The 67341-nt window shown below is 43.0% G+C and overlaps 3 protein-coding genes across 3 annotated transcripts; all 3 read right to left on the bottom strand.

The window, feature by feature from the left end:
• Positions 1 to 10579: 10579 nt before the first annotated feature.
• On the bottom strand, positions 10580 to 15064 carry LOC140203571 (probable G-protein coupled receptor 139). The gene is made up of 2 exons (XM_072269616.1): positions 14995 to 15064; positions 10580 to 11487 (listed from the first exon to the last, which is right to left on the bottom strand). Exons 1-2 carry the CDS (start codon positions 15062 to 15064, stop codon positions 10580 to 10582), a joined length of 978 nt encoding a protein of 325 aa, XP_072125717.1.
• A 23993-nt stretch (positions 15065 to 39057) lies between these two features.
• Positions 39058 to 41821, bottom strand: LOC140204471 (probable G-protein coupled receptor 139). Its single transcript, XM_072271191.1, has 2 exons — positions 41752 to 41821; positions 39058 to 39959 (listed from the first exon to the last, which is right to left on the bottom strand). Exons 1-2 carry the CDS (start codon positions 41819 to 41821, stop codon positions 39058 to 39060), a joined length of 972 nt encoding a protein of 323 aa, XP_072127292.1.
• Positions 41822 to 61498: 19677 nt separating this feature from the next.
• On the bottom strand, positions 61499 to 63854 carry LOC140203570 (probable G-protein coupled receptor 139). Its single transcript, XM_072269615.1, has 2 exons — positions 63785 to 63854; positions 61499 to 62397 (listed from the first exon to the last, which is right to left on the bottom strand). The coding sequence occupies exons 1-2, from the start codon at positions 63852 to 63854 to the stop codon at positions 61499 to 61501; spliced, it is 969 nt and encodes a 322-aa protein (XP_072125716.1).
• Positions 63855 to 67341: the final 3487 nt, after the last annotated feature.

Raw genomic sequence — 67341 nt, 5'->3', positions numbered from 1 at the left:
ATTGCATACAGTTCTGGTCATCCCAGTATAGGAAGGATGTTTAGGATTTGGAGAGGGTGCAGAAGAGGTTTACCAGTTAGTTGCCTAGTTTAGAGGGCATGTGCTAACACGTGAAGCGGGATAAACTTAGGTTGTTTTCTCTGGAGCATTGGAGGCTAAGTAGAGATATAATAGTTTTCAAGATCATGGGAGTGGGAAGAGAGTATCTTTTTCCCAGTGTTGAAATATCTAATACCAGAGGGCATGCATTGAAAGTGAGAGGGGATAGGATCAAGGGGGATGTGAGGGGTGATCTTTCTCACTCAGAGAGTCACTGCCTGGGATGGTGATGGACTATCAGAGGAAGTGGTCAGGCCTCTGGCGCTGAGTCTGGCTCTGTAGCTCAGCAAGGAAAGTTGGAGAGTGTTGAGCTGTGGTGATAGGAGATCCATTAGTTAGGGGAACAGAAAGAAGGCTGTGTAGACAAGAATGAGATTCCTAGATGGGCTGTTGCTTCCCAGGTGCCAGGGTCTGGGACATCTTGGATTGAGTCCTTCGCATTTGTAAGTGGGAGGGTGATCAGTCAAAGGCCGTGGTCCATATGGATACCAATGACATATGCAGGAAGAGTGATGAGGTTCTGCAAAGTGAGTTCAGGGAGTTAGGTGCTATGTTAAAGAATAGGACTTCCAGGGTGGTGATCTCAGAGCTGCTACCCATGCCTTGTGAGAGTGTAGCCAGAAAGAGGAAGATCGTATAGTTTAACCTGTGTCTAAGATGTTGGTTTTTGAGGGAGGGTATCAGATTTTTCGATTATTGGGCTCTCTTTCAAAGAAGGTGGGACCCAAATAGAAGAGGTAGTTTGTACCTGAACTGGAGTAGGACTAATATCCTCGCAGGAAGGTTTGTGGATACTGCACGGGATGGGACTGGGCAGGTTAAACTCAAGTTGCAGGAGGATTGGAAGCAGAGTGCTGGAACAGATAGTGGAGTGGTTTTGGAGAAAGATGTTGTTAAGACCTCAGACAAAGTCAGTAAGCAAAGGGTTGAGAATAGTGGGACTATTGTTCTGAGTTGCATTTTTTCCATGCAAGAAGTATTGTAGGAAAGGCAGATGAGAACAGGGCATGGATCAACATATGGAATATGATATTGTAGCTATTAGTGAGACTTGGTTGCAGGATGGGCAGGGCTGGCATCTGAATATTCCAGGGTTCTGTTGTTTTAGACATGATAGAGCGGAGGGATTAAGAAATGTTACTAGTCAGGGAAAAAGTCACAGCAGTGCTCAGTCAGGTCAGACTGGAGAACTCATGTAGTGAGGACTTATGCGTCAAGCTGAAGAATAAGAAAAGTGACTACATTAATGCCGCTCTTTTCTAGACTAGCCAATAGTCTGCAGGATTTAGAGGAAGAGATTTGTAGGCCTTTCTGTAAAATGGTATTCCTTTTTCTCATTCCTGTTGCCAGGATGCAGCTTTTCTTTCCAGGACATCAGAGATGTTCTCCTTCTTCAAAGAATGGGGTTTTCCTTTCTCTGCTATTGACGTTTATTTCCTGGCTTAATTTACATATTACTATTTAACTATTTATGGTGTTATTACCATTTATTATTTATGGTGCAACTGTAATGAAAACCAATTTCCCCCGGGATCAATAAAGTATGACTATGACTATGCTGCCCTCACCCGTATCTCCTCCATTTCCTGAACATCTGCTCTCTCCCCATCTTCCCACTGCCTTAACAGTGAATGAGTTCCTCATGTCCTTATCTACTATCCCATGAGCCTCTGCATCCAACACATCATTCTCCACAATGTCTACCATTTCCAAACAGTTTCTACCACCAAACACATCCTTACATAAACACTTCTCACTTTCCACAGAGATCGCTCCCTCCATCATTCCCTCGTCCATTTGTCCCTCCTCAATAATCTCCCTCCCAGCAGTGGCCTAAATGCTACACCTACCCATTCACCTTCTTCCTTACCTCCATCCAGGAGCCCAAACAGATCTTTCAGACCAACTGTGAATCTGCTGGGGTCATCTATTGTGTCTGGTGCTTCAATGTGGCCTCCTCAACATTGACGAGACCCATTGTAAATTGGGGAAGCAGTTTATCCAAACACCTCCACTTCCTTGTGGCCAAACATTTTAACTCCGATTCCCATTCGTTTTGATTTTGAGGAGTAAAAGTCTTTACGTTACATCTCCATCTATATGTGCAAATGTAGTAATTTATAATAATTTATAATAAATAGAACAGGCAATATAACATAGAAATACACTCAGATCAGCGTGAGTTAATCAATCTGATGGCCTGGTGGAAGAAGCTGTCCCAGAGCCTGTTGTTCCTGGCTTTTATGCTGCGGTACTATTTCCCAAATAGTAGCAGCTGGAATAGAGTGTGGTTGGGGTGACTCTACTCTCCAATGATCACTCGGGCCCTTTTTACACACCTGTATTTCTAAATGTCCTGAATCATGGGAAGTTCGCAACTACAGATACGCTGAGCTGTCCGCACCACTCTGCAGAAACCTGCGATTAAGGGAGGTACAGTTCCCATACCAGGCAGTGATGCAGCCAGTCAAGATGCTCTCAATTGTGCCCCTGTAGAAAGTTCTTAGGATTTGGGGGTCTATACCAAACTTCCTCAACCATCTGAGGTGAAAGAGGCCCTGTTGTGCCTTTTTCACCACACAGCTGGTGTGTATAGATCACATCAGGTCCTTGGTGATGTGGTTGATGAAGAACTTAAAGCTGCTTACCCTCTCAATCCCACATCCATTAATGTCAATTGGGTTTAGCCCGTCTCCATTCCTCCTGTAATCCACAACCAGCTCCTTTGTTTTTGCCTGTTTCAACATGTTGATCCGTGGCCTTTTCTTGCACCAGATGAGGGTGGAGGAGAAATATCTTATATTGTGTCTGGATAGCCTCTAACCTGATGGCATGAATATCGATTTCTACTGCCAGTAAAAAAAAAATTCCCTCCCCTGCCCTCTTCTATTCCCTACTCTGGCCATTTACCTCTTCTTATCTGCCTAACTCTTCCCAATGGGTCCCATCCTCCTTTCCTTTCTCCTGTTGTCTACTCTCCTCTCCTACCATATTCCTTCTTTTGCAGCCCTATACTTTTCCCACCCACCTGGCATCACCTATTATCTTCTAGCTAGCTTCCTTCCCCTATCCCACCTTTTTATTCTCGCATCTTTCTCCTTCCTTTTCAGTCATGAAGATAGGTTTCAACTTGAAAAGTCCACTGTTAATTCATTTCCATACAACTGCCTGACCTTCTCAGTTCCTCCAGCATGTTGTGTATATTGCTTTAAGATTTAAAATTTGTACAGAAGTTGCAGGCTGTTGCAAGAAGCATAAGGTTTTAATAATAGTTGATTTTTACTTTCCACATATTGACTGGGACTTCCATACTGTAAAAGGACTAGATGGGATTGAGTGTGTCTAATATTTTTTGGGAAGTTTCCTTACTGAGTACATAGAATTCCAATTAAAATTTTATGCAAATTTGATCTCCTTTTCGGAAATGAGACAGGACGGGTGATACAGCTTGTGTAGCGGAACACTTTGCATCTAATGATCATCGTGCTATTAGTTTCAAGATAATTATCAAAAAAGGATAGGTCTGCTCTTCATGGTGAGATTCTAAATTGGAGAAAGTCCGATTTTGATGGTCTCAGAAAGGATCTGGCCAGTGTGTGTTGCAGTGGGGCAGCTGGAGGAAGCGGACCCAAGTGCAGGACACAGGCACGGAGATGGACTAGGACCTGACTTGGACTCGGAGCCAGGACTTAGACTTGACTGGAACACAGAGCTTGGACTTGGACTGGGACATGAAGAGACAGAATTCCCAACTCAGAGTAGCGGTAAATGGCCGGACCTACTCAGCTGGAAATGAGACGACTAAACCAAACAATAAAAAACAATACAGTACATATCATGACACGGAGAAGCTCATGGAGCAGCAAACGGCCGGCAATCACTTGACTGGACATGAAGCCTTGACTTGGACTGGGACTCGGAGCCTTGACTTAGACTGGGACTCGGAGCCTTCAAAACAAATCAACGACAGACCACTCGCATCCCAGCTCAGAGCAGCAGCAGAATGGCTGGCAACACTCAGATGGACACGAGACAACAAAAACAAACAACAACAGACAATACGAATCTTGACACGGAGAAGCTCATGAAGACGGTCCCTTATTCTTGGCGGCTCAGAAGACAGTCCCTTATTCTTGGCGGCTCGGAAGATGGTCCCTTATCCTTGGTAGCTTGGAACATTCATCGTGCCCTGGGTAGTGTAAGCTGGGGTTTTCATCCTGCCAGTTCGGGTGAAGATCAGGTGCCCTAATTAAGGAGGCTGGTGGAACATGGGGCAAAGGAAATTAACTGAAATGAGTAGTTAACAGACCGGACCATATATTAAGGCCTTAGTTAAGAAAAAATATGAAGGTGCAAAGCAGGTATAGGCAGCCAGAAACAAATGAGATAGCCAAGTAGTGTAAGAAATGCAAGGGAACACTTAAGAAAGAAATCATTCTGGCTAGCAGTTGCCCTAGCAGTTGTAGGTGAAGGAGAATCCTAAGGGCCTCTACAGATATGCTAAGAGAAAAAGGATTGTACGTGACAAAACTGGTCTTCTGGAAGATCAGAATGGTAATCTATGTGACGAGCCAAAAGAGATGTGGGAGATCTGAAGTGGATTTCTTTGCACCTGTATTTAGTTGGGAGACAGACATAGAGTCTATAGAAGTGAGGGAAAGCAGCAGTGAGATCATGGACATATAGATTACAGGGGAGGAGGTGTTCGCTGCTTTGAGGCAAATCAGGGTGGACAAATTCCCAGGGCCTGACAAGGTGTTCCTTCACACCCTATTAAAGGCAAGTGTAGGAATTTCAGGGGCCCTAGCAGAGATGATTAAATCACCCTTAGTGACCCAGATACTATTCCTGCTGAACAACACAACCCATCATCCAATCCTCTTGTACCTCACTAGAAAATTATAGGCCAATAAGCCTGCTATCAGTAGTGGGAAAGTTATTGGAAGTTATTCTAAGGGAATGGATATGTGAGTATTTGACTAGACGGGAACTAATGAGGGATAGTTAGCATGGTTTTGAGTGTGATGGGTTGTGCCTAACCAATCCTATAGAATTTCTTTGAGGAAGTTACCAGAAATTTTGATGAAAGCAAGGCAGTGGATGGACTACATGGACTTCAGCAAGACATTTCACAATATCAAGCATGGGAGGTTGGTTAAGAAACTTCAGTTGCTTGACATTCAAGATAAGGTAGTAAATTGGATTAGATACTGGCTTTGTGACAGAACCCAGAGAGTAGTAGTAGATAGTTGACCTCTGACTGGAGGCCCATGACTAGTGAATGGCCACAGAGCTTGGTGCTGGGTCTGTTTGGTTTGTCATCTATAATCAATGATCTGGATGATAATGTGGCTAATTGAATCAGAAAATTTGCAGATAATATCAAGATTAGGGGTGCAGTCGACAGCAAGGAATACGATCAAAGCTTGCAGTGGGATTTGGACCAGGTGGAGACATGATCTGAAAAATGTCAGATGGAATTTAGTGCAGACAATTGTGAGATATTGCACTTTTAAGGACCATCGGGTAGGTCTTATACAATGAGCCATAGTGCACTGACAAATATGGTAGAACAAAGGGATCTGAGACCACAGGTCCATAATTCATTTTAAGTGGCATCACAGGTAGATAATGTCATAAAGAAAGCTTTTGGTACACTTTGGCCTTCAGAGATCAAAGTTTTTGAGTACAGGAGTTGAATGTTATGTTAAAGCAACATAGGACATTTGAGAGGACTAATTTGGAGTATTATATGCAGTTTTGGTCACCTATCTCCAGGAAAGATGTAAATCAGATTGAAGCAGTACAGAGAAAACTTACAAGGATGTTGGAACTGGAGGACCTGAGTTATAAGGCAAGATTGAATAGGTTAGAAATTTATTCTCTAGAACATTGAAGATTGAGGGGAGATTTGATTGAGATACACAAAATTATGAGGAGTGTAGATAGGCTAAATGCAACCAGGCTTTTTGCACTGAAGTTGGGTGAGTCTACCATTAGAGGTCATAGGTTAAGGGTGAAAGGTGAAATGTTTAAAGTGAATATAAGGGAGGAGCTTCACGCAGAGGTGCTAAGAGTGTAGAATGGGATAGCAATGTAGGTCGTGAATGTGATTTTAATTTTAACATTCAGGAAAAGTTTGGATGTTTGAAGAAGCATGGATATGAGGGGTTTGGTGGGCTATGGTCTAGGTATATGTCAATTAGACTAGGCTGTTCAAATGTTTCAGCATGGATTAGATGGGCCAAAGGTTCTGTTTCTGTCCTGTAGTTTTCCATGACTATGAAAAAGAATGTATGCATTCGCCCTATCTACAGCTCTCATTGTTGTAAACACCTCTATAAAGTGGCCTCTTAGTCTGCTATGCTCAAAAGGGTGAAGTCCAAGTCTGCCCAGCCTCTCCTTCTAATTCTGGCTCTTGGCTCCTATCAACATTCCGATCATCTTAGTTGCGTTCTTTCCAGCTTAATAGCATCTTTCCTCTGGCATGTACCCAAAACTGTGAACAATTCTCCAGCTGCAGCCTCACAAATGTCTTGTCCGACTACAATCTATACCCATATGTATTGGAGTTGGGATCTAGTTGAGTTCTAGTTATCCATGACATTGACCTGTTATATGCCCTGAATGATGAAGGATGGCATGCAAACCCCTTTTTCACTGGTAGATCTACCTGTGACACCACTCGTTAACTTGTTCATCATGCCGTCAACCTTAGGTTCCAAATCCTCAACATATGTGGCAAATAGTATTGGACCCAGCAACAAAGCCTGAGACATGCTGCTGGTCACAGGCTTCCAACTGCAAAAGCAAAACACAACAAAAAAAATGGTTCCACTACTGCCTAACTCATTCCACCAAGCCATTTTTTCCCAAATAACGAGCTCATTTTGGGTTCCACGTGATCTAAACTTCTGGTCCAGTTTACTAAGTGGGACCAATGTCTTTCATTGTGCCCTCGTCAATTTTCTTGCTCACCTCTTCAAACATCTCAGTCAAACTATTGCTCCTCACTGTACCTTTGAATATACTTTGTCAGACCTCAGGGATTTATCAACTGTATCTACCAGCACCACCTCATTTGTAGTATAGAAATGTTTCAACACATCTCTATTCTCTTTCCTGAATTTCCTTATATGACATTGTCCAAGATAAATATAGATGAGAATTACTCATTTAAGATTTATCTCATGTCCATATTCATCCTTAAGAAGAAATACACTCTCACTTGTTATCCTTTTTTGCTCAATATACTTACAGAATCTCTCAGGAGTCTCCTTTACGTTATCTCCCAGTTGTGTCTTGTGTCCTTCATTTGCCCTCCTGATTTCCGTCTTAAGTGTATTCCTGCATCCCTACATTCTTCAAGGACTTGGACTCATCCAAATAGCTTCTCCATAACGTATTCCCCCTTTTTATGACCAAGTCCTTAATATCCTTCATCATCCCGGGTACTTCTGTCAGCCTCGCCCTTCAGTCTAACAGGAACATCCTGACCCTGATACCTTCCTATCACGCTTTTATATCACAAACAATAGAAAATCTGCAGATGCTGGAAATCCAAGCAAGGCACACAAAATGCTGGAGGAATTCAGCAGGCCAGACAGCATCAATGGAAAAAATACAGTCGACATTTCGGGCTGAGGACCTTTGGCAGGACTGAAGGATCCTCCCTGGGATTGCAAATTCCAAATATTGACGACCCTTTGAATGAAGAAATTCCTCCTTATCTCTGTCGAAATGGATGGACTCTTCCTTCCAGCCAGCCTCACCAAAGTAAGCGTCCTCAACACCAACACGGGAAAATTTGAAGATGCTGGAATTTGAAAGCAGCATACACACAAAAACACGAGAAAATCCTCAACCCATCTTATCAATCCCCTCAGAATCCTATACATGTGAATCTGACCCTTATTATTTTTCAAGGTTGGAATAGTTAAAAGTCCAACCCATTCTGCATTTCTTTATCAGCTTATCTCTTCCAATTTATTAAAACGTCTCTACAGCGTCTCCAACGTAAGCATGTCCTTCTTTAAATATGGAAACCCAGTGGTAGTCCAGATCGAGTCTCGGCAACACTCTGTGTACCTGTACAGTACCTAATATCTATTATACTTCCACAATAACTTATAACAGTTAAATGTATTTGAATGTGTTTTAGTAACTTTAATTTGAAGGAATTTAATTATTTTTCAACACTTTAAAATGTTTCTATCAGACAGGTGACTTCAGTACATAGTTGGGGCTAGTGAATAGGGAAGAAAGTAGCAAGGCTCTTCGATAGCTCAGATCCTGTACCCCCGGCCCAGAACTCTACCAGAAAACCAGGTATAATTTATGGTTGGCTATTTCAAGGGCAAAGAGACAATTTTGAATGAGGTTGGAGGTGACATCGCATGTATGACAACTCTGGCAGGATTTGCAAGACATTATTTCCTACAAACCGAAACCCATTAGCATGAATGGCAGCAATGCTTCACTACCAGATGAACTCAGCACTTTCCATGCCAGCTTTAAAAGGGAGAATATAACTACAGCTGTTAAGATCCCTGCTGCACCTCATGACCCTGTGATCCCTGAGACAGAGGCTGATGTTAGGCTGTCTTTAAAGAGAGTGCACCCTCGCAAGGTGGAAGGTCCTGATGGAGTACCTGATAAAGCTCTGAAAACCTGTGCTAACCAACTGGCGGGAGTATTCAAGGACATTTTCAACCTCACACTGCTATGGGCAGAAGTTCCCACTTGCTTCAAAAGGACGACAATTATACCAGAGCCTGAGAAGTATAATGTGAGCTGCCTTAATGACTGTCACCTGGTGGCACTCTCATCTACAGTGCTGAAATGCTTTGAGAGGTTGGTCATGACTAGACTGAACTCCTGCCTCAGTAATGACCAGCACCCACTGCAATTTGCCTATCGCCACAATAGGTCAATGGCAGATGCAATCTCAAAGGCTCTTCACATGGCTTTAGACCACCTGGACAACATAAACACCTACATCAGGATGCTGTTCATCGACTATAGCTCAGCATTTAATACCATCATTCCCACAATCCTGATTGAGAAGTTACAGAACCTGGGCCTCTGTACCTCCCTCTGCAATTGGATCCTAACAGGCAGACCACCAACTGTGCAGATTGGTTATATCATCTCCTCCTCGCTGACGATCAACAGTGCTGCACCTCAGGGGTGTATGCTTTGCTTAGTCCACTGCTCTACTCTCTCTATACCCATGACTGCTCTAGACAGAGCTCAAATACCATCTATAAATTTGCTGATGAAACAGCTATTGCTGGTAGAATCTCAGATGGTGACAAGAGGGCGTACAGGAGTGAGATATGCCAACTAGTGGAGTGGTGTTGCAACAACAAGCTGGCACTCAACATCAGAAAGACAAAAGAGCTCATTGTGGACTTCAGGAAGGGTAAGACGAAGGAACAGATACCATTGAGGGATCAGAAGCGGAGAGAGTGAGCAGTTTCAGGTTCCTGGGTGTCAAGATCTCTGATGATCTAACCTGGTCCCAACATACCATTGCAGTTACGAAGAAGACAAGACAGTGACTATGTTGCATTGAAGTTTGAAGAGATTTGGTATGTCAACAAATACACTCAAAAAATGTCTACCGTGGAGAGCATTCTGACAGGCTGCATCACTCTCTGGTAAGGGAGGTGGGGCGGCTACTGCACAGGACCGAAAGAAGCTGCAGAGGATCGTAAATTTAGTCGGCTCCATCTTGGGTGTTAGTCTACAAAGTACCCAGGACATCCTCAAGGAGCGGTGTCTCAGAAAGGCCAATATTAAGGACCTCCAGCACCCTACCTTCAGGTAGGAGGTACAAAAGCCTGAAGGCACACACTCAGCGATTCAGGAACAGCTTCTTCCTCTCTGCCATCCGATTCCTAAGTGGCCATTGAACCCTTGAACACGTCCTCACTTTTTAATGTGTATTATTTCTGTTTTTGCACGATTTTAATCTATCCAATAGCATATACTGTAATTGATTTATAAACGTTTGTACTTATTTATTTATTATTATTTTATTTTTTCTCTTCTATATTATGTATTGTATTGAACTACTGCTGCTAAGTTCACAAATTTCATGACACATGCCGATGATAATAAACCTGATTCTGAATCTGAGATTAAAGACCAGGTCACTTGGAATCTGCAGATAACAGAGGATGCATAAATTAGACAGAATTCACGTTGAGAAAAAGAAATAAAGACCTGAGGAAATGTGGGATTCAAATTCCAATAAAAACGAATGCGACCCCAAGCATAAAATAAATTTGTTAGCTCCGGATAGGAAGTGATACCATCTTCTTCTGAAACCATTCAGAAAAAAGGGAGAAATTATTTACAAAAAGGGGCTTAAAGGTATTTATTTTAGAGCCGAGCTCTGACAACAAGGGAAAATGGTAGAGGGAGATCAGGTATATGAGATACAGAGTAGTTCAGAGATATTTTCGAACGCCCATTATGTACATAATGTCATCATGGCAAACAGTGGATATTTTATCAGCTTCTTTAGCTCCTGCCTGAACTTACTTTGGGTCATTGCGTAGGTGCCCGTGTTAATGCAGCAGCTGAAGAGAAGCAGCATGTTTCCGCTTTCTTCCAGGATAAACTTGGGGTCTTTGAAATTGAAGCCAGTGAAGTAAGAACCGTCTGTAAACCGCACATATACAACATTCACTACGTACGTCGTCCATAACAGAATGAAATTTCCCGATATAATAAAAAGTAATACTATGGACTTCCTGCGGCTCTCCATCTCCGGGTCATTCTGTTTCTCAGCACTGCAAGAACCTCGGAGTCTCTTTCGGGCTCGATTGGCTGCCAGAATGTACCTGACGGTCATAGCATTGAACAATACAATCAAGAGGAACGGAATACAAGGAGTTAAAACACGATCGAACCAGTCGAAGGCTGACCATATAAAGGAAGCATAAAGAAATAACTTAAGTCTGCAAAACCAGGGCACGCCGTTTATCACATACAGGGGTTCATATGGAAAGAACCAGGGGATGTTTTTTAAACATCCCATTGCGCAAACCACACATATGACCACACGCGCCGTTTTCCCGGTACAATATTTGTTCCTCAGATTTTGACAACAAATGGCTACAAATCGATCGAAGGTGAAAGCAACGGTTAACCAGACGGAACAGTCTCTGGATGAATAAATAAGCACGGTGCTCATTTTGCAGACGGGAGTGATGGGCAGGAAACTCACCGGCATATAAATACCGTTGATTGGATTCAGTATCAAAGCGGTGACAACAACCAGGAGGTCGGTGACTGCCATGGACACCAAATATCGAGTGATACACCTGGAGAGACCACACTTTCCCTGGGGCAAGATCACAATGGACAAAAGGTTCGCTGTTTGGGTACAGAAAAAATAGCAAGGAAATCCCTGATCAGAGACAGTGACGCAGTCGTCTTCAACTTCTAAAAAAGTCATCCATTGACACCTGTGCCTATCGCCTGAAACATACTTGAATACATTTCTAGAGTAGAATTTCTAGATGTTTCCATTCACAGTTACGTCTATACTGTATTTTGCTTACGTAATTTCGAAGTGTCGTCAATAAGATTTGTTGTCAGCTGAAGGGTTTTCAGGGATATGTGCCGGCTCGCGGCGAATTCCCTCGAATTCTCTCTCAGGAGTTAAGAGTTAAGCAAGGAATTAAAAGAACGAAAAAAAGAGGGAATTGGCTCTCACTTTTTTTCTCTTAACTCGTTTTTTTTTTTGGAACGCTGATCAGTAGGTCATGTTTTATTGGAGGGTAGAGAAAGAACGTTTTTAATTAGCAATGACAATTGCCAGAATAAATCTGATCCAGTTTCTCCAATTTCACTTATTACTTCCCCAGTGGAAACTGTCCATTATTGAATAGAACAATCGGCTCTGACCTTGGTCTCGGCCTCGCTTTGAGTGGAAAGCCGAACACTGGCGCACTATTCTAACTGCAACTTAACTCCTGGTAAACATGAGGCAGTTTAAAACATTTGAATACGTTTCCAAGTAAGATGAAAAATAGACAACTGAGAAAACACAAGTAACTGCCAGCTTAACATATCAGAAGCTTTCTTAGATATGCTGCCCCCAAAAACTGTTGTAGTTGGACCACAGTTTTCGAAACCTTCATAATTCCTTTAAGCAACATTGTCCTTCCTTGGTCCAATATGCTTTCCTACCAGAAGCACAGGACTTGGCGCCAACACTTGTCTGCCCTCTATTGGGGAACAGTTCACGGTGTACAGCATGGAAACAGCTGTGGTATCATCCAGCACCTTTCCTAATTCGCTTTTTGTTAACTCTTTTGCAGGGGATGTCATGCAATTGGCGGATAGAGCTCGAAGCTGGTTGTAATTGTCTCAGCCACTTTCGTCCCCACAATGCTGGTCCTCCTGCTTTTACCACACGCAAGCTCAATGTGGCTTGTTGGTTGTTGCATTTCACTGTCATGAGCGTAATTCCCACAGGAGTTGCCTATTCTCCAGTCTAAGTACCTAGTGGAATATCTCCAGGCTTCATGTTGGTATTTTTGAAATGGCACTCAAGCTCATTTTGTAGAATGACTGAAACAATTGAACCGTCTTATTCCATTTTAATTAATTTGCCATTCACTCTGGCGCCATGTTAGTTGTCCATTGTTAGCTTTCACATTGTAAATCACGAGGGTATCCAGTTCTGCGTCACTCTCATCATTATCAGATTTTTCATGAACAGAATGCAGATTAGTACTCTTTTTCAAACTGCAACTTTACTCTTTAGATTTTTCTCTTCCCTGTGCAGTCTATTTATTTTTGTCTGCCTGACATACTATTTGTATGTGTCCTACTTTGTTGCAATTTCTGCAAGTTTCGCCTTTACATCTGCATTGGTCTGGTGTAGATGAGCCCTTGCCAGAATGGTAACACAATTTATTCGGCCTGGCTGGTTTCTGTTTAGGCATTGCAATGTTGTTCATTCTCACTTTCATTCCTGACTGCAACTCAATTGTGTCTCTGCCTGCTGTTCCTGCATCACTTCTCCAATATCAACAAAGCTCATATAGGCTAGTTTGGATAGAATAGTTAAACTCGGAAGCAAACCGTATACCTTTACTACCAATGCACTTAGTAAGATTGGTACTCGTTTCTCATTGGTCAGTACATTTGCCTTAAAATATTGCTGATTTAGCTCAGTATATATATTCTAGTTATCCTTTGTGTCAATATTTTAGACTTAACCAACCATTTCTGATTATTATGATTATTTATAAACCCGTAGTTTCTTCCGTTATCTGACTTTTAAAAAAAAACTCGATCGTATCTCCCCTTCCGAGGAACATGGGCTGCCTTCCTTTGAAGCAACTGGACCGTCCCCGCACATGGTGCGCTGCGTTATTTTTTTAATCCTCGTTGCTCGCTCTGCGTTTTGTTAGTTCCAACGTCTCGTTGCGATTTAGCAGGTCGGTAGCCGTCTCGGATTCGTATTAAAAATATCTAATCACCAAAGTTATGTTTTGAAATTACAAAACATTAAACTAATTCAAGAGAAGGTACATATATACATATATAAACATTATTCACACATTACGTAAATATTTAAATACACAACAATCACCATGTTCAAAATAATCAATGGAGTTGATCTCCGATGAAGAAAATTAGGCCGTCCTAAATAACACTGTGCGTAGAATTGGATTCCGGTTCAGTGCAGATGCAGCGAATCAATCGGATGAAAACAAGTGCAACGCCCCTGGAGCGAAGATCCGTAGGGATAGTGATTCCACGAAGTCCTGGGGGATAAATTTGCCAATCTCAGTCACAATCCCTAAAGTATGTCGTGCAAGCAACTTGGAGATTCACCTACTCTTCGGGCCGCACTTCACTGGTGGGAGGATAGATGTAAAGGAATACTCATGAACACTTCGATGTTACCAATTAATGAGGATTTTAACATGCAGTGGAACCATCATACTGGAAGCCAAGACAGAGATTAAGGAATGAACTCTAGTGGCTACTCAAACGGCGGTCCTTTTGAATGACGAAAATTGGCGTCGCCTTACGCTAAATTTTCTGATAAATTACAACTAAGTTTCGTATAAAGACTTTTTCAATACAAAAAAGAACTCCTTGGTAATGTCATAACATCTTCAGCGAATCAACAGCATGAGAAGGAAAACGGAAAATAATTGTAATTTATCGCCTTTGAATATTATAGTCTCACCAGAATTCTAGTCAATTTCCTATCAAGCAGACGCCTACAGCAGCAGTAACGTGAATCTGTCGTACAAGATGGGTAAAACAGAGGCCTAGCGATCATCGATCTAAAGTTAAATTAAGCATTAATCATCAGATATTTTAACCCAGATCAATGAAAATGCTAATGCATTTCTTTCCAAGGTTTCCACGGAAACGGCTAATGCATGTCAAGCAATTTCGTGGAAACCTTGGAAAGAAAAGAAGAAGTTTCGGAGACACAAGTGACTGCAGACGCAAACAAGCAAAAAACTGCAGGAGGAACACCTGAAATCGAACAGCATCTGCCGCAGAAAAAGGTATGTATATTTCCAGTCGGATCTCTGCATTCGAGTACGAAGTTTCGCGTGTATAGCGGAAGTTTGTTAATTTAAGAAGCCAGATTTTCGAAAATTCCCGGTGGCAGAGGGGGAGCTGCAAATACTGAATGATTATATGGTTCACATATATAGACCTGCAATGCCTCGGAATAGTATGCGCCTCTGATAGGAAAACCTAGTAAGTCACAAATCTCATCCTGTCTAATTTTGTTTTTAACTAGGAGTTTACCACGAGAAACATCCTTAACAATCATTTGCGATACCGTCAAACAAGAACTGATGTAAAGTTAATTATTGACTTGCCATAGTAACTCACCCGGAATACCCACGGCCGCGAAAACAGGGTAGTAAAGAGCGTACAAAGGACCACTTTGAGCCTGAGACATTGGGTGCAAGAGTTGTTAATCGTTCTCCTGACAGTGAGCTGTCCCGCCGGGTGTTCTGTGGAACATTCATCTTGTCCTTTATTAGGACTGGTAAGTAACCTCCAAGGGGGCAATTAAATGCTGATAGTTTCATTAATCGCTTTTGCTTGAACAAACACATTATGTCATTCGCTTCTCTACAATGTTGGCGTAATCTAAGATATGTTTACATTTCAGTTTTTTCTTAATTTTAGAAATATTTCGTAGGGCCTTTCGGCCCTTCAAGCCGCACCACCCAGCAACCCCATACACCCCGATTTAGCGCTAACAATTCACAATGACCAATTTAGACTTCAGTTCAGACGTTCTCTTTATACTTTAATAGGAAACCGGAGCACATGGAAACCTACGCTTCGAGGGCGTACAGAGACTCCTTACAGAGGACAACAGATTTGAACTTCAAACTCCAATGCCCCGAGCTATAATAGCGTCGCGCTAACCTCAACGCCTGCGTGGCGCCCAGTTGCATGTGGATGAAAGAGAATAAATCATAATGAGCAAGATTTTCGGGGTGAAATCGAAGGCTCATTGAGAAAGGAAATGTTGCGAGATTCTGTCGTTGAACAATAAAGATAGACTGCAGACATGATGCTCGAATTGTGAAAATGCATGAATATGTTGGATGATGTATAGGCTGCCAGTCCTTCATGATTGTGACCTTCTCAAATGCTCCTAGAACTGTACTCATCCATCAACGATTCCCTCAGAGTTCTAAGGTGCCTTCACCTGTCAGAATACCTAGCCCCTGATAACATGGCTGTACTACTTCAGTGTGTGGCATATCATAACCAGGCGACACAAAAATTAGTGGTAGCAATGAAATTAAATGTAAAGGCATATTTCTGTTGATGAAGATATTTATTGTCTTACATTTGCGTGGTGAAAATATTCCTTGCCCTATCAACTAATCTCTCTTTTGTAGAGATGGCTTGCCGTCAATCTATTTTACTCGCTCGATCATACTTTGTTTTTTTAGCAATGAATAAATCCACTGTCCCCGCAATACATTATTTAATGATTTTAAGATGCAGGATATCGGGTAAATAAGACTGTTCTATCTTGACTATTATTTTTATCTTTTCCCCAGTGATGATAGGAATTGCTTTAAACCCCTCTTAATTTTATCTCTTTTTTCATGATTTGCATGCTCTCAGTCTTCTCAACTTTAGGACAGACGTATCTTCTCTGAGATTTCCTTGTTTTCCATAATCAGTTCTCCAGTCTTCATGGGGGGAGGAGGAGGGGTAGAAGAATCTCATTGAAACCTATCGAATATAGATAGGCCGAGATAGAGTGGACGTGAAGAGGATAATTCAAATAATGGGAAAGTTTACGACCAGAAGCCACAGCTTTAGGACGTTAGAACAGAGCTAAGGAGACAGTTATTGAGGCTGAGAGTGCTGAATCTCAGGAAGGCATTGCCACAGGCGGCTGTGGAGGCTGGGTCATTTGGTGCTATGATTATGGGGAGAAGACAGGAGAATGGGGTTTTGGAGGATAATAGAACAGTAGAGCGCAGGAACAGGCCATTCAGCTCACAGCATTGTGCTGAACCACATAAAAAGCAAATCACAAACACCCAAACATGAGTCCATCCTACCTGCACCATGCCCATATCCCTCCATCTTCTTTGCATCCATATGTCTATCCAAATGACTCTTAAAAACTTCCAATGTATTTTCTTCTACTATCACACCAGGCAGTGCACTCCAGGCATCCACCACTATCTGAGTGAAAAACGTACCCCTCACATCTCCTTTGAACCTAACCCCTTTCACTTTCAATGCAAGCCCTCTGCTATTAGACATCTCAACCAGGAAACAGATGCTCTCTGACCACTCTATCTATGCCTCTCATAATCTTTTAAAACTCCATCAGATCTCTCCTCAGCCTCCAGAGCTCCAGAGAACACACCCCATGTTTATCCAGTGTCTCATGATAGTACTTGCCATCCTGGAAAGCCTCTTCTGCATCCTCTCCAAAGCCTCAATATCCTTCCTACTGTGAGGTGACCAGTAATGTATGTAATACTCCCAGTGTGGCCTAACCAGAGTTTTATAAATTTGCAACAGAACCTCCTGACTTCTTTGCATTCCTCGTGTGCTTTGTTTGATCAGACCTTCCAGAGCTTTACATATTTTTTCTTTTTCTTCTTGATTAAATTCATCACAGCTCTGGACATCCAAGATTCTCTTATCTTTCCATCCCTGCCCTTCCTTCTAGGAGGAACATATCTTTCCTGTACTCTGAACAATCGATCTTTAAACATCCACCACATGTCTGATGTGGACTTGACAGAGGAAAGCTGTTCCCATTTAACACTTCTTAGTTTCTGCTAATGCCCTCATAATTTGCCCTGCTCCAAGGAACTCTCCCACAAGGAACATACCTATTGTTATCCATAGCTATCCTGAAAGTTAAGGTCACTGTTCCCTAACTGTTCACCCATGAAAGGTCTGTCATTTGGCTAAGCTTATTAGCCAACACCAGGACCAGCACAGCCCCTCCTCCCATTGAACCGTCTGCATATTGATTTAAGAAACCTTCCTAGATGCACTTTACAAGTTTTACCGCACCTAAGCCCCTTGCACCAAAAGGCCACAGTTTATATTAGGGAGGTTGAAATATACCATGACAAAACCCTATTATTTTTACACATTTCCTTAATCTGATTACATATCTTCCCCCCAATATCCTGGTAGATATTGAGGTCCCTGTAGTACAATCCCATCAATGTGATTGCATCCTTTCAGTTCCTGCGTTTTGCCCAGATAGACTCAGTGTCTGGTCCTTCCTTTATGTCTCCTCTGCATGCAGCTGTGATATTGTCGCTGATTAGCAGTGCAACTCCCCTCTCCTTTTACCTCTTCCTCTATCTTTTCTAAAACTTTGAAAACCTGATACGTTAATCACCCATTCCTGCCCCCCTCCCCAGCAAAATTTCAGTAATGGTTACAGCATTGTCATTCCATATATGGATCCACGCTATAAGTTCATCACCTTTACCTATAATACTCCCAGCACTAAGCACACCTCAAACTATCTGACCCAACATACCTATTAGTTTGATTTTGCCTTTCAATACTTTTCCTGACACTTACCTTCCAGTCCGATTCTTTCCTTACTGACCTGGGGCCCCTCTTTCCAGCTCCTTGCAAGACTAGTTTAAACTGTGCCGGGTAGCATCAGCAAACATCCCGGTCAGGATACTGGCTCCCTTCCAGTTCAAGTGCAACCCATCCCTCTTGTCCAAGTCACCCTTTCCGGGAAAATTTTCCAATGATCCAAGAGCTGTCGTCATTGGAGACTCTATAGTCAGGGGAGCAGACAGGATATTTTGTGGACGTGAGAAGGACACCCGCATGGTTTTTTGCCTCCCGGGTGCCAGGGTCCGGGATGTCTCTGACCGGGTGCACGACATCCTGGTACGAGAGGGAAAGCAACCAGAAGTCATGATACATGTTGGGACCAACAACATAGGCAGGAAGAGGGATGAGGTCCTGAAGTGTGAGTTTCGGGAACTAGGCAGAAGGCTGAAGAACAGGACCTCAAGGGTGGCGTTCTCAGGATTGCTGCCAGTGCTACATGACAGTGATGGTAAGAATTGGAGGAGATGGCAGTTGAATGCGTGGCTGAGGAGTTGGTGCAGGGAGCAGGGTTTTAGAGTTTTAGATCATTGGGATCTCGTCTGGGGAAGGTGGGACCTGTACAGATTGGATGGGTTGCACCTGAACTCAAGGGGGAGCAATATCCTTGCAGGTAGGTTTGCTAGCATGGTTCGGGAGGGTTCAAACTAATTTGCGAGGGGGATGGGACCCACAATGATAGAGCAGTGAAAGAACTGCATGGTGTAAAGCCAGATCTACTATACAGAGAGGCTTTGAGGAAAGAGAAGCAGAATAAACGGTGTAAAGATAGTAAGGTAGAAGGGCTGAAATGTGTGTACCTCAATGCAAGAAGCATCAGGAACAAAGGTGATGACCTGAGAGCTTGGATAAATACATGGAATTATGATATAGTGGCCATTACAGAGACTTGGCTGGCACCAGGGCAGGAATGGATTCTTAATATTCCTGGATTTCAGTGCTTTAAAAGGGATAGAGAGGGCAGAAAAAGGGGAGGAAGGGTGGCATTACTGGTCAGGGATACTATTACAGCTACAGAAAGGGTGGGTAAAGTAGCAGGATCCTCTTTTGAGTCAGTATGGGTGGAAATGAGGAACAGGAAGGGAGCAGTTACTCTATTGGGGGTATTCTATAGGCCCCCTGGCAGCAGCAGAGCTACAGAGGAGCAGATTGGGAGGCAGATTTTGGAAAGGTGCAAAAATAACAGGATTGTTATCATGGGTGACTTTAACTTCCCTAATATTGATTGGCACCTGATTAGTTCCAAGGGTTTAGATGGGGCAGAGTTTGTTAAGTGTGTCCAGGACGGATTCTTGTCACAGTATGTGGACAGGCCGACCAGGGGGAATGCCATACTAGATCTAGTACTAGGTAATGAACCGGGTCAGGTCACAGATCTCTCAGTGGGTGAGCATCTGGGGGACAGTGACCACCGCTCCCTGGCCTTTAGCATTATCATGGAAAAGGAGGAAATCAGAGAGGACAGGAAAATTTTTAATTGCGGAAGGGCAAATTATGAAGCTATAAGGCTAGAACTTGCGGGTGTGAATTGGGATGGTGTTTTTACAGGGAAATGTACTATGAACATGTGTTCGATGCTTAGAGATCTCTTGCGGGATGTTAGGGATAAATTTGCCCAGTGAGGAAGATAAAGAATGGTAGGGTGAAGGAACCATGGGTGACAAGTGAGGTGGAAAATCTAGTCAGGTGGAAGAAGGCAGCATACATGAGGTTTAGGAAGCAAGCATCAGATGGGTCTATTGAGGAATGTAGGGAAGCAAGAAAGGAGCTTAATAAGGGGCTGAGAAGAGCAAGAAGGGGGCATAAGAAGGCCTTGGCGAGTAGGGTAAAGGAAAACCCCAAAACATTCTTCAATTATGTGAATTAAAAAAGGATGACAGGAGTGAAGGTAGGACCGATTAGAGATAAAGATGGGAAGATGTGCCTGGAGGCCGTGGAAGTGAGCGAGGTCCTCAATGAATACTTCTCTTCGGTATTCACCAATGAGAGGGAACTTGATGATGGTGAGGACAATATGAGTGAGGTTGATGAGACATGTTGATATTAAGAGAGAGGAGGTGTTGGAGTTGTTAAAATACATTAGGACAGATAAGTCCCCAGGGCCTGACGGAATATTCCCCAGGCTGCTCCACGAGGCGAGAGGAGAGATTGCTGAGCCTCTGGCTAGGATCTTTACGTCCTCGTTGTCCACGGGAATGGTACCGGAGGACTGGAGGGAGGCAAATGTTGTCCCCTTGCTCAAAAAAGTTAGTAGGGATAGTCCGGGTAATTATAGACCAGTGAGCCTTACACCTGTGGTGGGAAAGCTGTTGGAAAAGATTCTTAGAGATAGGATCTATAAGCATTTAGAGAATCATGGACTGATCAGGGACAGACAGCATGACTTTGTGAAGGGCAGATCATGTCTAACAAGCCTGATAGAGTTCTTTGAGGAGGTGACCTGGCATATAGATGGGGGTAGTGTAGTGGATGTGATCTATATGGATTTTAGTAAGGCATTTAACAAAGTTCCACACGGTAGGCTTATTCAGAAAGTTAGAAGGCATGGGATCCAGGGAAGTTTGGCAAGGTCGATTCAGATTCGGCTTGCCTGCAGAAAGCAGAGGGTGGTGGTGGAGGGCGTACGTTCAGATTGGAGGATTGTGACTAGTCGTGTCCCACAAGGATCTGTTCTGGGACCTCTACTTTTCGTGATTTTTATTAATGACCTGGATGTCGGGGTAGAATGGTGGGTTGGAAAGTTTGCAGATGACACAAAGGTTGGTGGTGTTGTAGATAGTGTAGAGGATTGTCAAAGATTGCAGAGAGACATTGATAGGATGCAGAAGTGGGCTGAGAAGTGGTAGATAGAGTTCAACCCGGGGAAGTGTGAGGTGGTACACTTTGGAAGGACAAAGTCCAAGGCAGAGTACAAAGTAAATGGCAGGATACTTGGTAGTGTGGAGGAGCAGAGGGATCTGGGGGTACATGTCCACAGCTCCCTGAAAGTTGCCTCACAGGTGGATAGGGTAGTTAAGAAAGCTTATGGGGTTTTAGCTTTCATAAGTCGAGGGATAGAGTTTAAGAGTCGCGATGTAATGATGCAGCTCTATAAAACTCTGGTTAGGCCACACTTGGAGGACTGTGTCCAGTTCTGGTCACCTCACTATAGGAAGGATGTGGAAGCATTGGAAAGGGTACAGAGGAGATTTACCAGGATGCTGCCTGGTTTAGAAAGTATGCATTATGATCAGAGATTAAGGGAGCTAGGGCTTTACTCTTTGGAGAGAAGGAGGATGAGAGGAGACATGATAGAGGTGTACAAGTTAATAAGAGGAATAGATAGAGTAGGTAGCCAGCGCCTCTTCCCCAGGGCACCACTGCTCAATACAAGAGGACATGGCTTTAAGGTAAGGGGTCGGAAGTTCAAGGGGGATATTAGAGAAAGGTTTTTTACTCAGAGAGTGGTTGGTGCGTGGAATGCACTGCCTGAGTCGGTGGTGGAGGCAGATACACTGGTGAAGTTTAAGAGACTACTAGACAGGTATATGGAGGAATTTAAGGTGGGGGCTTATATGGAAGGCAGGGTTTGAGGGTCGGCACAACATTGTGGGCCGAAGGGCCTGTACTGTGCTGTATTATTCTATGTTCTATGTTCTATGTAACTTGAAACCCTGTTCCCTGCACCATCTCCTCAGCAACTTATTCATCCATGTTATCACCTCATTCCTGGCTGCACAAGCCCGTGGCACAGGAGGTAATCCGGACATTACAAATTTGGAGGTCCTTCTTTTAAGTCTCTACCTTTACTCTATATACTCACTGCGTAGGACGTCTTCTTCTTTTCTGTTTTTGTCGTTGGTGCTACTATGCGTCACAGACTCTGGTTGTTCCACCTCCCCCTTGAGAATATCCTGCAGCCACTACAATACATCATGAACCCTAGCACAGGGAGGCATCCCGGTATCTCTTTGGTAGTCACTGCACTAACTGACTTTACCCTTCCCTGTCGAGCCTCAGAGCCAGCCAGAGTGATTCGAGCCGCTGCTGTTGCCTTGATCCGATGGGGCAACTCCCCAGGAGTATGCAATGCGGTATCCTTGATGCTGAGGGGAATGGCCACAGGGGAACCCTGCAATGACTTCTTAACCTGTTACCTATCCTGGTGATCAGGCATCTCCTGTCCAAAGGCTGTGCAGTAGGTGTGACCACCTCTTCAAAAGAATAATCTGTAATATCTTTAGCCTCCCGAATGATCCTGAGTCCATCAAACTCCAGCCATGATAATAACTCAGTCATGATCGTGTGGAGAAGTAGACTCGATGGGCTGAGTGACCTAGTTTATTTTTGCTATGTTTTATGGTCTTATCTTATTTGTTTACGGAACTATTTCCCCTCTTTTATATACGTGTAAACGTTGCCTTCACGTTTCTTCAAATTTTTAGAAGTTTCGAAGGTATATTTAATGTCAGAGAAATGTATACAATATACCTGAAATTCCTTTTCTTCGCAACCATCCACGAAAACAGAAGAGTGCCCTAAAGAATGAATGAAAGTTAAATGTTAGAACCCTAAACCCCCCTCCCACGCGCAAGCAGAAGCAAAGCAACGATCCCTCCTCCCCCACCAGCCAAAAAAATAGCTTCGGCGCCTTCCAGCGAGCACTGAATCGTGCAGGAAAGCATCAATAAAGACAGATATGCAGTACCCCAAAGACTACTCGTTCACCCGGTAATTCGACATAGCAGAGGCTCTCTTTCTCCTTAATAAGGGAAAAAGCGATGTCTCCGTTTCACAGCAAGAGGTAAAACATAACAAAACAACTCGCTGATTTATGACGTTAAAAGTCCTATGCGTCGCTTTCCGAGCTCTATGCCTAAAGCACTCGGGTCTCTGGGCACACAGCCAGCAGCCAGCTTGCTGCTTTCGATCTTCCGTCTTCCACGACACACCGATTACCTGCAGAGGCACCGACCTCGAGTCCGCCTGCCTCCAGAGCCACGAAATCCCGAAACACGAAGGCGAGCTTATCTTCTAGGCCGTGTTCTTGGTATGTCGAATAACGATCAGTCGTGAGACCCCGAGAGCGGGTCGGTCCCATTCCCGCAAAGAACCGAAGTCAGCGTGTAACTGCAGGTTAGGGTCTTCAAAAGAACCCTGAAGGGAAAAATAGAGATACTAACGATAGTAATAGAGCTATTTCTGAAGATGCACGCAAAGGAGTCGCGGTTAGGCGCCATTGTCTCCTAAGCTCCTCCTTCTTGCCAGTTTACTCAATTAATTTAGTTTCTTCTTTACAGTATTCCACTTGTTTAATACTGTACATCTTTTACTTCGCTACTAATTTTAAGAGTTGTAGAATCATAGAACTCTATAGCGCAGAACAGAGCTACAATGCCCGTGCTTTGCCCAACTACTCTGATTCAATTACCATATACGGTCCATATTCTTTTATGTTCTAACGAAGGGTCTCGAGGCAAAAGGTTGACTTGCACCTTTGCCTCCACAAATACTGTCTGATCCGCTGAGTTCTTCCAGCATTCTGCTTTAATCTGTTTCAGATTCGAGCATGGATAATCTCTTTGTTTCCTGGTATACCTCAGCATTTCAAGTGCCAGATTAAATGTATCTTAAATGTGATTTTTGCATTTGATTATACATCACCTCTAGCAACGAGATGCAACCACTCACTGTCTAAACGCTTTTCACTCAAGTTCCACTTTAATTCCCTTCCTCCCACCTTAAAATAAGTCACCTCATGTCTTACCTATTCATTCCACCAGTAATTTTTTCTAAGTAAGTTCACGTTCCACTGTGACGTCATACTTTAACATTGATCATTCCTAAGAAAACAAGAACAACTTATCCAATGTCTTCCACAGCCGAAGACCTCATTTCCAGGCAATATCTTGGTGAATTTCCTCTGCACCATCTACAGTGCAATCACCCCCATGCTATGGGGTGGCAAGCAGACTTACAAAGAATAATCTACCTGAGGTCTAACCAGTGGTTTATAGCAGAATATCCCATATCTTATATTCTATGCGCAAAACTATGATAGCATGCATGCGTTCTTCCCCACCCCTTTTTGATTTGAATAGGCAAAGATGAACAATTTCTTTCATTGTGGCATTACTTCTAATGCAATATATCTTCCTTAAGGATAAAGACTTGACTTCTTTAATTATTTCCCCTATTTACCCTTCTGTTTCATCTATTTCCTAGTTCACATTAGCCAATTTTTCCAACATTCCAATGTAATCATCTTTTTTTTGAGTTTGAGTCAGGTGTCATACCAAAGTTTCTCAGCTCATCCTCAGAAATTCTATCATTCTTCCCCACTGGCTCTTTTGTTATTAGATCATTAATTATTCCTCTCATCATCAACATTCTGGGCCATTTTTGCAATTTTGATATGTCTCATCTATTGGATAGTGAACATTGTTCACGGTATTTAAGAAGTTTCTGTTTTCTTAAGAGAGAGATCCACTACATGTACAGCCTACACCTTGTCAAGGGCAGGCAGAGGGCAGCGCAGCACTGCAGCTAGTGCTACCGCTGTCTTACCGCTCCGCTGATGATTGGTTCAGTCTTGACTTCCTGTGTTATCTGTGTTTATTATACTGCCTACGGCTTTCTATGTTCCTGTGCATTCTCGCCACACTAGACCATAATACAACCAGTCAGGATACTTAGGCAGTATAGCTATAAATGCTTGTTATAGTTTTTGGTGAAAAGCCAAACCTCCGTATCTTCTAAGAATGTAAAGACACTAGTGAATCTGCTCTGTGCTTGCATCTACTTGCTGGGCACAGGACAAGGTATCCATTATGTTAACACCCAGGAACTTAAAGCTGCTATCATCTCCATTGGTGATACACACATGTTCTTCCTTCTTCTCCTTCCTGTCGTCAATAATCAGTTCTTTAGTTTCTCTGATGTTAAGCAGGCATTTGTTGTTGTGACAACACTCAACCAAATATCAGTTTTTGGGCTTATAGCCTGACTTATCACCACCTGTGGTTTGATCAACAACAATGATAATGTCGGCGAATTTATGCTTGGCATTGGAGCTGTTCCTTCCCATCAGGCACGAGCAAATCCACATCCGCAACAGGGAGCTTGTTTTAGTCAGAAGAAAGGACAAGGGTAGCATGATAAAGGGAACCTTGGATCTTGAAGAAGGTGGTTAATTTGGATCAAGAAAGAAAAGGAAAAATATGTGAAGCTTAGCAAGTTAGAAACGAATCCATGAAGGTTATAATGAAACCAGAGAATAACTTAAGAAGAGCATTAGGAAAGCCAGGAGGGACCATGCAAGGTCTTTTGTAAGCAGGATTAAAGAGAACCACAAGGCATCCTTTAGTCTTGTGAGACCATGGATCTGCACCTGGACAGTCTTCACTCTCCAGGGCGCAGGCCTGGGCAAGGTTATATAGATGATGTTGTCCAAGGGAAGGGCATTAGGAACCATACAGCTTGGCACCAGTGTCGTCGCAGAGATTTGTGTGACTAAGTGTGTGCTCAAAGACACCTCGGCTGGGGCTCAAACTCACGACCTTCAGATCGCTAGTCGAATGCCTTAACCACTTGGCCACGTGCCCACACAAACATTCCATACATACATCAGGAATAAGAGGATAATTGGGGAGAGGGTAAGACCATTCAAGGATAAAAGGTGGTAACATTTCCATGGATGCAGAGTATCATGGTGAAGTCCTCAATGAATACTTTGCATTGGTATTTTCCAAGGAGAAGCATTTGGAGGATAGGGAGTTCAGTGCCAAGAGTAATAATATACGAAGTAAATGAGGAGTTCTCGTTCGGTCCCTTAAAGAGCATCAGGGAATGTAAGTCCCTAGGCCGTCATATACATAATAGCACAGTTTATTGAGAGAGGGAAGAGAAATGATTGCTGGAACCTTGACTAATATCTGAGTTGGAGCACAAGAGGAAGCAGTGATTTCATTTAGGTCCAAGTCTGATGTGAAAAAAGGCAGCACGTCGCCGCAGTTTTCAGCGTTAGACTCTTCCCAATTAATGAACGGGATTCATTAGAACAGGATAATAAAAAAAGGCAGAGGCAAGCTGAGCGGCCATTGTGCGAGGAGGCCAATGTTGCAGTGGCTTTGTTTCATGAGGCTTGGATGAGGTAAGTATCTAATAAGTTTCTTGTTCTTTCTCTTTATTCTTTGTTCCTCAATTGTTAGGGCACAGTTAGTACAGTGAGAATGACTCTAGCGGCTATGATTTGTTCGGCGTGAGACGTGGGAATTCTAGAAGATGTCTTGTGTCGCAGAAAACCACATCTCCACGAGGTCTAGCACCTCAGCGAATGTGTTAAGGAGCTGCAGCTGCATCTCGATGACTTTCAGCTCAAATGAGAAACCGAGGGAATGAAAAATATTATCCAGAAGGAGGTAGTAACTCCTAGGTTGCAAAAACTTGTAACTTAATGACTTCCAGGAGAAGCAAGGGAAATGTGTAATCAGTGCAGAGTACCCCTGTGTATATTCCCCTCAATGATAAGAATACCACTTTGGATATTGTTGAAGGTGACGACCTACCAGGGAGAGCCGCAGCAACTGGTCTCTGGTGCAGAGTGTGTCATGGTTCGGTCCATGAAGTTCGGATTGCTGGATTGTTCCTGTCAAAACTCCCTGTTGGAATCCCTTCTCGGCCCCTTCCTCCTGAAGCTTTGCCCTGCAACCAGTGCCTGAAGCCTTGCCCTGCCTCGCCTGTAACCCTTGCATCGCCTGAATCCTCGTCTGCAACCTTCGCCTGCACCACTGTAAAGTTCAACCATTGGAGCAGGACTGGAGCTTTGCTGTGTCAGGATAAGAAACTGTCTGTCGTTGTTTGGAACTGTCTCTCTGTGCCCACGCCTTCGCTGGGTAGGTCCTGCCGTTTGCCGCTAACTTGTGTTATGAATTGTCTCTCTGCGTTCTGTGTACGAGTCCTGGCCCTATGGCCTGCTCCCTAGGAGGGGTCCTACCTCTGTGCAGAGCTCCGGCCCCAAGTCCTGTTCCCAAGGAGGGATCCCGGCTCTGTGTTCCATGTCTCTGCGTTCCTGTCCTCTCTCAACCAAGGATTTGCTTCCCTGTCTCTCAAGACCAAGGCTCTGCGTTCTTTCACTCCCTCGTCCAAGTCAAGGTTTCGTGTTCTCGTCCCGTCCATGTGCCTCGCCCAGCCGGTGCTGGGGTTACCTCGTCCTGTCCTGGAGTCACACGTCGAGTCCTGTAGCCACGTCATGTCTTCTTCTACTTCTGGAGTCCCAGCCCGAGTCAAGACCCAGATTCTGAGTCCTTGCCCAGTCTCTGGCTCAGAGTCCATACTCAAGCCTCAAAGAACCCAAGCCTCCTCATGTCCTCGCCTCGAAGAACCCAAACCTCCTCACGTCCTCGCCTCGAAGAACCCAAGCCTCGTCATGTCCGCGCCTCGAAGAACCCAAGCGATGAAATATTCAAGCCATGAAGAACTCAAGTCATATCCAGTCTTGTAGCCACGTCATGTCCTTGCCTAGTTCCGGGATCCGAGCCCGAGTCAAGACCCATGTTCTGGGTCCTTGTCCAGTCTCCGGCTTGGATTCTAAGCCCAGGGTCATAGTTCCCAGTTCCTAGTCCTGGTCCCGCTCGCTTAACCAATGTCCTAGCCCAAGTTTGTGTTCTTGTCCCAGCTCCTAGTCTGCATCCAGTCACGTCCCTAACTCTCGTCTCTAGTCCTGTCCTGTTCTTAGTACTTCAGTGTCTGCGTCTTGCATTTGGGTCCGCTCCCAGTGCCGACCCCAATATGACAGAGTGTGGAAATCCGGCTCAGAAGAGAAGAGAGGTGAAGAGAACCGCAGTTGTGATAGGAGTTTCCCTAGTCAGTAGAATAGAGAAGAGATTCTGTGGATGCGACAGAGGCACCTAGATGATATCCTTCCTTCCAGGTGCCAGGGTCGGAGCCGTCTTGGATCGGGGGCAGAGTGGGCAGCCAGAAGCCTTGGTACATGTTGGCATCAATAACATGGCTAGTAAAGGTGAGGAGGTCCTGAAGGGAGATTTTAAAGAGCAAGGTAAAAAGTTGAAAAGCAGGACCTCTAGGGTAGTAATCGCTGAATTGCTGCCTGTGCCCACACCATTGAGGTAAGAATAGAATGATTTGGTAGATGATTGCATGGCTGAGGAACTAGTCCAGGGGATGGGAGTTCAGAGTTACTGATCATTGGCATCTCTTGGGGAGCAGGTACATTAGCCGGGAGGATGTGGAATCGATATGGGTAGAGCTGCGTAACACTAAGGGGCAGAATATGCTGGTAGGAGTTGTGTACAGGCCACCTAACAATAGTAGTGAGGTTGGGGATGGTATTAAACAGGAAATTAGAAATGTGTGCAATAAAGGAACAGCAGTTATAATGGGTGACTTCAATCTATATGTAGATTGGGTGAACCAAATTGGTAAGGGTGCTGAGGAAGAGGATTTCTTGGAATGTATGCGGGATGGTTTTTTGAACCAACATGTCGAGGAACCAACTAGAGAGCAGGCTATTCTAGACTGGGTATTGAGCAATGAGGAAGGGTTAATTAGCAATCTTGTCGTGAGAGGCCACTTGGGTAAGAGTGACCATAATATGGTGGAATTCTTCATTAAGATGGAGGGTGACTTAGTTAATTCAGAAACAAAGGTTCTGAACCTAAAGAAGGGTAACTTTGAAGATATGAGACGTGAATTAGCTAAGATAGACTGGCAAATGACACTTAAAGGGTTGACGGTGGATATGCAATGGCAAGCATTTAAAGATCGCATGGATGAACTACATCAATTGTGCATCCCAGTTTGGCAAAAGAATAAATCAAGGAAGGTAGTGCACCCATGGCTGACAAGGGAAATTAGGGATAGTATCAATTCCAAAGAAGCATACAAATTAGCCAGAAAAAGTGGCTCACCTGAGGACTGGGAGAAATTCAGAGTTCGGCAGAGGAGGACAAAGGGCTTAATTAGGAAGGGGAAAAAAGATTATGAGACAAAACCGGCAGGCAACATAAAAACTGACTGTAAAAGCGTTTATAGATATGTGAAAAGAAAAAGATTGGTTAAGACAAATGTAGGTCCCCTACAGACAGAAACAGATGAATTGATTATGGGGAGCAAGGACATGGCAGACCAATTGAATAATTACTTTGGTTCTGTCTTCACTAAGGAGGACATAAATAATCTTCCGGAAATAGTAGGGGACAGAGGGTCCAGTGAGATGGAGGAACTGAGGGAAATACATGTTAGTAGGGAAGTGGTGTTAGGTAAATTGAAGGGATTAAAGGCAGATAAATCCCCAGGGCCAGATGGTCTGCATCCCAGAGTGCTTAAGGAAGTAGCCCAAGAAATAGTGGATGCATTAGTGGTAATTTTTCAAAACTCTTTAGATTCTGGACTCGATCTTGAGGATTGGAGGGTGGCTAATGTAACCCCACTTTTTAAAAAAGGAGGGAGAGAGAAACCAGGGAATTATAGACCGGTTAGTCTAACATCAGTGGTAGGGAAACTGCTAGAGCCAGTTATCAAAGATGTGATAACAGCACATTTGGAAAGCGGTGAAATCATCGGACAAAGTCGGCATGGATTTGTGAAATGAAAATCATGTCTGACGAATCTCATAGAATTTTTTGAGGATCTAACTAGTAGAGTGGATAGGGGGGAACCAGTGGATGTGGTATATTTGGATTTTCAAAAGACTTTTGACAAGGTCCCACACAGGAGATTAGTGTGCAAACTTAAATCACACGGTATTGGGGTTAAGGTATTGATGTGGATAGAGAATTGGTTAGCAGACAGGAAGCAAAGAGTGAGAATAAACGGAACCTTTTCAGAATGCAAGGCAGTGACTAGTGGGGTACCGTATGGCTCAGTGCTGAGACCCCAGTTGTTTACAATATATTTTAATGACTTGGATGAGGGAATTAATTGCAGCATCTCCAAGTTTGCGGATGACACGAAGCTGGGCGGCAGTGTTAGCTGTGAGGAGGATGCTAAGAGGATGCAGGGTGACTTGGATAGGTTAGGTGAGTGGGCAAATTCATGGCAGATACAATTTAATGTGGATAAATGTGAGGTTATCCACTTTAGTGGCAAAAACAGGAAAACAGATTATTATCTGAATGGTGGCCGATTAGGAAAAGGGGAGGTGCAACGAGACCTGGGTGTCATTATACACCAGTCATTGAAAGTGGGCATGCAGGTACAGCAGGCGATGAAAAAGGCGAATGGTATGCTGGCATTTATAGCAAGAGGATTCGAGTACAGGAGCAGGGAGGTACCACTGCAGTTGTACAAGGCCTTGGTGAGACCACACCTGGAGTATTGTGTGCAGTTTTGGTCCCCTAATCTGAGGAAAGACATCCTTGCCATAGAGGGAGTACAAAGAAGGTTCATCAGGTTTATTCCTGGGAAGGCAGGACTTTCATATGATGAAAGACTGGTTGAATTAGGCTTATACTCATTGGAATTTAGAAGATTGAGGGGAGATCTGATTGAAACGTATAAAATCCTAAAGGGATTGGACAGGCTAGATGCAGGAAGATTGTTCCCGATGTTGGGGAAGTCCAGAACGATGAGTCACAGTCTGAGGATAAAGGGGAAGCCTTTTAGGACCGAGATTAGGAAAAACTTCTTCACACAGAGAGTGGTGAATCTGTGGAATTCTCTGCCACAGGAAACAGTTGAGGCCAGTTCATTGGCGATATTTAAGTGGGAGTTAGATATGGTCCTTGTGGCTAAAGGGATCAGGGGGTATGGAGGGAGGGCTGGTGCAGGGTTCTAAGTTGGATGATCAGCCATGATCATACTGAATGGCGGTGCAGGCTCGAAGGGCTGAGTGACCTATTTTCCATGTTTCTATGTTTCTAAAGGTACAATCTGTGTGAAAGGGATGGGTTTCACCTGATTCCGAGGGGTAGCAATATCATTGTAGGCAGGGTTGCTAGAGCTGTCGGAAGGGCTTAAACTAATTTTGCGGGAGGATGGAAACCGGAGTGACAGGGCTGAGGATTGGGTAAACATAGAAACATAGAAAATAGGTGCAGGAGTAGGCCATTCGGCCCTTCGAGCCTGCACCGCCATTTATTATGATCATGGCTGATCATCCGACTCAGAACCCTGCACCAGCCTTCCCTCCATACCCTCTGATCCCCCTAGCCACAAGGGCCATATCTAACTCCCTCTTAAATATAGCCAATGAACTGGCCTCAACTGTTTCCTGTGGCAGAGAATTCCACAGATTCACCACTCTCTGTGTGAAGAAGTTTTTCCTAATCTCAGTCCTAAAAGGCTTCACCTTTATCCTCAAACCGTGACCCCTCATTTTGGAGTTCCCCAACATCGGGAACAATCTTCCTGCATCTAGCCTATCCAATCCCTTTAGGATTTTATACGTTTCAATCAGATCCCCCCTCAATCTTCTAAATTCCAACGAGTACAAGCCCAGTTCATCCAGTCTTTCTTCATATGAAAGTCCTGCCATCCCAGGAATCAATCTGGTGAATCTTCTTTCTACTCCCTCTATGGCAAGGATGTCTTTCCTCAGATTAGGGAACCAAAACTGCACACAATACTCCAGGTGTGGTCTCACCAAGGCCTTGTACAACTGCAGTAGTACCTCCCTGCTCCTGTACTCGAATCCTCTCGCTATAAATGCCAGCATACCATTCGACTTTTTCACCGCCTGCTGTACCTGCATGCCCACTTTCAATGACTGGTGTATAATGACACCCAGGTCTCGTTGCACCTCCCCTTTTCCTAATCAGCCACCATTCAGATAATAATCTGTATTCCTATTTTTGCCACCAAAGTGGATAACTTCACATTTATCCACATTAAATTGCATCTGCCATGAATTTGCCCACTCACCCAACCTATCCAAGTCACCCTGCATCCTCTTAGCATCCTCCTCACAGCTAACACTGCCGCCCAGCTTCGTGTCATCCGCAAACTTGGAGATGCTGCATTTAATTCCCTCATCCAAGTCATTAATATATATTGTAAACAACTGGGGTCTCAGCACTGAACCTTGCGGTACCCCACTAGTCACTGCCTGCCATTCTGAAAAGGTCCCGTTTATTCCCACTCTTTGCTTCCTGTCTGCTAACCAATTCTCTATCCACATCAATACATTACCCCCAATACCGTGTCCTTTAAGTTTCCACACTAATCTCCTGTGTGGGACCTTGTCAAAGGTCTTTTGAAAATCCAAATAAACCACATCCACTGGTTCTCTCCTATCCACTCTACTAGTTACATCCTCAAAAAATTCTATGAGATTCGTCAGACATGATTTTCCTTTCACAAATCCATGCTGATTTTGTCCGATGATTTCACCGCTTTCCAAATGTGCTGTTATCACATCTTTGGTAACTGACTCTAGCAGTTTCCCCACCACCGACGTTAGGCTAACCGGTCTATAATTCCCCAGTTTCTCTCTCCATCCTTTTTTAAAAAGTGGGGTTGCATTAGCCACCCTCCAATCCTCAGGAACTAGTCCAGAATCTAACGAGTTTTGAAAAATTATCACTAATGCATCCACTATTTCTTGGGCTACTTCCTTAAGCACTCTAGGATGCAGACCATCTGGCCCTGGGGATTTATCTGCCTTCAATCCCTTCAATTTACCTAACACCACTTCCCTACTAACATATATTTCGCTCAGTTCCTCCATTTCACTGGACCCTCTGTCCCCTACTATTTCTGGAAGATTATTTATGTCCTCCTTAGTGAAGACAGAACCAAAGTAATTATTCAATTGGTCTGCCGTGTCCTTGCTCCCCATAATCAATTCACCTGTTTCTGTCTGTAGGGGACCTACATTTGTCTTTACCAGTCTTTTCCTTTTTACATATCTATAAAAGCTTTTACAGTCAGTTTTTATGTTCCCTGCCAGTTTTGTCTCATAATCTTTTTTCCCCTTCCTAATTAAGCCCTTTGTCCTCCTCTGCTGAACTCTGAATTTCTCCCAGTCCTCAGGTGAGCCACTTTTTCTGGCTAATTTGTATGTTTCTTCTTTCGAATTGATACTATCCCTAATTTCTCTTGTCAGCCACGGGTGCACGACCTTCCTTGATTTATTCTTTTGCCAAACTGGGATGAACAATTGTTGTAGTTCATCCATGCAATCTTTAAATGCTTGCCATTGCATATCTACCATCAATCCTTTAAGTGTCATTTGCCAGTCTATCTTAGCTAATTCACGTCTCATACCTTCAAAGTTACCCCTCTTTAAGTTCAGAACCTTTGTTTCTGAATTAACTATGTCACTGTCCATCTTAATGAAGAATTCCACCATATTATGGTCACTCTTACCCAAGTGGCCTCTCACGACAAGATTGCTAATTAACCCTTCCCCATTGCTCAAAACCCAGTCTAGAATAGCCTGCTCTCTAGTTGATTCCTCGACATGTTGGTTCAAAAAACCATCCCGCATACATTCCAAGAAATCCTCTTCCTCAGCACCCTTACCAATTTGGTTCACCCAATCTACATGTAGATTGAAGTCACCCATTATAACTGCTGTTCCTTTATTGCACACATTTCTAATTTTCTGTTTAATACCATCCCTGACCTCACTACCACTGTTAGGTGGCCTGTACACAACTCCCACCAGCGTTTTCTGCCCTTTAGTGTTATGCAGCTCTACCCATATCGATTCCACATCTTCCCAGCTTATGTCCTTCCTTTCTATTGCGCTAATCTCCTCTTTAACCAGCAACGCCACCCCACCTCCTTTTCTTTCATGTCTATCCCTCCTGAACATTGAATATCCCTGAATGTTGAGCTCCCATCCTTGGTCACCCTGGAGCCATGTCTCTGTGATCCCAACTATATCATAATCATTAATAACAACCTGCACTTTCAATTCATCCACCTTGTTACAAATGCTCCTTGCATTGACACACAAAGCCTTTAGGCGCTCTTTTACAACTCTCTTAGCCCTTATACAATTATGTTGAAAAGCTTGTTTACAAACAGAAGCAGTGTGTAGTGAATATGCTAGCAAGGTGAGGCTAATGATAGAGCAAATTACAGTGAACAAGATAAGTTGCAATATAAAAGAGGGACAAATCCGAAAAGGGCGATGAAAACAAGGATGAATGTGATATATTTGAATTCATGCAGTATACCAAATAAGCTACGCAAACTTGTAGCCGGGTTACAGATTGGCTTGTATGTCGTTGTGGCAGCACTGAATCGTGGCTGGTAGAAGACTGTACCTGGTAGCTTAAAGTTCACGGATACACATTGCACCGAAAACCGAAGGGGCGAGGTGGGTCTGTTGGTAAAAGAAAGAAATCAAATTAATAGCATAGGATCAGAAGGTGTATAATTGTAGGTAAAGCTAAAAAATTGCAAGGGTAAAAAGATCCTGATGGGAATTATGCACAGACTTCCAAACAGCAGTAAATATGTAGTCTACAAATTACTACGGAGATAGAAAATGCATCTCAAAAGTGCAATGTTACAATAGTAATGGGGGATTTCAATATGCTGATTGATAGTGGGGGAAAATGAAGATGACGCCAGTGAACAATGTAACCGAGGGCAATGTCCTCCAGAAGGGAAAAACAACTACTTCCAGTTCTTTCATAACTTCTTTGGCTTTCATGATTGGCTCTGCTACTGTGGAACCCGTGATCTACGTTTTGCTGGCGTGTCTTTGGGCTGAATGGGCAATGTGGCACATTGTGAGCTTTCGGTGAGGTTTCGAGTGAAGTGTGCAGAAGGGAAGCCAAGAAACCTGGAGAGAGAGAGCAAGCCCTTGATTTCTCTCTGATCCAGCTGATTAAAATGTCGAGAAAACTGAAACAATATAGGCGAGAGTGGTAGACAAGTGAGTATTCTGTGCTGTCTACCAACCTCTCGCTCGCTGCTGGTGGAGGATGGTGTCTAGATGTGACGGTCTCTGCTTCCCTCTCATTTGCTTCTCCTGCAGAAAGATCCCTGTGTTCGAATGGTATCTTTCTCCCTCGAGGCTGCCAGAGGATGCTGCCTGCGTCCTGGTCTTGGGCAAGGTTTAATCGGTGTGATTTGTGGATTGGACACTGGTTCGTGATATGATATGTTTCTGCTTTCTGATCACTCATTTTTGTTGTTGTCTTCTGTGCGATTGTGATTGAGGCAGCCTGTGGCCTGTGGCCTGTGGCTTGCACTAGGTTAGGCTGGGCTGAACTGAGTTGAATGTGCTTGTGCTCCTCCGATTACTTTTGTGGGTTGTTGTTTTATTTAATGTATTTTTCACTTGTTTTTTTGCCGTTTGTATGATAGATTTGCACTTTGATTATTGGTGTTTTTCTTTCAACCAGTTCTATGTTATTTCTTTTCTCGTGACTGTCTGTGGGAAGACGAATCTCAGGGTTGTACACCACATAATACTTTGATAGTAAATATACTTTGAATCCTTTAATCAAGTTGGTACTGGATCCCAGGAGAGGGGATTTATAGAATGCCTACAGGATGTCTTTTTAGAGCAACCCGTGGTTAAGCCCACACGGGGACCAGCTATTCTGGATTGGGTGTTGCGCAATGAACTGGAATTGAATGGAGAGCTGAAGCTAAAGGAAGCTTTAGTAGGCAGTGATCATAATATGATAGAATTCCCTCTGCAATTTCAGGAGAAGCTAGAGTCAGAGGTATCAGTACTAGACATGAGTAAAAGGAATTACAGGGGCATGAGAGAGGAGCTGACAAGAATTTACTGGAAAGAAAAACTAGCAAGGGTTGACAGCAGAGCAGCAATGTCTGGAATTTCTGGGATCAATACGAAAAGCATAAAATAGATTCATCCCAACAAAGAAGTATTCTAAAAGAAGGATGATGTAACTGTGAATGCCAACAGAAGTCAAAGCCAATAGAAAAGATAAAGATTGGCATATAATAGAGGAAAAATTAGTGGTAAGTTAGAGGTAAGTTTTGAAAACCAACAGTAGGCCACTAAAGATGTCATAAAGATGGAAAAGTTGGAATACGAAGATAAGATAGCCAATAACATTAAAAAGGATACCGAAAGTTTGTTAAACAGCACATAAAACAATAATAACAATAATATTAACAGATAATACTAATAATAAAAATAATAAATGTAGATGTACAAGTTGACACAAAGTGCATGTACTATATGTAGTTAAAACTAGAGGGCTAGGGGTAACCCTAGGTAATTTCTAAGGTAAGGACATGTTTGGCACAGTTTTGTGGGCCGAAGGGCCTGTGTTGTGCTGTTGCTTTTTTTACATTTCTAAATGTAAAGGGGAGGCAATAGTAGATATCAATCGACTGGAAAATGATGCTGGAAAAGTAGCAATGGGGGACAAGGAGGTTGATGCCTAACTGAAGGAGTATTTTGCATCAGCCTCCACTGTGGAAGACAGCAGCAGCATGCTGGAAGTTCAGGAGTGTCAGGGGTCAGAAATGTGTGAAGTTGCCATTACTAGGAAGAAGGTGCTTGGGTAATTGGAAGGTCTGAAGGTAGATAAGTCACCTGGACAGGATGGTCTAACCCCAGGGTTCTGAAAGAGGTAGCGGAAGAGATTGTGGAAGCATTAGTAATAATCTTTCAAGTATCAATGGATTCACACATGGTTCCAGATTACTGGAAAACTGTGAGTGTCTCTCCAGTCTTTAGAAAAAGAGAGAGGCAGAAGGCCTTTGGCAACATATCACACATGAGGCTGCTTGTCAAGTTAAAAGCCCATGTTGTTATAGGGAAGATTCCGGCATGGATTGAATACTCGCTCGTCGACAGGAGGAAATGAGAGGAAATAAAGGTAGCCTTTTCTGGTTGCTCCTACTGACTACTTGTGCTCCACAGGTGTCTTCATTGGGACCACTTCTTTTTATATTTTTTGAAAATGATTTGGACAACAGAATTGATGGTTTTGTGACCAAGGTTTTGGACAGTAAATGATAGGTGGAGGAGAAGGTAGATTTGAAGAAGCAGAGAGGCTGCAGGAGAACTTAAGCAGATGATGAGAATGGACAATGAAATGATAGATGGAATGCAGCATCGGGAAATGAGTGGCCATTCACTCTGGTAGAAGGAATTAAAGTGTAGACTACTTTCCAAATGGAGAGAAACTTCAAAAATCTGAGGAGAGCGGGGAAGGTCCACGTGTAGGATTCTTTAAAGGATAATTTGGAGGTTCATTCGGTGGTGAGGAATTAAATGTTATATTAACATTCATTTCAAGAAGTCTAGAATATAAAATCAAGGATATAATGTTCGTGGCTTTATAAGGCATGAATGTGGTCTCACTTGGAGTATTGGGAGCAGTTTTGGGCCCCTTATCTAAGAAGCGGCGTGGTTACATTGGAAAGGATTCAAAGCAAATTCACGAAAATGATTCCGGGATTGAAAAGCTTGTCATATGAGGAGCGTTTGATAGCTCTAAATCTCTACTCATTACAATTCAGAAGAATGGGGGTGGGGGGTATCTCTTTGACACCTAACGAATGTTGAAATGTCTCGATAAGGTGGATGTGGGGAGAATTTTTCCTATGGTGGGGAGATTAACAAAAGAGGGCACAGCCTTGAAGGTCGCCTATTTAGTACGGAGATGAGGAGGAATCCCCTTAGAAAGAGGATGGTGAATCTGCAGAATTGTTTGCCACCGGCCGCAGTGCAGGCTGAGGTAGATAGATTCTTGATTAGCCAGGGCACAACGGAATGCTGGGAGAAGGCAGGAGATTGCAGTAGAGATGAAATCAATAAAATCTGCTTTCACTTTGACGCCAAAGAGACTGTTTTGTTGATCAGTGTCAAAAAAAGTCAAATTAAATCCACTGTGATTCAATGTTGTAAAGCAATAAAACATACACACACACACACACACACACACACACACACATACACATACACACACACATATATATATATACACACACAAACACACAGAGGGAGAGACGGGGGGGGGGGAGGCTGAGCGCGAGGGGCCGGGGGGGCGGGGGGGGGGAAGAGATTGCACATGTTAGGGACATTGCCATTTTGAAGGATGCCAAGCAAGGGATGATATTTTATACACTCTGGTAAACGCAAAGTGATAACGTGAGAATGGAGAGGGGGAATAGGGGAGTAAGAGATTGTGCAAATATGGAGACTGACAGGGGGAAATGGCGATCAAGAGAAGGGTGGGTAGCGAAGAGGGAACAGAAGACAGGAATAGATGTACACGATCACGCCGAACTGTGTGAGTACACTTGTGCTGGAAATTTCCCAATGCCGTCTAGGAATTTGTCTCTGCGGCACCCTGCATTGTTAACTCAAAACACAACGCAAGACGAGAGGGGACAACTCCATCTTCAGCCTGGGATCATTGCAGCCTTCCAGATTTAATTTCGAATTCTCCCAATTCACACACTCTTGTAAAATTTATCTGAATTTGCTATTATTGCCTGCCATTAATTTAATTCAATTACTCCCCCCCCACCCTATCTACATATCTGGAAACACAATATACTTCTTTCTGACTTTCGGCCGGATTTATCCGATTCGAAGTATTCCCTCTGTTCTACTGTCCTCTGCAACGTACTCTGTTGTTGAACGGTAAATTGCTTTTGTTTCCCTTCGGTTGCGCCGAAGAGTCTCGGAACTGAAATCTTGATCATCTTTCCTCAGATGCTGGCGTACACGTTGAGTGCTTCCAGTATTTTCTGCGTGGATTAAGACAGTTCAGCTTTACTTGCCCCAGCCGAGAAAACTCAAATACACAGTATTTGAAATGCAGGTGAATAATAAGTACAGCAATAACGTTTTGACCTCGGAATGTGCACAGAAACTTCTGATTAAAAGGGTATCAACTCAGATTTAGACTTTAATTATTTCATGATTTTACATATTATATTAAGTGGATATATCACAGCGTTCTTTAACTGCTTTCTGAAACTACTCTGAGTTACGGCGTATATAAACGTATTAGTACAAGAATTCAATAACTGAAACATATTAGCACTTTCTTGTAGAATAAATTTGGGATCGTTGTAGCCGACAATTTGATAACTATTCGTAAATCGCTCATAACAAAATTGTACAACATATGTCATCCACAAGAGAATGAAACTACCCGAGATAGTAAACAGTAAAACGATGGATTTCCTCCGGTTGTCGATCTCTGGGTCACCTTGTTTCTCTCCATTGCCATGCACACGAAGCCTCCTGCGAGCTTTACTAGCTACTAGGATGTACCTGACGGTCAGAGCATTGAACAGGAGTATCAGGAAGAACGGAGCGAACGGGGTCAAAATACGGTCGAACCAGTCGAATGCTCTCCACAAGGCAGAAGTATAACGGATTTCCTTCACACTGCAAAACCAGGGAACATCATTGATCACAAACATAGGTTCGTGTATAAAATACCAGGGTACGCCTTTCAAACTTCCGAAAACACTAATCGTTCCAATAACCGCAACCGCCGTCTTCTCGGTGCAGTATTTTGTTTTCAGCTTTTGGCAACAAATGGCCACAAATCGATCAAAAGTGAAAGCGACTGTCAACCAAACGGAGCTGTCCCTGGTTGAATAAATTAAAGCAATGGTGAGACTACATACGGGTGTAATGGACAGAAAGCTACCTGGGAAATAAATACCAGGAATCCTATTTAATAAAACAGCCGTGATAATAACTAGGAGATCCATCGCCGCCATTGACACCAGGTACTTCGTTATACACCGGGAGAGACCACATCTTCCTTTGCAAAGGATCACAATCGCCATTAAGTTAACTACAAAAAAAAAGGAAAGACAGAATAGTATTATGTCGAATAAGCACCTCAATGGTATTGCGCTAAGTACAAATATCAGCAGTGTAGATTTTGGCCATCGAAAAAGCAGCGTTTAAATTTATAAAGGTATGCACAAAGATGTTAAATACATCAACATGGTCAGTTTTCTGTGTTCAATTACCCGTATAGTCAGCACCCTTTATCCCTGCTGCCACTTGAGGAACTGAGAAAGAGCGGGGTGCAGGGGCGGAATGGTCGGATGGATTGTGGAGAGCGAGGATAGAGAGTAATTGATTAATGGAATAAAATCAGTCGGAAAACATATGCTTTACAAGTTAATTGCAACTCACAATTCATCAATGAACTTCCATTCGATATAGAATATAACAGCCCATTATTATAACGTAAATTTATTAATATAAACCGAAATTTTCGTTCTTATTTTGGTTATATTGGCGCCATCATCGATAAATTGACGTATTAATAAAACCCGGGCTATCCATATTGGTTAGAACCCATTGCCGTTCTGGTGAATTCCAAACCAAATGGATGAAAACAATCATTTCGGTTACTTCCGCAGCTGTTATTGTGGTAAAGCAACATTTTGCTATAACCTTTAAAAATGATGCTAAGAGACGTTCAGAAACATAGCGTCACAGCGCCAGACATTCTTCAAGAAAATATTTTTAAGTGCGTCGCAGATTCTCCCCGTGACCATGTTGGTTTCTTCCCGGTGCTCCAATTTTCAAAGGCGTGCAGGTTAGTGGGTTAATGGGGTATTTTAAATTGCCTCTATTCTGTCACCAAGTAACAAAATCTGATGAAAATTCATTTGGACATGGGGATAATAAAAATAGGATTAGTAAAACAAGTGATAGATGATAAACATATTCTTCGCTTGCCAAACGGGACCTATATCTGTGTTCTGTCATTGTATGAAAACAGGGTTTGGGAAGAACCCGCTGTGTTCATGCAAAACCGTGGAAACCTAAGGCAAAAATCTTACTGTTAATTTAAGTTAAATGCAGGAAGTTAAGATAATAATATTTGATTTCATACTGATTAACATCGCTAAGAAAAAATCGGCCTATTAATTAATAAGTGGGTCTCACATGAGATGTGCAGTTCTGAGATCGTAAGAGGACCGTATTCACAATTTCCACCTTGGCTCATTTCCCACCCCGGCGCATTCTACATGCTGGTGCCAGATTGAATATTTTTGCACCTCTTATGGACTTTACGTAAATAAAATACAATTTCCATTTCATTTTCCCACTCACATCCAATGCCCATGGCACATAGTACGACCTAATTCACAGCGCGACTTTATATTTTGAAATAGTACATTGACTCATTACTTTTCGTTTCCCCCAATCTGTAATCACAAGTAGGAAGAAAAGGAGCCTACGACTCGAATTATCAACATACTTTCAGAACAATAAATAAAATTATAGGCACTTCAACATAGCTTAAAGTAGAAACTGCTTTGGTTGCCAAAATGTTCTTTTACTTCCCGTCTAGATGTTGACGAATGAGTTTAGACAGAACCTGCTGGAAACTTGCGCAGGCAAAATCGCAGGTATATTTTAAATGATTATTGTGAGGTCTATGAACGGGCCACTTTCCATTCCCCTGCGTCGTATCTCCGCGTTCACTTCGGGAAATTAAATCAGGTCAATTAATACTGAGGTACAAATAACAATTCGCATTATCCATCAACCCAGCCACCAAACAACGGACTCTGGAAGAAACAGGCTACAGTAAGGAATAATATCCTGCTGAAAAGTTTCACCTGGAATAGCGCATACTGCAAGGGCAGTGTAATAAAGAGCGTACACTGGACCTCTCGGCGGGGCATGCATCTGTGCGAGCGAGTCTGTTCGGAATCGCACATACATTCAATCTAATTGACATTCACACGATCCTTTATATCCAATCATAATGGACGAGTCCTCCCTCCTACCCCAATTCCTGAGAGGTACAACTAGAAAATATCTTAATTTACCATTAAATAATTCCAACCATCTGAGAATATCTTTGTTATTTACATTCATTGAAGAAACATAGCATAGCAATTAGTTTGAGTTTCGTTTTTCATGCAGAGAAATGGATCAAACTGAATAACATGCTCATTTAAAAGGATATTCACAAATTTCTGTCTGTCTATCTATCTATCTGTCTATCTATCTATCTATATCTATCTATCTATCTATCTATCTATATATATATATATATAGAGAGAGAGAGAGAGAGAGAGAGAGAGAGAGAGACACACATATATTCACTCCACAACATCACATGAATATTCAATTGAAGTCTCACTTCTCTTCGCTCTTCAGCACACTTTCAACTTCTGCCACACCGGCAAAGTCTGAAGCGTTTCCGTCTACATTCAAGTTCTAAAGTCATCTCTGGGAAAGCAATACTTTACCATTGATCCCTGGGAAACATGGCTTGACATTTCTCATATATCAAGGCAACCTTTGCTTTGTTGTTCTAAAATGTCACTGACAGGGATCGTGTTGACCAGACCTGAAATATTTCATGCTTTTCTGGAGCTTCTCCATGAAGGTAACTAGATTTGATAGCCATTATCTGATGCTGCCTATTTCATCTGAACACATGGTAGTGAAGAACAACCCATATGATGCAACTGGCGTTTATCTCAGACTCGAATCCAATTCTGCATTTTCTTATCACAATCCATTGGTGTATAACTTTTCCGAAAATCTTTTCTAGGCTTCCTATTCACATATCTGCGAAGGAGTGCAAATCCATGGCCTATCTGGTCTAAATAGTCCTAAGCAGTGTTTCTAGACTGGCATATAGCAGGTGCAGTTGATTATACGTTATATTTTATGTAATGTTACAGAGAATGTTTGCTTCAATAATTTAATATTTCAAGGCATGGCAATTAATTCAAATTGAACAAAATGTGTTATCCATGCAGAAGGATACAGGGGCAACCAACGGTGCCACAAGTCTTCGCAAAGTGTGCTGCCATGTTGGGGCCGCCCGCCAGGTCAGAACGGATGTATTTCGTCTAGAAGTGCCGGGTGTACGTTAGCAAAGATATCTGGAGCATAACTGCAGTATTTGCTATATGTCGTGCAATTGTTTCGGAAAATAAACCTGTATTGTGATTTATTCCCAAAAGGACAATGTAAGGTTATTGCACAAGATTCTGATCGTCATGGTTTGGGTAGGGTGCAAATGTCAAAAGAAATATTGTGAAAACGGAAGAAGAGATAGAAAATATCTAACTCCCTTTCTCTTGAGGTTAGAAATAGGAGATCGTCTTCTAACGAAAAGGGGCTTGGTTAGAGTAGATAGATAGATAATCTCTCTACTTGTGGGGATAAACCTGAGCAAAGGACACCTATATAAAGCAATCATCAAGAAAATAACACAAGGAGTGGTGTGCATCTGAGCCTTATTAACGTGGCACCTCGTCAACAGTTTAAGGGACAAGTATTACGTTGATGCAAATAGATGAGAAAGTCAGCATCAGACTTGAAGGTAGGATAAAAACGTCCATTGTCTCAGACAGCGTTTACTCTGCCATATTTTCAATTTATTCTATGGACTCCATTTACGTTCGCAACTGATCACGTCTTATTTACAGTTCAATACTTTCTCCACATCAACCTTTCTGTTAGCTCACCAACAACGGTCAGACATTATTTAACTATACGTTTTCATACAGTAAACGTACTCGATGGAATTCTTCATCTGGTTGGCGTCGTGCAATTCTATCGCCACTAATGGCAGGAGGACAGATACAACATTTCATGGCTCATATTTTCATCTTGTACCACGAAGTTTGGATTTCAGTTCCGCCATTGTCCTTAAATGTATTCCATCGATATCAGCATTAAATAAAGCTAGCCTCTGCATTTCCACGCCCGCCCCTTTGTAAAATTCTTTATGTGCCGTCAAAGAGAAATGAAAAAACAAAGCATCCTGCTTAAATTGTACAAACTATAACCAATTTCCCTCGGGATCAATAAAGTATGACTATGACTATGACTATGACTATGCTCCATTCGTCAGTTATAAATGCTGCCAAAAATTTTGGCCCAACCAATTTGGACAAAGCAGAATTCACCATATTAATTGTTTTGCGTCAATAAAACTACTTTACATTGTAAACCACAAATCTCTATGCATTACAAACTCCGTTCCAATCGGAAGTTTCCAGCAGTAAAAGTTAACTTAAACTGACACATTCAAACACTGCTATAAGTTGTATGACAAAGCACGGCGTTAACTGCAATGTGCAAGCTGAAATGCATAGAGCAAACGAAACACTGGATAGAAACTATAAATATAATTCAAGTTCACTTTTTGTTCTTCAAGTCCTGCTCGAATCGTAGTTCACCGATTATTGACAGCACTCCATAACGTACACAACTGTGTCTACGCCCAACTGGACTAGCCAGCGAGCACTGTGAGGGTCATGTTTTTTGACTTCTCCAGTGCATTCAACACCATCCGCCCTGCTCTGCTGGGAGAGAAGCTGACAGCGATGCAGGTGGATGCTTCCCTGGTGTCATGGATTCTTGATTACCTGACTGGCAGACCACAGTACGTGTGCTTGCAACACTGTGTGTCCGACAGAGTGATCAGCAGCACTGGGGCTTCTCAGGGGACTGTCTTGTCTCCCTTTCTCTTCACCATTTACACCTCGGACTTCAACTACTGCACAGAGTCTTGTCATCTTCAGAAGTTTTCTGATGACTCTGCCATAGTTGGATGCATCAGCAAGGGAGATGACGCTGAGTACAGGGCTACAGTAGGACACTTTGTCACATAGTGTGAGCAGAATGATCTGCAGCTTAATGTGAATAAGACTAAGGAGCTGGTGGTAGACCTGAGGAGAGCTAAGGTACCGGTGACCCTTGTTTCTATCCAGGGGGTCAGTGCGGACATGGTGGATGATCACAAATACCTGGGGATACGAATTGACAATAAACTGGACTGGTCAAAGAACACTGAGGCTGTCTACAAGAAGGGTCAGAGCCGTCTCTTTTTCCTGAGGAGACTGAGGTCCTTTAACATCTGTCGGACGATGCTGAGGATGTTCTACGAATCTGTGGTGACCAGTGCTATCATGTTTGCTGTTGTGTGCTGGGGCAGCAGGCTGAGGGTAGCAGACACCAACAGAACCAACAAACTCGTTCGTAAGGCCAGTGATGTTGTGGGGTTGGAACTGTACTCTCTGGCGGTGGTGTCTGAAAAGAAGATGCTGTCCAAGTTGCATGCCATCTTGGACAATATCTCCCATCCACTACATAATGGACTGGTTGGGCACAGGAGTACATTCAGCCAGAGACTGATTCCACCGAGATGCAATACTGAGCATCATAGGAAGTCATTCCTGCCTGTGGCCATCAAACTTTACAACTCCTCCCTTGGAGGGTCAGACACCCTGAGCCAAAAGGCTGGTCCTGGACTAATTTCCTGGCATTTACATATTAGTATTTAATTATTAATGGTTTTATATTGCTTTATTTATACTCTATCCTTGGTTGGTGCAACTGTAACGAAAACCAATTTCCCTCGGGATCAATAAAGTATGACTATGTCTATGACTATGACTACTATGAACTTATGATTTTTTATTATTTTATGGCACGACAGCTGATTATAATTTGGAAAAACAATATCTCACAGATTTCATACTTGATGTGGTGCATGTCGTTTATACTGTGCAAATGTCACTTGACTTTTATTATAGAAGCCTCTTCCTCATTACGAATGCCCAGGGGCTACTGCAACTATTTTGTCGCCACAAACACAAAAGATTCTGCAGATGCTGGAAATCCTAGGCCGCGCACAGAATGCTGAACGAACTCAGAAATCAGGCAGCATCTTTGAAGTGTTTCCGTCAACATTCAAGTTCTAAAGTCATCTCTGGGAAAGCAATACTTTACCATTGATCCCTGGGAAACATCACTTGACATCTCTCATATATCAACCTTTGATTTCTTGCTCTAAAATGTCACTAACAGGGTTTGCATTGACCAGACGTGAAATATTTCATGCTTTTCTGGAGCTTCTACATGACGGTAACTAGATTTGATAGTCATTATCTGATGCTGCCCATTTCATCTGAACACCCGGTTGCGAAGAACAACCCATAAGATGCAAACGACTTTTATCTTATACTCGAATCCAGTTCTGCATTTTCTTATCACAATCCATTGGCGTATAACGTTTCTGGAAATCCTGTTCAGTCTTCCCAGTCACGCATCTTCGAAGTAATGCAAATACAGTGGCATGGAACCGTTTGGGCACATCCGGTCAAAATTTCTGTTACTGTGAATAGCTAAGCGAGTAAAAGATGAACTGATTTCCAAAAGGCATAAAGGTAAAGATGACACATTTTTTTAAATTTCTTGAGCAAGCTTACTTTTGTATTTACATCTTTTACAGTTTCAAAATAACGAAAAAAGAAAAGTTTGGGCACCCTGCATGGTCAGTACTTAGTAACACCCCCTTTGGCAAGTATCACAGCTTGGAAACGCTTTCTGTAGCCAGCTAAGAGTCTTTCAATTCTTGTTTGGGGGATTTTCGCCCATTTTTCTTTGCAAAAGGCTTCTAGTTCTGAGATTCTTGGGCCGTCTTGCATGCACTGCTCTTTTGAGGTCTATCCAGAGATTTTCGATGATGTTTAGGTCAGGGGGCTGTGAGGGCCATGGCAAAATCTTCAGCTTGCACCTCTTGAGGTAGTCCATTGTGGATTTTGAGGTGTATTTAGGATCATTATTCTGTTGTAGAAGCCATCCTCTTTTCATCTTCAGCTTTTTTACAGACGGCGTAATGCTTGCTTCCAGAAGTTGCTGGTATTTAATTGAATTCATTCGTCCCTCTTCCAGTGAAACGTTCCCCGTGCCACTGGCTGCAGCACAAACCCAAAGCATGATCGGTCCACCCCCGTGCTTAACTGTTGGAGAGGTGTAATTTTCATGAAATTCTGCACCCCTTTTTCTCCAAACATACTGTTACTCATTGCCGCCAAGAAGTTCTATTTTAAGTTCATCAGTCCACAGAACTTGTTTCCAAAATACATCAGGCTTGTTTAAATGTTCCTTTGCAAACTTCTGTCGCTGAATTGTGTGGTGAGGGCGCAGGAAAGGTTTTCTTCTGATGACTCTTCCATGAAGTTCATATTTGTGCAGGTGTCACTGCACAGTAGAACAGTGCTCCACCACTCCAGAGTCTGCTAAATCTTTCTGAAGGTCTTTTGCAGTCAAACAGGGGTTTTGATTTGCCTTTCTGGCAATCTTAGGAGCAGTTTTCTCGGAAAGTTTTCTTGGTCTTCCAGACCTTAACTTGACCTCCACCGTTCCTGTGAACTGCTATTTCTTAATTACATTACGAACTGAGGAAATGGCTACCTGAAAACGCTTTGCTATCTTCTTATAGCCCTCTCCTGCTTTGTGGGCATCATTTGTTTTAATTTTCAGAGTGCTAGGCAACTGCTTAGGGGAGCCCATGGTTGCTGATTTTTGGTACAAGGTTTGAGGAGTCAGGGTATTTATAAACCTTTGAAATTTGCATTACCTGGCCTTTCCTAACGATGACTGTGACAAGCCATAGCCCTAACAAGCTAATTAAGGTCTGAGACCTTGCTAGAACTTAACAGAGAGCTCAAATCTCTTGGGGTGTGCAAACTTTTGCCTGGTGCTCCTCTCCTTTTTTTTCCCACTCTAAAATTGTACAAAACAAAATGATACACTAATCTTGCTTAGAATGTTGAAAAGTATGTTTCATCTTTAACGTTATGACTTTTGGAGATCAGTTCACCTTCTATTCACAGTAACAGAAATTTTGACCGGGGGGCCCACAGTTTTGCATGCCACTGTACATGGTCTATCTGGTCTAAATAGTTCTAAGCAGTGTTTGTAGGCTGGAATACAGCAGGTGCCGTTGATTATACGTTATATTTTATGTCATGCAACAGAGAATGTTTACTTTAATAATTTAATATTACATGGCGTGGCAATTAATTCAATTTGTAAGAATATGTTCTCCATGTGGAAGGAAACAGGGGCAGTGCCACAAGTCTTCGCAAAGTGCGCTGCCATGTTGGGGCCGCCTGCCATGTCAGGACGGATGATATGTCTGTCTACATATAGCGGGATTACATGAACAAAGATACCTGGAGCACAACTGCAGTATTTCCTACATATTGTGCAATTGGTTTGGAAAATAAACTTGCATACTAGGTATTGTGGTTTATTCCCAAAAGGACAATGTAAGGTTATTGCACAAGATTCTCCTCATCATCTTATAAACTGGTGATAGCTGGATTGGTTCGGATGCAAAAGGATATATAATGCCAAAAGAACTATTGTGAAAGCAGGAGAAGAGAGAGAAAGTATCGAACTCCCGTTCTCTTGAGGTTAGAAATATGAGGTTGTCTTTTAACGAAAAGGAGCTTGGATAGAGTAGATACAGGGATAATATTTCCACTTGTGGGGATAAGCCTGAGCAAATGTAATGCAATCAGCAAGAAATTTACACAAGGAATTGTGTGCATCTGAGCCTTATTAACGTGGCACCTCACCAACCGTTGACAAGTATTACGTTGATGCAAATAGATGAGAAAGTCAGCATGAGACTTGAATGTGGGATAAAGAGCCCATTGTCATAGACGGTGTTTACACAGCCATATTTTCAATTTACTCAGTGGACTCCAGTTACGTTCTCAAATGATCACATGTTCTTCACAGTTCTATACTTTCTCCACATCAACCTTTCTGCAGGCTCACCAACAACGGTCAGACATTATTTCATATAGCTAACGTACTGGATGGAATTCTTCATCTGACTGGCATCGAGCAATTCCTTCGCCACTAACGGCGGCAGGAGAGATACAACATTTCATGGCTTATGGCTTATCTTTTCATCTTGTACCACAGAGTTGGGATTTCACTTCTGCCATGGCCCTTAAATGTACTCCATCGATATCAGCATTAAATAAAGCCAGCCTCTGCATTCTCACGCCCGCCGCCGCTTTGTAAAATTCTTTGTATGCCATCAAAGAGCAATGAAAAAAATCCTGCTTAATTGTACAAATTATGCACCATTTGTAAAGTATAAATGCTTCCAAAAATTTAGGCCCAACCAATTTGGTCAAAGCAGAATTCCCCATATTAATTGTTATTCATCAATAAAACTACTTTACATTGTAGGCAACAAATCTCTATGCATTACAAACGCCGTTCCAATCAAAGGACTCCAGCAGTAAAAGTTAACTTAAACTGACACATTCAAACACTGCTATAAGTTGTATGACAAAGCACGGCGTTAACCATAATGTGCAAGTTGAAATGCATAGAGCAAACGCAACTCTGGATAGAAACTATAAATATAATTCAAGTTCACATTTTGTTCTTCGAGTCCTACTCTAACTGTAGTTCACCGATTATAGACAGCACACCATACTGTAAAAAAAAACTTCCGGTTTTTATTATTTTATGGCACGATAGATCAATATAATTTGGAAAAACAATATCTCACATATTTCATACTTGATGTGGTGCATGTCGTTTATACTATCCAAATGTCATTTGACTTTTATAATAGAAAAGTGTCCTGCCTTACGTCTACCCAGGCGCTGCGGTAACTATTTTGTCACCACAAACACAAAAGATTCTGCAGATGCTGGAAAACCTAGGCCGTGCACAAAGTGCAGAAGGAACTCAGAATTCAGGCAGCATCTATGGAGGGGAAAAAACAGTCAACGTTAGGGCTGAAACCCTTCATTAGAACTGAAAAGGAAGGGGGGGTGTGAGGGGCACAAGCTGTAGCTGTTAGGTGAGACCAGATAAGAACGGAGGTGGATGCGTGGGGAGGGTGGATGAAGTACGAAGCTGGGGAGTGATAAGTTTGAATAGTAAAGTACGGAAGAAAGAATCTGATTGGAGAGGACAGTGGACAATGGGCGAGCAGGAAGGAGGATATGATGGTCAAGTGAGGACCATCATATATTTACCCTCTGAGGAGGGTAAAAAGGTAAGTAGAATGAGTAACCGATAAAGAGAGAAAGATGGGTTAGGAGTAATTGCCCGAAATTGGAGATACTAGTGTTCATATCACAAGGATGGAGACGACATAGACGGTAATACCTAGATAAGGTGTTAGTCTTCCAAACTGTGCTTTGTCTCATCATGCCAGTAGAGGAGGCCATTGTCAGAATGGGAAAGGAAAGTGAAACTGAAATAGGTAGCCAGTCGCAGATACTCTGTTTAGCGGCGGACAGACCAAATCTGTTCGATGATGCGACTCTGGAAGGAATATCTTATTTCATAATGCACTGAATCTGATTGCCTTGCAATGTAGAACGGCGATTGACCCGGTGTATTTCTTTGTTGTTGCACCAACACTTTATTCTATCCTATCCTGAGGAAAAGTAAAATCCGTGGAAATCGTATACATAAATCGGTGTTCAATAACTTTATCTGATTCAGATACTGTGAAACGTTTTCTGCTCTGTACGGTGGCATAATTTCGCATCATTCTATCGTATTCCCCTTCAGCGTACAGTGCTTTGGGGAAATCGGACATCACAAAGTGTCCCAAACATGTCCTTACCTTAGAAATTACATAGAGTTACCCATGCTCTTAAAGAACTCTTATCATATCCGCCTCCACCACCATCGCCGGCAGCCCATTCCACGCAGTCACCACTCTCTGCATAAAAAAAACTAACCCTTGACATCTCCTCTGTACCTGCTTCCATGCACCTTAAAACTGTGCCCTCTCAGCGCTGTGAAAAAGGATCTGACTATCCACACGATCAATGTCTGTCATCATCCTGTACACCTCTATCAGGTCACCTCTCATCCTCCGTCGCTCCAAGCAAAAAAAGCTGAGTTCACTCAACCTATTCTCATAGGGCATGCAACCCCAATACAGGAAACATCCTTGTCAATCTCCTCTGCACCCTTTCTATGATTTCCACATCCTTCCTGTAGTGAGGCAACCAGAAATGAGCACAGTACTCCAAGTGCGGTCTGACCAGGGTCCTATACAGCTGAAACATTACCTCTCGGCTCTTCTGTACAGGTGCTCGATGTTTAGGGATCTCTTGCAGGATGTTAGGGATAAATTTGTCTCGGTGAGGAAGGTAAAGAATGGTGGAGTGAAGGAACCATGGGTGACTAGTGAGCTGGAAAATGTAGTCAGGTGGAAGAGGGCAGCATACGAGGTTTAGGAAGCAAGGATCAGATTGAGGAATATAGGGTAGCAAGAAACGAGCTTAAAAAGGGAATGAGGAGAGCAAGAAGGGGATATGTGAAGTCATTCTTCAATTATGTGAAGAACAAAATGATGACAGGAGTGAATGTAAGACCAATTAAAGATAAAGGTGAGAAGATGTGCCTGGAGGCTGTAGAAGTGAGCGAGGTCCTCAATGAATACTTCTCTTCGGTATTCAACAATGAGAGGAAACTTGATGACGGTGAGGACAATATGAGTGAGGTTGATGTTCTAGAGCATGTTGATGTTAATAGAGAGGAGGTATTGGAGTTGTTAAAATACATTAGGACGGATAAGTCCCCGGAGCCTTAAGGAATATTCCCCAGGCTTCTCTACGAGGCGAGGGAAGAGATTGCTGAGCCTCTGGCTAGGATTTTCATGTCGTACTTGTCCACGGGAATGGTACCAGAGGACTGGTGGGAGGCAAATGTTGGCCCCGTCTTCAAAAAAGATAATAGGGATAGTCCAGGTAATTATAGACCAGCGACCCTTACGTCTGTGGTGGAAAAGCTGTTGGAAAAGATTCTTGGAGATAGGATCTATGGGCATTTAGAGAATCATGGTTTGATCAGGGACAGTCAGCGTGGCTTTGTGAAGGTCATATCGTGACTAATAAGCCTGATAGAGTTCTTTGAGGAAGTGACCAGGCATATAGATGAGGGTAGTGCAGTGGATGTGATCTACATGGATTTTAGTCAGGCATTTGTCAAGGTTCCACATGGTAGGCTTATTCAGAAAGTCAGAAGGCATGGGATCCAGGGAGGTTTGGACAGGTGGATTCAGAATTGGCTCGCCTGCAGAAGGCAGAGGGTCGTGGTAGAGGGAGTACATTTGGATTGGAGGGTTGTGACTAGTGGTGTCCCACAAGGATCGGCTCTGGGACCTCTGATTTTCGTAATTTTTATTAATGACCTGGATGTGGGAGTAAAAGGGTGGGTTGGCAAGTTTGCAGATGACACAAACGTTGGTGGTGTTGTGAATAGTGTAGAGGATTGTCGAAGATTGCCGAAGATTGCAGAAAGACATTGATATTGCAGAAGTGGGCTGAGAAGTGGCAGATGGAGTTCAACCCGGAGAAGTGTGAGGTGGTACACTTTGGAAGGACAAACTCTAAGGCAGAGTACAAAGTAAATGGCAGGATACTTGGTAGTGTGGAGGAGCAGAGGAATCTGGAGGTACATGTCGATAGAAAGCTTATGCGGTGTTAGCTATTATAAGTTGAGGGATAGAGTTTAAGAGTCGCGGGGTAATGATGCAGCTCTATAAAACTCTGGTTAGGTCACACTTTGAGTACAATGTCCAGTTCTGGTCGCCTCACTATAGGAATGATGTGGAAGCATTGGAGAGGGTACAGAGGAGATTTACCAGGATGTTGCCTGGTTTAGAGAGTGTGGATTATGATCAGAGATTAAGGGAGCTCGGGCTTTACTCTTTGGAGAGAAGGAGGATGAGCAGAGACATGATAGAGGTATACAAGATATTAAGAGTAATAGATAGAGTGGATAGCCAGCGCCTCTTCCTCAGGGCACCACTGCTCAGAACAAGAGGACATGGCTTTAAGGCAAGGGGTCGGAAGTTCAAGGGGGATATTAGAGTAAGGTTTTTTACTCAGAGAGTGGTTGGTGCGTGGAATACACTGCCTGAATCAGTGGTGGAGGCAGATACACTAGTGAAATTTAGGAGACTGCTAGACAGGTAGACAGAGGAATTTAAGTTGTGGAGGTAGGGTTTAAGGGTCGACACATCATTGTGGGCCGAAGGGTCCGTACTGTGCTGTACTATTCTATGTTCTATGTTCTATTTTCTATAAATAATAATCATCCTGTGGGCTAATCAGTGGCTTATAGCAGAATATCCTATATCTTCTATTCTATGCCCAAAACTATGATGGCCAGCATGTTATATGATTTCTTCCCCGCCCTTTTTTGAAGAGTCAGAGATGAACAATTTTCCTCATTACGTTATTACTTCGCAATGCAATATATCTTCCTTAAGAATAAAGACCTGTCTTCTTTAATTATTGTCCCTACTTACCCTTCTGTTTCATCCATTTTCGAGTTCACATTAGCCAATTTTTCCAACATTCCATTACCTTTTTTTGAGTTTGAGACAGCTGTCATACCGAAGATTTTCACTTCGTTATCGTAAATTCTATCATTAGTCCCCACTGGATCTTTTATTCTGAGATCACTAATTATTGCTCTCATCATCAACATTGTAATTTTGATCTCTCTCATCTATTTGATAGTGTTAAGTCGTCCACGGTATTTGGAAAGTTTCTGTTTTTCAGGGTGACCCGTCTACATGGACAACTTAAACCTTGTCAAAGGCAGGCAGAGGGCAGCGCAGCGCCGCAGCTAGTGCTACCGCTGTCTTACTGCCCCGCTGATCATTGGTTCATTCCTGAATTCCTGTATTATCTGTGTGTATTATTCTGTCTACAGCTTTCTATGTTCCTGTGCATTCTGGCCATACCAGAACATGATACAACCAGTCAGGATACTTAAACAATATATGTATAGATGCTTCCTTACAGTGTTTGGTGACAAGCCAAACCTCCATATCTTCTACGAATGTAAAGACACTGGTAAATCTGACCAGTGTTTCAATCTACTTGGTGGGCATAGGACAAGTTATCCATTATGTTAACACCCAGGAAACTAAAGCTGCTTATCATCTCCATTGGCGATACACACGTTCTTCCTCCTTCTCCTTGTAGTCAATAATCAGTTCTTTAGTTTCACTCATGGTGAGCGAGCATTTGTTATTGTGACACCACTCAACCAAATGTCAGTTTTTGCTCTTGTTGCCTGATTTATCACCATTTATGTTTCGGTCAACAACAATGATAATGTCGGCGAATTTATGCATGGCATTGAAGCCGCTCATCACATCAGGCACTAGCAAATCCTCATCTGCCACATGAAGCTTGTTTAAAGGTGATCTACACAGAGTACAGGACAGATATGTTTTAGTCTGAAGGATGGACAAAGACAGCAAGATAAAGAGAACCTTAGATCTCGAGGGAGGTGATGAATTTGGATTGATAAGGAGAAGGAAAAACATGCAAAGTTAGGAAATTAGAATAAAATCCTTATAATGAAACGAGAAAATAACTCAAAGAGAGCATTAGGAAAGCAAAGAGGGACCATGCAAGGTCTTTTGGAAGCAGGATTAAAGAGAACTACAGGGCATTCTATACATACATCAGGAATAAGAGGATAATTGGGGGGAGGGTAAGACCATTCAAGGATAAAAGGTGGTAACATTTCCATGGATGCAGAGAATGCGGGTGAAGTCCTCAATGAATACTTTGCATTGGTATTTTCCAAGGAGAAGGATATAGAGGATAGGGCAATCAGTGCAGAGAGTAATAATATACGATGTTAATGAGGAGTTCTCGATGGGTCCCTTAAAGAGCATTAGGGTATGTAAGTCTCCAGGCCATTATATACATATATAGCCCAGGTTTTTGAGAAAGGGAAGAGAAGTGATTGCTGGAGTCTTGACAAACATCTGAGTGGAACCACAAGAAGAAGCAATGATTTTATTTAGGTCCAAGGCTGAAGTGTAAAAAGGCAGCACGTCGCAGCAGTTTTCATTGATAGATTGTGCCCAATCAGTGAACGGGATTCATTCGAAAGGTCAAATGAAAATAGGCAGGGGCAAGCGGAGCAGCCATTGTGCGAATAGGCCAGTGTTGGAGTGGTTTTGTTTCATCAGGCTTGGACGACGTAAATATCTGATAAGTTTCTTGTTCTTCCTCTTTATCCTTCGTTCCTCATTTGTTAAGGCACATTTAGTGCAGTAAGAATGACTGTAGCAGCCATGATTTGTTCAGCGTGATGCTGGGAGATGTCTAGTTTCCCAGATAACCACATCTGAACCAAGTGCACCAAGCTTTAGCACCTCAGCAAACGTGTTAAGGAACTGCAGCTGCAGCTTGATAACCTTCGGCTCCTATGGCAAACCGAGGGAGTGAAAGATATGATCTAGAAGGAGGCAGTAAATCCTAGGTTGCGAGAAACATTGAACTTAATGACTTCCAGGAGAAGCAAGGGAAATATTTAACCAGTGCAGAGTACTCCTGTGTCTATTCCGCTCAATAATAAGTATATTACTTTGGAATATTGTTGAGAGGACGACCTGCCCGGGAGAGCCGCAGCGATTGTGTCTCTGGTGCTGAGTGTGGAACTCTGGCTCAGAAGAGTAGAGAGGTGAAGAGAACTGCAGTAGTGATTGGAGATTCCATGGTCAGTGAAATACAGAAGAGATTCTGTGGATGCGATAGAGACATCCGGAAGACATGTTGCCTTCCAGATGCCAGGGTCGTTGATGTCACAGATCGTGTCCAAAGGTGGTGGGGGGCGGGGTGGTGGATGAAGGCAGAGTGGTCAGCCAGAACCCTTAGTACACGTTGGCATCAATGACATAGGTAGGAAAGGTGAGGGAGTCCTAATGAGAGATTTTAACGAGCGAAGTAAAAAGCTGAAAAGCAAGACCTCCAGGGTAGTAATTGCTAGACTGCTGCCTCTGGACTTACCATTGAGGTAAGAACAGAATGATTTGACAGATGACTGCATGGCTGAGGAACTGGTGCAAGGGCGTGAGGTCAGAGTTATGGATCATTGGCATCTCTTCAGGAGTAGGTACAATCTTTGCGAAAGGGATGTGTTTCACCTGAATCCGAGGGAGACCAGTATCCTTGCAGGCAGGGTTGCTCGAGCTGTCGGGAGAGTTTAAACTAATTTGGCGGGAGGATGGAAGTCAGAGTGATAGAGTTGAGGATGGGGTAGTTGGATTACAAATAAATGCAGAATGTAGTGAATATGCTGGCAAGCAGAGGCTAATGATGGATCAAAATTGCAGTGAACAGTAGAAGTTGCAATATAAAAGGGGGACAAATTTGAACAGTGCGATGAATGCAGGACTGAATGTGATATATCTGCCACCATTCAGGGCCCCAAACAGTCCTTCACTTGTGAGTCTGTTGGGGTCATCTATTGCATCCGGTGCTCCCGGTGCGGACTCCTCTACATTGGTGAAACACGACGCAGATTGGGGGACCCGTTCATCGAGCACCTCTGCTCCATCTGCCACAACAGACAGGATCTCCCGGTTGCCACCCACTTCAACTCTGCTTCACATTCCCATTCGGATATGTCCATAAATGCCTCGTCTACTGCCATGATGAGGCTAAACTCAGGTTGGAGGAGTAATACCTCATATACCGTCTGGGTAGTCTCCAGCCCCTTGGTATGAATATTGAATTCTCCAGCTTCCGGTAATTCCCTCCCCCTCCCTTCCCCCATCCTAGTTTCACTCTGCCCACTCCACCAGTTGCCTATCACCTCCCTCATAGTTCTGCCTCCTTCTACTACTCATTGTGCTTTCCCCTATTCCTTCTTCGCCTTTCCTGCCTATCACCTCCCTGCTTCCCCTCCCCCATCCCATCATCTTTCCCCTTACTGGTTTTTCACCTGGCACCAACCAGCCTTTCCCTTCCCACCCTCCCCCCACATTACTTATAGGGCTCCTGCCCCCTCCTTCTTCAGTCCTGATGAAGGGTTCCGGCCCGAAATGTTGACTGTTCTTTTCCACGGATGCTGCCCGACCTGCTGAGTTCCTCCAGCGTGTTGTGAGTGATATATTCGAATGCACGCAGTATACCAAATAAGCTGGCAACTGAACGTCCAACGATGCATATTTTATCGATAGGACAGACAATTAAGCCAAAGGAGTGGGTGGGTCTGTTGGTTAAAAAAAAGAGAAATCAAATTAAGAGAAAGAGAAGGCATAGGATTCTAAGGGGTATAATCACTAATAAAATGTAAGTGTAAAAGATCCTGATGTGAATTATATACAGACTTCCAAATAGCAGTAACGATGTGGCTACAAATAACTACGGAGATAGAAAGTGCATCTCAAAAGAGCAATGTTACAATAGTCATGGGGGATTTCAATATGCTGGTCGATTGTGTGGGTGGGGGGGTGGTGCGGGGGAATGAAGATGACGCCAGTGAACAATGTAACCAAGGGCGTCATCCTCCAGCTGGTGCAAAGAACTACTTTCAGTTCTTTCATAACCTCTTCGGCTTTCATGTTTGGTTTTGCTATTGTGGGACCTGTGATCTACATTTTGGTGGCGTGTTTTTGGGCTCAATGGACGATGTCGCACTTTGCAGTCTCCGAGCGTGTCCTGTGAGGCTTCGAGTGAAATCTGCGGACAGGAATCCAAGGACTCTGGAGAGAGAGCGCAATCTCTTGATTAACTCCATTTCTCTCTGATCTAGCTGATAAAAGCGTCGAGAAAATCTGAAATAATAGAGGCGAGAGCGGTAGGCGAGCGAGTATTCTGCGCTGTCTACCAGCCTCTCGCTCGCTGATGCTGGCGGATGGTGTCTATATGTGGCGGTCTCTGTTTCCATCTCGCTTGCTGCTCCCTCAGGAATATCTCTGCGTTCGAATGGTACCTTTCTCCCTCGATGCTGTCACAGGATGCTGCCTGAATTCTGGTCTTGGAAAAGGTTTAATCGGCGCAGTTTATGGATTGGACACTGGTTTGTGATGTGATGTGCTTCTGGTCACTCATTTTTTGTTGTTGTTGTTGTTCTTCTGAGCGATTGTGATTGATATCTCCAATTCCCATGAATAGCAGGCTGCTACTGCTTTACAACTTAGGAAGTTCCTTTTTTAAAGCAAGATTTCAGGCTATTCTTTGCCTATTTTCTGTTCTGCGAGTAGGCCTCTCAACAGGATCAGTACTCAAGGCCATGCAGTATTTGAATCTCCCCTCAGTTACATAATAGATAATGATCAAGACATAACCTGCCTCTTCTCACGTACAGTCTTCGCTCATAGCAAAGCGCTCTGGGACTATACAGTTTCCATTTTGCCACGTTTTATGTAGGCATCCGTTAGTCTCGTGAGACTGTGGATTTGCACCTTGGAAGGTTTCCAGAGCGCAGGCCTGGGCAAGGTTGTATGGAAGACTGGCAGTTGCCCATGCAGCAAGTCTCCCATCTCCACGCCACCGATGTTGTCCAAGGGAAGGGCACTAGGGACGATACAGCTTGGCACCGGTGTCGTCGCAGAGCAATGTATGGTTACGTGCCTTGCTCAAGGACACAACACGCTCCCTCACCCAAGGCTCGAACTAGCGACACTCAGATCACTAAACTAACGTATAAAACTGACTAATATATAAAAATCTCAAAATTTTGAATATATTTCCACATTTCCCTTTTTGTCATTACATGACAACGGCAGAGCTCCATAAACCTCTGCTTTAGAATATAGTAATCAAAGTGATTTCAGATATTCATGTAATAATACTGTCTCCGAGCTTCAGTCAAGCGACAAAAACTGTTTTGCTAGTCTGCATGACTTTCCTAATGCTCTCTTCTTCTAGGTCCAAATACCCTTGACAGAAATCACAAGAAGATGACTTTTCCAGATGGGTTTCGGACCAAGATGTTGTGTCAAAAGAATGTGTTAGTGTGGGTAAAATGACAGTGTTTATTGGCTTTGTTATATTTTGCTATTGTGCTCAATTTTGTAGAATTTATTAAGCTTTGGCTTAAATCCTGTTTAACGTTTTCCCTTTCCCTATTTTCTTTACCTTTTGATATTCCACATACTTACTTGTTTCATATTCATTTTGTCCGTTGCTGTATTGTACTCTTTAAAGCACTGAAATCCAGGAATATTGAGAATCCATTCCTGCCCTGGTGCCAGCCAAGTCTCTGTAATGGCCACTACATCATAATTCCGTGTGTGTATCCAAGCTCTCAGTTCATCACCTTTGCTCCTGATGCTTCTTGCATTGAGGTACACACACTTTAGTCTATCTACCTTACTACCTTTACACCCTTTATTCTGCTTCTCTTTCCTCAAGGCCTCTCTATATGTTAAATCTGGCTTTACTCCATGCACTTCTTTCACTGCTCTATCACTCTGGGTCCCATCCCCCTTGCAAATTAGTTTAAACCCTCCCGAACCATGCTAGCAAACCTACCTGCAAGGATATTGCTCCCCCTCGAGTTCAGGTGCAACCCATCCAATCTGTACAGGTCCCACCTTCCTCAGAAGAGATCCCAATGATCCAAAAATCTAAAACCCTGTCCCCTGCACCAACTCTTCAGCCACGCATTCGACCGCCATCTCCTCCAGTTCTTGCCATCACTGTCACGTAGCACTGGCAGCAATCCTGAGAACGCCACCCTTGAGGTCCTGTTCTTCAGCCTTCTGCCTAGTTTCCGAAACTCGCACTTCAGGACCTCATCCCTCTTCCTGCCTATGTCGTTGGTCCCAACATGTATCACGACTCCTGGCTGCTTTCTGTCTCGTACCAGGATGTCGTGCACCTGGTCAGAGACATCCCGGACCCTGGCACCCGGGAGGCAAAAAACCATGCGGGTGTCCTTCTCACGTCCACAAAATCTCCTGTCTGCTCCCCTGACTATAGAGTCTCCAATGATGACAGCTCTCCTCTTCTCTGTCCCACCCTTTTGCACCACAGGGTCAGACTCAGTGCCGGAGGCCCTGCCACCGTGGCACACACCTGATCGGTCGTCCCCGCCAATAGTGTCCAGGACGGTAAACTTATTATTCAGGGGAATGGCTACAGGGGTCTCTGCACTACCTGTCTGCTCACCTTCGCTTTCCCCCCTCTGACTGTCACCCAACGACCTGATTCCGACAGCCTAGGTGTGACTACCTCCCTGTAGTTCTCATCTATGACTGCCTCATTCTCCCTTATGAGTCGAAGGTCGTCCAGCTGCTGCTCCAGATTCCTTACACAGCCTTCCAGATCGCCCAGCCGTATGCACTTCTGGCAGATGTGACTCTGCGGGAGAGAGGAGTTCCCCCAACCCTGCCCTGCTGGGTCCATCTTTCTGCTCGAGACTTGCTGTCACCACGGTTCGGACATGGCCCCCAAGTGCGGAGTGAGACACACTGAAGCAGGTCGGTAGTTCACAGACTATAATGCGAACAGTGTCAAAGGGAAAAATAAAACAATAAACGCTAGGCCAAACAGGGCCGTTAACTAAAACTCTCAAAGGAAAACCAAGCCTACACGGCGGCTGAAAAGAATATCAAAACAGTAAACAAACACCGCTAGTCTTCAGAGCCAGTTAATTTGAAAGTCCAATATCTCAGGGAAGGCCGAATACAAAACAGCAGCGAAGCTTTGCTATGCTCTGCTCAACTCCCGACAAGCACTACGAGGACAAGAATGGAGTTAAATACTATCACGATTAAATAATAATTACCTGACACCTGCAAATTCACAAGCGCAATTGCTGTATCTGCTGCGATGCCGAATCCGTGGTTGTGACATATAGAGACAGAGAGAAAAAGAGAGAGTGGAGGAGAGAGACAGAGACAGAGACAGAGAGAGAGAGAGATTGCACATGCTTGTATATATCAAAGAAGATAGGGCTAGAGACAGTGCCATTTTGAAGGCTGCCAAGCAAGGGATGAAATTCTACACGCTGTATTAAACGCAAAGTGATAACGTGAAAATGGGGAATGGAGAGGGAGAATAGGATAGTAAGATATTGTGCAAATGTGGAGACTGGCTGGGGGTATTGGCGATCAAGAGAAGAATGGGTAGCGAAGAGGGAACAGAAGACAGGAATAAATGAACACGATCACGCCAAACTGTGTGAGTACATTTATGCTTGAAATTTCCCATTCTCGTTTAGACAATTGTCTCTGTGGCCTCCTGCATTGTTACCACAAAACACAACGCAAGATGAGAAGCGACAACTCCACCTTCAGCCTGGGATCACCGTAGCCTTCCAGATTTAATTTCGAATTCTCCCATCTCATACATTCTTGTAACATTCATCTGAATTTGACATTCCTGATTGTCATTAACTTAGTTCAGTTATTTCTTTTCTCCTATCCCGTCTGCGTATCTGGAAACACAATATGCTTCCTCCTGACTTTCAGCTGGATTTACCGCATCCGATATTCCCTCTGTTCTATTGTCCTTGCAACGTTTTCTGCTGCTGAACAGTCAATTGCTTTTGTTTTCTTTCCGTTCCGCCGAAGAGTTTCGGCACTGAAATCCTGATCATCCTTCCTCAGATGCTGGCTTACACGCTGAGTGCTTCCAGTATTTTCTGCTTGTATTAAGCCCCAGCCGAACAAACTCAAAATATTTGAAATTCAAGTGAATAATAAGTGCAGTTGTCTTCGAATAGGTGCACAGATACTTCTGATGAAAAGAATATCAATTCAGATTTAGACTTTAATTATTACGTTATTTCACATATTATATAAAGTGGATATTTCACCGCGTTCTTTAACTGCTTTCTGAAACTTCTTTGAGTTACTGCGTATATAAAGGTATTAGTACAAGAATTCAATAACTGAAGCATAACAGCACTTTCTCGTAGAATAAATTTGGGATCGTTGTAGCCGGCAATTTGATTATTAATCGTAAAACGCTTATAAATAAATTGTACAACATTTGTCATCCACAAGAGAATTAAACTACCCGAGATAGTAAACAGTAAAACGATGGATTTCCTCCGGTTGTCGATCTCTGGGTCACCTTGTTTCTCTCCATTGCCATGCACACGAAGCCTCCTGCGAGCTTTACTAGCTACTAGGATGTACCTGACGGTCAGAGCATTGAACAGGAGTATCAGGAAGAACGGAGCGAACGGGGTCAAAATACGGTCGAACCAGTCGAATGCTCTCCACAAGGAAGAAGTATAACGGATTTCCTTCATTCTGCAAAACCAGGGAACATCACTGATCACAAACATAGGTTCGTGTATAAAATACCAGGGTACGCTTTTCAAACATCCCAAAACACTAATCGTTCCTATAACCACAACCGCCGTCTTCTCGGTGCAGTATTTTGTTTTCAGCTCTTGGCAGCAAATGGCCACAAATCGATCAAAAGTGAAAGCGACTGTCAACCAAACGGAGCTGTCCCTGGTTGAATAAATTAAAGCAATGGTGAGACTACATACGGGTGTAATGGACAGAAAGCTATTCGGGAAATAAGTACCAGGAATCCTATTTAATAAAACAGCCGTGATAATAACTAGGAGATCCATCGCCGCCATTGACACCAGGTACTTCGTTATACACCGGGAGAGACCACATCTTCCTTTGCAAAGGATCACAATCGCCATTAAGTTAACTACAAAAAAAGAGAAAGACAGAGTAGTATTATGTGGAATAAGCACCTCAATGATATTGTGCAATGATAAATATATTGCGCAAAGATACAAATATCGGCGATGTAGATTTTGGCGAACGAAAATAAGCGTTTACATTTATAATGATATGCACAAAGATTAAAAGTCTCGATGCTAAACACTTCAATATGGTCAGTTTTCCATGTTCAATAACCTGCATAGTCAGTACTCTTTATCCGTACTGTCATTTAAGGAATTGAGAAATTGCGGGATGGTCGGCTGGATTGCGGAGGGAGAGGACAGACAGAAATTGATTAATGGAATAAAATCAGTCGGATAAACTGTGCTTTACGTTAATTGCGAGTCACAATTTCTCAACGAACTTCCATACGATACAAAATATAAAATGTCATTATTATAACTTGAATTTATTAATATAAAACGAAATTTTCGTTGTTATTTTGGTTAGATTGTTGCCATCATCGATAAATTGACGTATTACTAAACCCGGGCTATCCATACTTGTTACAACCCATCCCGTTGTGATGAATTCCAAACCAAATCGATGAAAACAATCATTTCATTTACTTCCGCAGCTGCTATTGTGATAAAGCTACATTTGGATATAACCTTCAAAAATGATGCTGAGAGACATTCAGAAACAAAGCGACAGCGCGCAAGACATTCTTCAAGAAAATATTTTTAAGTGCGTCGCAGATCCTCCCCGTGACTAAGTTGGTTTCCTCCCGGTGCTCCAATTTTCAAAAACGTGCAGGTTAGTGGATTAATGGGGTATTTTAACTTGCCTCTATTCTGTCGCTAAATACCCTTTCCATTTCATTTTCCCACTCACACCCGATGTGCATTGCACATAGTACGACCCAATTCACAGCGCGTCTCTATATATTTAAAAGTGCATTGACATGCTACTTTACGTTTCGCCCAATTCGTAATCACAAGTAGGAAGAAAAAGATCCCGTGACTGGAATTATCAAAATATTTCCAGAACAATAAGTAAAATTATAAGCATTTCAACATAGCTTAAAGTAGAAACTGCTTTGATTGCCAAAATGTTGTTTTTCTTCTCGTCTCGATGTTGTTGGATGAGTACGGACAGAAGCTGCCGGACACTTAACGCAGGCAAAATTGCAGATATATTTTAAACGATTATTATGAGGTCTATGAACTGGCCCCTTTCCTTCCCACTGCGTCTAATCTCCGCGTTCACTTCGTGAAAGTAAATCAATTCAATTAATACTGAGGTACAAATAACAATTCGCGTCATCCATAAACCCAGCCACCAAACAACGGAATCTGGAAGGAGCCAAACAACGGACTCTGGAATAAAGAGTATTCAGTACGGAATAATATCCTGCTGAAAAGTTTCACCTGGAATAGCGCAAACTGCAAGGGCAGTGTAATAAACAGCGTACACTGGCCCTCTCGGCGGGGCGTGCATCTGTGCGAGCGAGTCTGTTCGGAATCGCACATACATTCAATCTAATTGACATTCACACGATCCTTTATATACATTTATAGTGGATAAGTCCACCTACCGAGCACAATTCCTGAGAGGTACAATTAGAAAATAGCTTACTTTATCCATTAAAGTCTTCCAAACATCTGAGTACACTTTTGTTATTTATATTCATTGAACAAAGATAGTATAGCAATTAATCTGAGTTTCATTTTCCATGCATAAAAATGGATCAAACTGAATAACATGCTCATTTAAAAGGATATTCACAAATGTCTGACTATCTATCTATGTATATCTATATGCAGTACGTCCTCGTTATCCTTACCAAGATTTATCACTTTGCGTTGAAAGTACATTGAATTTCACTCATCACTCCTACTTTTTTTCCAAATTAAGAGTGGTTCTATGGATCCTTCGGTTAAATTTGAAAAAAACTTGGAGGCCATTTATTCAATATTTTCTTATGATGTAAGTTGACCCTTTCTGAATCCTTTGTAGTAATTTTTGTGTTCATGTATAGAGGAGCGGAGTTAACTACAATTAATAATTTTAGCCGATGTAATATGACAGCCCAAGCTCTCCTTTTTTTTAGTTTACTTTTTCTTTAGTTTAGGGTGTTTTCTTTTTTCTCTTTATAAAATATCTTTTCCATGATTAGTTACTTGAGATTGGGAGGCTGAACTATATTTGTTACTTGAAATCTATGCTTATTCATATTAACTGTTATTATTGTAACCCCGATCTCTATGTACTGTTACTATTATTGTTATGTTTAATTTTGAAACTTAATAAAAAGATTGAAAAGAAAGAATTTCACTCATCACACAATACCGTCCACATTCAATTGAAGTCTCACTTCTCCCTGCTCCTTAGCATAATTTCAACTTTTGCCACATCTGCATAGTTTGAAGTGTTTCTGTCTACATTCATGTTCTAAAGTCACCTTTGGGAAAGCAATACTTTACCATTGACCGCTGGGAAACATCGCTTGACATTTCTCATATATCAAGGCAACCTTTGCTTTGTTGCTCTAAAATGTCACTGGCAGGGTTTGTGTTGACTAGACCTGAGATATTTCATGCTTTGCTGGAGCTTCTGCATGACGGTAACTAGATTTGATAGTCATTATCTAATGCTGCCTATTTTATCTGAGCACATGGTAGAGTAGAGAAACCCATATAATGCAATGGGCGTCTATCTTCGACGCGAATCTAATTCTGCATTTTCTTATCACGATCCAGTGGCGTATAACTTTTCCAAAAATCTTGTCCAGGTTTCCCTTTGACGCATCTTCGAGATAATGCAAATCCATTGTCTATCTAGTCTAATTAGTTCTAACCAGTGTTTCGAAACTAGGATATAACAGGTGCAGTTGATCATGCGTAATGTTTTACGTCATGTTACAGACAATGTTTGCACCAAAAAATTAATATTTCATGGCGTGGCAATTAGTTCAGATTGCAAAAATGTGTTATCCATGTGGAAAGAAACAGAAGCAACAGTGTCACGTTTCTTCACAAAGTGTTCTGCCATGTTGCGGCCGCCCGCCAGCACAGAACGAATGATATGTCTATCCAGATATAGCGGGCGTACGTGAACAAAGTTACCTGGAGCACAACTGAAGTCTTTGCTATATATATAACTCCCTTTCTCTTGAGGTTAGAAATATGAGGTCGTCTTTTAACGAAAAGGGGCCTTGACAGAGTAGATACATAGCTAATCTTTCCACTTGTGGGGATAAGCCTGAGCAAAGGGCACCAATATAAAGCAGTCAGCAAGAAATCAACACAAGGAGTGGTGTGAATCTCAGCCTTATTAACGTGGCGCCTTGCCAAGCGCTTAAGGGACAAGTATTGCGTTAATGCAAAGAGATGAGAAAGTCAGCATGAGGCTTGAATATATGATATCCATGGAGAGGTTGTAACGTGGATTCGAAACTGGCTGTTATCCTTGGAGAGGTTGTAAACTAGATTAGAAATTGGCTGTTATCCATGGACAGGTTGTAAACTGGATTCGAAATTAGCTGTTATCCATGGAGAGGTTGTACACTGGATTAGAAATTGGCTGTTATCCATGGAAAGGTTGTACACTGGATTAGAAATTGGCTGTTATCCATGGAGAGGTTGCACACTGGATTAGAAATTGGCTGCTATCCATGGACAGGTTGTAAACTGGATTCGAAATTGGCTGTATCCATGGAGAGGTTGTAAACTGGATTCGAAATTGGCTGTGTGAGAGCAGACAGCGTGTGGTAGTGGATGATTGCTTCTCAGACTGGAGGCCTGTGACTAGTTGTGTGCCTCAGGGATCTGTGCTGGGACCATTGTTGTTTGTTGTCTATCAATGATCTAGATGATAATGTGGTGAATTGGATCAGCAAGTTTGCTGATAACACTAAGATCGGAGGCATTGTGGACAGCGAGGAGGGCTTTCAAAGCTTGCAGAGGGATCTGGACCGACTGGAAAAATGGGACAGAAAATGGCAGATGGAATTAAATGCAGACAAGTGTGGGGTGTTGCATTTTGGAAGGACAAATCAAGGTAGGACATACGCAGTAAATGGTGGAAAACTGAGGAGTGCGGAGAAACAAAGGGATCTGGGATTTCAGATACAAAGTTCCCTGAAAGTGGCGTCACAGGTAGACAGGGTTGTAAAGAAGACTTTTGGCATCCTGGCATTCATAAATCAAAGTATTGAGTATGTCATGATATCCGAATTCTGGTTGACGGTCCGGCTCATCGATCCTTATTCCTGGTTTTCCTGTTTTCCCTTGTTCCATTGGGTGCATTAATTGAGGCGTCTGATTCTCATTTTGGGCTGGTACTTAAATACCTCTGCAAACCAAAGATTCCCTGCTGGACTGTTCTCTTCCCCTCCCTTCCGAATCCCCGATGGTTACCTCGCCTGCAACCTTCATCTGCCACTTCGTCAAGTATCCTCGGCAGTGACCTTGGCTAGTATCTTCTGCAGTTACTTGGACAGTTACCTCGGCAAATATCCTCGGCAGTCATCCCGGCCCTGCGTCCTAAAGAGGGTCCCGGCCCTGCGTCCTAGAAAGGCCTCGGTGGCTCCGAGCCCAAGCAGGAATCGCGGATCCGTACCCTAGTACCTAACTTAGCCAAGTCCAAGAGCCGAGCCAAATCTAGTTCAAGAGCCACGTCCTGCCCTGGAGTTTCCTCGTCCTGTGCTGGAGTTCCTCGTCCTGTACAGGAGTTCCCTCCCCCAGCCCTGGAGTTCCCTCGCCCAGCCCAGGAGTACCTCGCCCAGCCTGGTGCTGGAGTTCCCTCGTCCTGTCCAGGAGTTCCATCGTCCTGTCCAGGAGTTTCTCGTCCTGTCCAGGAGTCCCTCCTCTAGTCCAAACCACGTCCAAGAACCTCGTCTAGTCCAAACCACGTCCAAGAACCTCGTCTAGTCCAAGCCTAGTTCAAGAACCTCGATATGTCCAAGTCAAGGCTTTGTGTTCTC

This window comes from Mobula birostris, chromosome 10 (genome assembly GCF_030028105.1).
Source record: "Mobula birostris isolate sMobBir1 chromosome 10, sMobBir1.hap1, whole genome shotgun sequence".
Taxonomy (NCBI): domain Eukaryota; kingdom Metazoa; phylum Chordata; class Chondrichthyes; order Myliobatiformes; family Myliobatidae; genus Mobula; species Mobula birostris.
This window is presented reverse-complemented; position numbering and strand designations above follow the sequence as displayed.

Coding starts and splice junctions, on each gene's coding strand:
- LOC140203571 (XM_072269616.1), bottom strand. CDS start 15,064: ATGTCTCAGGCTCAAAGTGGTCCTTTGTACGCTCTTTACTACCCTGTT. Junction 11,488..14,994: donor CGCGGCCGTGGGTATTCCGG/GTGAGTTACTAT, acceptor GTACCCAAACAG/CGAACCTTTTGTCCATTGTG.
- LOC140204471 (XM_072271191.1), bottom strand. CDS start 41,821: ATGCATGCCCCGCCGAGAGGTCCAGTGTACGCTCTTTATTACACTGCC. Junction 39,960..41,751: donor TGCAGTATGCGCTATTCCAG/GTGAAACTTTTC, acceptor TTTTTTTTGTAG/TTAACTTAATGGCGATTGTG.
- LOC140203570 (XM_072269615.1), bottom strand. CDS start 63,854: ATGCACGCCCCGCCGAGAGGGCCAGTGTACGCTGTTTATTACACTGCC. Junction 62,398..63,784: donor TGCAGTTTGCGCTATTCCAG/GTGAAACTTTTC, acceptor CTTTTTTTGTAG/TTAACTTAATGGCGATTGTG.